The 67,187-nt window shown below is 34.4% G+C and overlaps 7 protein-coding genes across 13 annotated transcripts in view; 4 read left to right on the top strand and 3 right to left on the bottom strand.

The window, feature by feature from the left end:
- The first annotated feature begins 4,448 nt into the window (after positions 1-4,448).
- LOC102622405 (STS14 protein) lies at positions 4,449-5,353 on the top strand. Its single transcript, XM_052445107.1, has 2 exons — positions 4,449-4,591; positions 4,711-5,353. Exon 2 carries the CDS (start codon positions 4,724-4,726, stop codon positions 5,237-5,239), a length of 516 nt encoding a protein of 171 aa, XP_052301067.1. The 5' UTR covers positions 4,449-4,591; positions 4,711-4,723; the 3' UTR covers positions 5,240-5,353.
- A 1,605-nt stretch (positions 5,354-6,958) lies between these two features.
- LOC102623000 (protein MIZU-KUSSEI 1-like) lies at positions 6,959-7,537 on the top strand. Its single transcript, XM_025101066.1, has one exon. It carries the CDS (start codon positions 6,959-6,961, stop codon positions 7,535-7,537), a length of 579 nt encoding a protein of 192 aa, XP_024956834.1.
- A 268-nt stretch (positions 7,538-7,805) lies between these two features.
- Positions 7,806-13,976, bottom strand: LOC102622705 (uncharacterized). 2 transcript variants are annotated; one of them, XM_006466633.4, is made up of 12 exons: positions 13,427-13,976; positions 13,261-13,336; positions 12,201-12,276; positions 11,613-11,696; positions 11,340-11,456; positions 10,432-10,854; positions 9,746-10,146; positions 9,564-9,663; positions 9,395-9,454; positions 9,231-9,317; positions 8,764-8,892; positions 7,806-8,365 (listed from the first exon to the last, which is right to left on the bottom strand). In XM_006466633.4, the coding sequence occupies exons 2-12, from the start codon at positions 13,332-13,334 to the stop codon at positions 8,063-8,065; spliced, it is 1,854 nt and encodes a 617-aa protein (XP_006466696.1). In that variant the 5' UTR covers positions 13,335-13,336; positions 13,427-13,976; the 3' UTR covers positions 7,806-8,062. The 2 variants fall into 2 exon arrangements, with proteins under 2 accessions (XP_006466696.1, XP_015389369.1); XM_015533883.3 differs by lacking the exons at positions 12,201-12,276; positions 13,261-13,336; positions 13,427-13,976 and adding an exon at positions 11,786-12,127.
- A 21,822-nt stretch (positions 13,977-35,798) lies between these two features.
- On the top strand, positions 35,799-42,245 carry LOC102623286 (BEL1-like homeodomain protein 4). Its single transcript, XM_006466635.4, has 5 exons — positions 35,799-36,187; positions 36,485-37,996; positions 39,201-39,586; positions 40,215-40,275; positions 41,515-42,245. Exons 2-5 carry the CDS (start codon positions 36,566-36,568, stop codon positions 42,130-42,132), a joined length of 2,496 nt encoding a protein of 831 aa, XP_006466698.1. The 5' UTR covers positions 35,799-36,187; positions 36,485-36,565; the 3' UTR covers positions 42,133-42,245.
- A 6,684-nt stretch (positions 42,246-48,929) lies between these two features.
- On the bottom strand, positions 48,930-54,443 carry LOC102623588 (BTB/POZ domain-containing protein At3g50780). The gene is made up of 3 exons (XM_006466636.3): positions 54,051-54,443; positions 52,821-53,719; positions 48,930-50,225 (listed from the first exon to the last, which is right to left on the bottom strand). The coding sequence occupies exons 2-3, from the start codon at positions 53,457-53,459 to the stop codon at positions 49,257-49,259; spliced, it is 1,608 nt and encodes a 535-aa protein (XP_006466699.1). The 5' UTR covers positions 53,460-53,719; positions 54,051-54,443; the 3' UTR covers positions 48,930-49,256.
- A 5,055-nt stretch (positions 54,444-59,498) lies between these two features.
- On the top strand, positions 59,499-60,308 carry LOC102612300 (uncharacterized; the record flags this gene model as incomplete). Its single annotated transcript, XM_006466683.3, has 2 exons — positions 59,499-59,814; positions 59,920-60,308. Coding segments are annotated over 2 exons (390 nt in total), but the record flags the coding sequence as incomplete, so codon positions are not given.
- The window catches only part of LOC102623880 (histone-lysine N-methyltransferase SUVR5), a 10,938-nt gene continuing 3,903 nt past the window's right edge, over positions 60,153-67,187 (bottom strand). For 5 of the 6 annotated variants that reach the window (XM_006466637.4, XM_052444005.1, XM_052444006.1 and 2 more), the window contains 10 exons: positions 67,174-67,187; positions 66,952-67,062; positions 66,514-66,624; positions 63,149-66,028; positions 62,773-62,934; positions 62,112-62,228; positions 61,940-62,043; positions 61,717-61,854; positions 61,127-61,214; positions 60,153-60,767 (listed from right to left, as the gene is read on the bottom strand). The exon at positions 67,174-67,187 is cut by the window's right edge. In XM_006466637.4, coding sequence (XP_006466700.1) covers positions 60,660-60,767; positions 61,127-61,214; positions 61,717-61,854; positions 61,940-62,043; positions 62,112-62,228; positions 62,773-62,934; positions 63,149-66,028; positions 66,514-66,624; positions 66,952-67,062; positions 67,174-67,187 — 3,833 coding nt within the window. In that variant the 3' untranslated portion in view covers positions 60,153-60,659. Of the gene's footprint in view, positions 60,768-61,126; positions 61,215-61,666; positions 61,855-61,939; positions 62,044-62,111; positions 62,229-62,772; positions 62,935-63,148; positions 66,029-66,513; positions 66,625-66,951; positions 67,063-67,173 lie in introns of those variants that run through there. The other variant, XM_025092902.2, reaches the window with a different exon arrangement.

Genomic DNA, 67,187 nt, shown 5'->3' with positions numbered 1-67,187 from the left:
TGGTCCTCCATCCATCAGCTTCTTGCGATCTATAAATAAAATGACACGTAATTAAAAAAAAATCGATATAGTAAGTTCTCAAATTTCAATTGGAGATTATCAGTGATGTGCAGAAGAAGAACAATGACTTTTTGGCAAAAATAAGTTGTCATTTATTGTTATTTACAGTCTGCATTATCCTCAGCCGCTGGAACAACGAAGATCATTCGATGGCATTGATATTATATATTTGGTCCACTTGTCCAAGATATAGTTACTTATGAAGTATGTAGCAATTGAATTAATGCTGCGCTAACAGTATACCAACGAATCTATAATGCATTATTTCACATAAATAGCTTGATCTACTTGCACTTATTCAATTTCTGTTTGCTCTACAAATTAGGTAAAAATTCATTTAGACCTTATATTTTAAAATTAGTCTTTGATTAGTCCCTTTATTTTTAAAAAGACTTTAAAATATTTCTACTGTAAAACTGTTGGTGCCCCTACTATTACTTTTTATTTCTTTTAGTTTACTTTTACAATATTATCTCTTAGAATAATTTTTTTAGGACATTAATAATAAAATTAAATTACTAATTCAACTGTAAAAAATAAAATTAAAATAAAAAGAATATATATTAATTTTTGTTGAAGTTCATGTATGTCCAAAAAAATAATATTGTAAAAATAATAAATGACCAATTTTTTGACATTAATTAAAAAATTAATATTTATTAACTTCTCAACAGAGTATTCCACTAACATTAATATATATATTGGAGTTAAATTGATAATTTAATTTTTTGATGTTAAAAAAAAGAAACATTATTGTTAGAGAGTAAAATTATAAAAATAAGTTAAAAGGAACAAAAAAATAACAGCAAATATGTCAATAGTTTAACGACAAAGAATTTTTTTGATAGTTTTAAAACTATAAAAATTAAATAGATATTAAACTTAATATAAGAACTAACGAGGTTTTACCCTCTATAAATTTAATGTTATTGAACGGTCATTAGGATTGTACTCCAATGATGAGTTGGCACTCTCATAACAATATTGAAGACACTAATTTGAGCCTATAAGATTCTTTTTCTCTTGATTTTTCACAAGAAGCTGTATGCCACCTGTGGGAGTATTAATCTTTACATTGTACTATAAAAATTAAAAAAAAAAATTGTATTTAAGATTTCCAATGTACCTCGTATTATAAGATTGCAATAATTAAAGAAAATGCTTCTCCTTTTAACTCTTGACTGCAAAATTATGAGCCAAAATGCCAAATGCAAATAGCAGTACAAATGGGGTTCTCACTTTTTAACCTTTGGAATGGGAATTATTTTGGAACAATTGTGTGTCATTCATCAATCTCATTTCTCAAAGGCCCGGTCTCAAGGATCGGCCCCCACGCTATTCCTCTGCGTTGCCTCAGCTTTTGAGCTCATTGGATCCAGCTGTCACCCACGTACTCAAAATTATCAGTTTAGATCGATAAGATCACCCAAGCTTGATTAGGCTATTAATTAGCAGTAGATGTTGTAAGGTAAAAAGTGGTGGCCACCGCCCACCATCGATTCATAGAATGTGAATCAAAACGATTCCATTGCTTTGCTTTCAATTTCAAAAGAGAATTAATTAAGACGATCATTAATTTTAATGGCAAAAGGGGCCAGCTGTCTTAATCAAGTAGTTGCTGAATTCCCAACTGGAGTAGAATTACCCACGACCATCAATTAATAAATTGTGTTTATTAGCCACTTGGGCTTGTAGCTCAGTGGTGGACCATTGCCCTCAAAGTTAAGCATGACTATGAGGGCAATGGTTCGAGTCCCCACGGACTCAACCTCCTCCAATTAAACATAATTGTGTGGAGATTTTTATAAACGTCTTTCTCCCTTGCGAAATGCGAGTGGAGTAGAGACATCCCTCCTCCGTGAGGGGTATTTGGGATGGACATATACTTCATAGAATAAAAATGTAATAATATAAGTCCCATGTATATATATCTGATCTGATTATAAATATCAGTATAATGACCTGCTGTCATAGCAGTTGTATATATATCTGTGTAATGCAGTAACCTGATGCTTAATCAGTTTCAAAAAATAAAAATAAATTGTGTTTATTATAGCTGGTATGCATGTATCCACATGTATACAGCGAGTACTAGCTACCGAATCGTGACACCACGTCCGCACGATAAGACATAAGTAGCAGTCCTTACATCTGCAGCCTCGCTCGCGCTCAATTCCAATATGCGGTCCTCCACTTAAATGCAAACAAAGTGATTAACTTCTTGCTCTCATCGGCTGACAGTGTTACCCAAATAAAAGCAAATCATATTATTTTCAAAACCCAAAAATCACACATACATAGTTTGTGCTTTTATTTGGGTAACAAATTTACAAAAAGTGCAGATTTCATGTGGATGACAGAGCTCTGATGGTCACTACATATGAACTATCTGGGATTCAAACAAGCTATCATAATCTTAATTTACTCGTCTTCTTTCGGAGGCGTCCCACGTCACTAGCGAAAACGAATTTGCACCCTTTTAAGTTCTGGGCGCCCTTGTAAGTTGTGCAGATGTGTTTATAGTAAATGGCGATTATATAAAGCCCAAAATAATGCGTGCGTGTTTGTGAAGTCCAAAGTATACAATTAATGAATAATTAAATCTTCCAAAGGGATTATTCATACTAAATTAAAATATAAAAAAGATACAGTCTTTTATATGTATATATATTCTAATTTTATCCTTATTTTATTTGAAGGAATACTTCCTCCATTGAGAGGGCTTATAATATCGGAAATGCCGAAATGCTATATGTGCGTGTAACTTTTTTTTTTTTTTTATGACATGAGACTATTGTTCAAATTACAATTCATATTACATGAGAGTATAACTGATATGTACAATTATATATATATACTGAGACATGTTGACATCAATGCTGATATGACACCGCTCAGATTTTTTAACCCTCTCAAATATTCGAGGGACGTCAACTCCCAGCCTGAGAGAAAGACTGCCTTCACTCAAGCTCTGAGACTCTAAGGAAGGACATTTAAATTAAACCCCTGCAATGCGTCTGCGGAGGCTAGAACCACTTCCCTCACAAATGTGCGTGTAACTTATATAGCCGTTAAACTTTACAAATATCATACTGTGTCAGCATGGGTCGAGAAAATGAGAATAATTTACATATATGTTACATAAAAGGAGGCAAACCTTAATTGATTCTTTTCTTTCTTTTTTTTAAATGCCACGGGCTGCTGTTGTCACCTCACACCAATTATTAATTAATGCAAACCTTGCCACTGCTGGTTAGAATATTGTTAATTTTTCTTTTTAATTGTTCCTCTAAGATATTAGGACTACTTTGATAATATTGCTTTTAAAACAATTAGTGCTAGTTGTGTTATATAATTAATCAATTATGAAGAGATTAAATTAAATATTTAATAAAATTTATTTTTAAAAATGTCATAAATTTTAAAATAAGTTGTATATACTTAATAAATCTTATTATTGAACTGTTTTGTAAAAATATAAATAACTAAAATAGATATAATGTAAAATAAGGTGTTCCTGATGAAGAAGAGCTACAGTGGGCCAGATTTACTTCCACGTGCCACTCTCTCAAGCGGACAAGTCCCCAACTCCGAAAGACTTGTGTTCTCCGGCCATTAAAGCCAGCTCTGCAGGTGCTGGTAAAGATAGCGTTGACATTTTATTTGTGGGTCCAAAAGTCAAAGCTCGTTTTCCCATAACACATTAACTATATATCGATTATCGGACTTAGCTCGTGCTCATCGGTCATTAGTGCATTAATGTAGCTGACAGCTAGCCTCGGGGCTATTTGGCCGCATCCCGCATGCTTGTTTCATCAACAGTCAACATTTTCAATTTAGTTAGGTTTATTTCTTCGCGCACGCTTGATAAGTTATATAAGGCTAATGCTAAGTTACATGCATGTACCTTACACCCCTCTCACATGAATAGTGAATGATATGGGTCCACTCATTATTCATGTGAGAGGGTTGTAAGGTACATGCATGTAACTTAGAGAGATCCGTTATATAAACTTACATCAACCCGACATTTGCTACCATTAATATAAATAATAAAAATTAAATATATATTAATGATAATAAGTGTTATATTAATGTAAGTTACATGATCATGTAACTTAAAAATTATCCTATTTATTTTGAATAGTTTTTTTAGAGTTATTATTAATTGTATCCGTTGAATTGTACGACGGAAAATAAGTTGGAGTGGAATGCTTTCTTATATACTCTAATGTGTTAACTACCCGCACTGGTTCAAAATTTCAAATTATCAAATTCAGACAAGTAACGTGCTATGATATCCCCCCTTTCGTGTTAAAGAATCTCTTGAGATGATAAACGACAATAAAGTACACCGCATCCCACTACTAAACCTGCTCAATTCAGGTGGCACTGTTCCAACATCAACATGCCCTTGCTCCAAGTCCTGGGCCTGTGGCACCCTGTCCGAAGTATGTTGAAGATTCTCCAAATCAGCAAATCAATTATTATTTTGCCTCGAATTTTATGCAAAGGACAGGCAACTTATATGGTTTGAAAATTAGATAATAAATTTTAAAAATTTTCTGCTTTTTCTTACCAACCATAGATGTAATATAAATAATCATTTCAACTCAACTGCATATTTGATTGATCATTTCACTATTTCAGCTAGAAAAAAGACATGGCACAAGCTGGCCTGCTTGGAATATTGATTGTATTTCTAGGGATATGCCTGAGCTCAGCCGATGGGAAGCCGGCGCCAGTACTCCCAGCCGCAGCCAGGGAGTTCCTGGAAGCACACAACCAGGCAAGAGCCGCAGTGGGAGTAGCTCCTCTCAAATGGAGCGAGAAGCTGGGCAACGGCACAAATAGAGTAGTCAGATTCCAAAGAAACAAAATGGGGTGCCAATTTGCAAATCTGACAAGCGGCAAATACGGTGCCAACCAGTTATGGGGAAGCGGAATGGCGGTGACACCGCGGATGGCTGTGGATGCTTGGGTGAAAGAGAAGACTTTCTACAATCATGCTGATAATTCATGCGCGCCAAATCACATATGCGGGGTTTACAAGCAAGTTGTGTGGAGAAAGTCTCTGGAATTGGGGTGTGCTCAAGCTACTTGTGTGAAACAGCAAGTTACTTTAACTGTATGCTTTTATGATCCTCCAGGGAACATCATTGGTGAGAGTCCTTATTAATAATTTCTAATTAGAACTTGTATTATTAATTATTAAGTTTGTTTGAGTGGAATTACTAGTACTCGCTGAATGATATATATTTATTAATTAATTAAGCTCTGGTTTTGCATGTTATATATCATCTTGTTAAATTTGTGAATTATTAAAACAACGGGAGCGTTTCTGGAAAAAAAATCAATGGCAATTCTGTACACACACACTCCCCCGACTAAATGAAAATGTAAGCACTTAGAATTGGACATGTCTTCAGTCTTCACAAGTGTAGAACTGCATGCATGCCTAGAATATAAAAAGCGTACATCGTGTCAAGCGATTTTGACCATCAGTCCAAATTGGTTTCTACCGACAATTCCAGCAGCATCTTTCCTTTCCCTGTGGTTCAATTGTTGTGAAGAGTTGGACTTTTGGGAATTGCACGCAAATTTTGACTTCAACCATTGTAGATTAGCATTTAGCGGCATAAAATATCTGAAAATATATATTATGAAAGACTGAATGTGAGTAAGACGTTTGCCTGCCTGTGTTAAGAAGCAAGATACCTTAAAACATTATGTTTTTATGACAATCCTCTGGAAAATTAAATAAAATTGGAGAGCGTATTTGCGAAATTGTAGGTAGCCCGAATCTTCCTCTTATAGACTTTTAATTAGTTTACTTGTGTAAGTAGTAGCACAGAGTAATCCAATTTGAGTACAGGAACAGCTTTGGCTTTTGTATATTAAAGTATACATCAAAAGGGGGTTAGTAAATGATTTTACTAGCCACGCAAATTTGGTTAGTGAAAAATTTGGATATATTAATGGACGCCCTTTAAATACCTCTTAGAATACCTTTACATATTTTACAATTTCAAATCTTTATCAAAATTACATGAAAGGACACTATATATAAAATTAAACCCCAAGTTAAATAAACAAATTTTTTTTCCTTTTGAGGCTAAAAACTCTCAACACCCACACATTTTTTCTTTATTTTGAAAATTGTTCACATCCACATATCATAAAGAAATAAAAAACTTGTAGCAACTATATTCATACATCTAATGCACGAAGGCCCATTTGAAACTCAGGATGTAACAGGAAAACCACAAACTAGCGCATACATGACCCCAGCTTGGTCTTTGTATTTCAGCCTCTCGAATATTAAAGCCAGACTTGCCCTTTGTATTTTACGTCTTGAATATCAATGTCACAATCAAAACCTGTGACATTTGTCTCAAATTGCTTGAAAATAAAATTGAAAGACGGGGGGTTTTGTGAGGTTAATTTTCATTAAAGTTAATTTTTATTATTAATGGAGGAGTTATTAGAATTTATACTGTTTAAATATTTCAGTAAGGTAAATAAAGAAAAAGGGTATACATTCTAAATTTTTTATTCTCAAAAAATTATTTGATATTCATTAATTGGTTGGTGAGATAAAATAATTAATTTACTTAGATTTTTATAAATAATTATCAACTAATTAATAACATGACATGTCATTTAAAATATTATATGGGATAAAAAAATTTAAAATGTCTGTGATACTCCAAAACGTCTCGAAAAGAAAAAATTTATTTGAAATATTTGAATTTAAAATCCCACCCGACTCATCTACATTATCATTGTCATGTCACCCTCAACCGTTTGGAATGACGAAAGAGTCCGTCTTATTATGGAAAAAACATAGGTAACGAACTGCAGTAACACAACAGTTGACAGTCACTGGCAGATGAAAATGTTGAACACACTCTGCCAGATTAAGGAACTCTTTATGTCCTGCTGCGGGGCTTGCCCAACCACATTCCTTTCTCACTGCTTGCCAGATTCATTAACGGTATGTGGAACCATCATTTGCCCTGTTATTAACGGTAAACCGGTGAGACTATGCCTACAAGAAGGTTCCCAAAGCTCACCATTGATACTCCTGGACCTTCCCCTTAACACATCAGCATTCAGCAGTTTAATCAAACATGGAATGATCCGGATGGTTTTCGAATGCAAGTGTGATTCAGCTGGGTCCAAGGAGCCGCTACTGAGTAATCCTCAGTGGGTCATGTACTGTAACGGGCTGAAAATGGGGCTTGCCAGAAGGCGGGAGCTGTCCTGGAAGGATGAATGGCTGCCGGAGATGACCAGGACTGTCTCCGCTGGAGCGGGGTTCTTGCCCGACAAGGGATCCGGTGGGCACAAGTATCTGAGGGGTCAGTTTGAGAAGGTGCCTGGGAGCGGGTCTGATCATTCTCAGGCTTACCATTTGATTGATCCCTCTGACAGTTTTGGGCAAGAGTTAAGTGTCTTCTTTCTTAGGCATTGACAAGATTAGGCACAAACATTCTTTCTTTCTCATCTTTTCTTACGAGTTAATAATAGTCCCACTAGCATTATGTAATTTTTCTTGTAGGATGCGATATGCAACCACTACCATGGATGATTAACGTGACCACGAATTTTTTAGCATTATAGATTTGTATGTATCCCTGGGCAACATTCATAGAAGATCCTAGATTATAGAATAATAATTAGTAATAGATGTTTTATCCAATGAGAGTCGAGAAAATAAATTTGGAGGTCAGAAGTAATCATTCAGGCAAAATGACAAAATGGGCATTAAACCTGATCCATTAACTCATTGCACACTTTGCATACTTTCATGAAATCACCTAAATCATAGATACTTTCATCCCATTACATGGCAGAAAGATCACATTTTACAAAACGCCTCAATGTTCTACCTTACAATTTCCAGCTTCATTTTTCTCGCTGTACAGAGATTATCGAATCTTCTTATATAAAAATCTTAATAACGTGGAGTAAGCTCAAGTACTAAGCACTCACCAAATCACCTTACAAGCTCTTTGGATATCAGATACCGAAATGTAAAATTGTGCGGGATCCATTCTATGCTTTTGCGGGATTTACTCAATTGACATTTCCTAACACTTTTCCTCAGAGATTCAGGCAAAGACTGTTGGATCATCTCCATGATACCAGCTGCACATAAACCTGAGTCCTTTGCATATGCCTCCACAATCTTCGGTAGAAGAATTTTCTGGTCCTTGCGAATACCAAAGGCAGCGCGGATATACTCTTCTTTTGCCCCTTCCAGCTCCAGAAACACTCTTTTGGGTGTGTACACACGAACCTGAAAAAGATTTCAAGGTTCATAAATTTCATTCACACCAAAAAAAATAAAAGGGCATGGAATTCATATCAAGGCATTGGGTACTATGTTTCTGTCCAGTTCGTTTCATTTATTCTTATTTTGTACTCAAGGACCACACGCCAAAAATGAAAGAGTTCCTCCTGAGTTTTTTTGTATCAGTGAGTTTCTGATTCAAACGAGCACAGTGTGTAACAATGAAATGAGCAAATTTTTTAGTTTTATTTTCACATTATTTTTGCTTTTTAAATCTGAAATTAAGTCTCAATCAATTTTTCGAGTTGAAAGATATTTGCTTAGTTCCAAAAATCTTATTAGTTTTGTGGCTGATATTTCAGACCAGAAATCAAAATGTAAACAAATCAAAGGTAGTGATGTACCGCAGGATCAGAATGGCTTCCTGAACACAGAGCAAAGTGCAAAAGGGATTCTGGATGCTCAATTGCATATGCTTGCCGTTCATCTCCACTCTTGAATTTTCCTTTTGAAGAGAGTAACAAGCGTATCCACTACAAGCAGATAAAAGCTTCATCAGTCCCACTATAAACGTGAAGTTACATAAAGCTTGACAGTAACACTGTAAATTGAAGTTGATGAAGCTGTCTGATGCAAAAGAAGACGTCATGTCTGCTGACAATAGTTCTCAAGACGAATAGCTGGTTTCCAGACCCACAATCTCTATATTGCTCATGACTGGATGCATAATATTTATGACGTCTATTACATAATGCCAATGCACAAGATTATTTTTATAATCTCAAACAAATATAAGATTTTCTTCTTCTTCTTCTTCTTACTCTTTTGGATAATAAAACTATAAGATTTGAATTTAGGACTTGATATCCACCTGTCCAGGACGAGACATCCGGCATCCAAGAATAGAATTCTGAATAGAGTCTGCACTGACTATGTGACCTCCAACGTTATATGCAGCCTGGATATTGCAATTGTGTAAGAAACATATACCGGACTGCATTGTCGTCTTAAAGATAATGTTATAGTTCTTCTTACCTTCAGTAGAAGAAAGAGTCTCTTTATATTGTTTTGTGGAATCCCATAAGCCAAAAATGCCTAATGGAAAACAAAGAATCAATTTATGTTGCAATTCAAACCAGAAACAGAACCATAAAAAAAGGAGAAGAAGACATGCAAATTAAATTTCATGAAGGAGATCAGTTACATGCATCACTAACGCATTATGTACATTGATCCAGAATGCTAGCTTCTCTTCATGTTTCAACTTCCTAGGATCGACAGTTTCCAATCTGGAAATGAGTGACCTGTAGCAGAATAAACTTACTAAGCACAATTAAAATTGCAATAAAACATGAGTTCAAATTAAAATATGAAGATTAGACTAACTTGAAATTTTGCAGAAGGTTTTCGACATCACCCAATTTCTGACTATCTCTGTAGATCCATGGGATTTCAACCATTGTGCTGTATGGTCCACTAAATTCTTGAAGTCCCTCCACATGAAAAGGGTTATCCACCCGTACATCAAAAGATGAATTATTCTTACACCCAGGACTCCATATATCACACTGATTTCGTGGGGAAAATGCACTCATTGATGACAGCGATGAATTTGGGGATGAAAGGCCATTATGCATCAATGGTGGGTCGGCAAGCTTGCAGTATATAGCTGACATGCACTTAATCATATCCTCAGAAAGCCTGTTAGGTGTCTCTGGAACATGATCAGAAATGCGAGTACCAAGGTGCTCGGCCAGACTGATTAAATTCGGCGCATTCTGGACATACTGCAGAAAAGCCATCAAAAGTCTTACTCTAGAAAAAGCCTAAGGTGCAATATACAATAATGTTAGATGAGTGGATGCCATGAGCTATGGTCATTTCTACTAGAGCTTTGCACTTGAAACTGGTTGACCATGAGGGAAAGAAGACATAAAAAAGGAAACAGCATAAAGATCTGAATGCCCTTTTCTTTGCAGGTGTCTCTTCAGCTTGGATGAGTAGCGGAGTTATTGCCACTATATGGTATGCAAAATAAATGAAAATACTTCACAGAATATGTGCTTATTTACCTCCACCATGGACAATGGCTGGGAATGACAAGAACGCACAGCTCTATCAAGAGAATCTGCTGGAGGAGATGATCTAGCGGGAAATGCAGAATGTTGAGATAGTGAAGAGTGACATCGATGAACGCCAGAATCTAAAAGCTTATCTTCTCCAACACAATTAGATTCTTGCATCTGATCGTCAATTGTCTGACAACCAGATTGAATTGCAGGATTTTCACCTTTTGGTGTAAAATCAGGTTCTGAAACTTCCCTGAACCTCCCTCTCGGGGTAGTTAAAGGTGATTTTAATCTTTCAACCTTGGTAGGAGATACAGAGGAAATTTGTTGATCAAATGCCTTCCGATACAGTGAGAGAAGATATTGTTCTAAATATACAACTTCCAACTCTAGCACTGCGATTTCTTTAATTAGTTCTGTTGCCGGCTAGAATTTAAAGAGAGAAAAACGAAAAAGAAGTATCAGAATTTAGCCACCAAGAATATACAGGGACAGGCAAGCAGCAATCAAGACTCAAATCTAAAGATCAATATTAGCTTCTTCATCTATGACTTCATGTCCAACTAGAGGCAGGCTTCTTACATTCACTTCTACGGCGTCAAAGAACATGGAATGTTCAGTACATCATTTTTAGTAAAATGCATGAAACTAGTACAAGTTTAGGAGTTATGGTTATTTTAGACACAACATATAACTTGGTGAAATTGCAATATAAATCAAGAAGATTCATTTTCAGAGACAGTTTTAGATCAACAAGTCTATTGCGGTAATACCAAAGGTTTCATAGACAATTAATGCCCTATTACCTTGGCTTCTAAGGCTGGGTTCTTCTAAAGAACACGAAGCAATAATGATAGTAACAAGTGAAGCTTATAAAAAACTGTCCTGTAAAATTAGCAGGAAGGAGATACCTTGGGCATTGACATATTACTAATATCTACATTGGAAGAAGTTCTATAGCCCAAAGCTTTTTCCAAAGCATGGCGGACCTGGAATTGGTCCTGCAATCTTTTCTCAAGCTGTAGAATCTGCAAACAAGTGACGAAAATCATATTAGCCAATAAAATATGCAACTTTATAGCTGGGGACTAATAACAACACGCTGCTGATCAAAGATTAAGTTCCATATGGTCAGAGTGAATCTTCAAAACATGGGTAAAACAATGACAAGTTTAGTTGCACACCTCCTGCTTCAAATTATTTTGGGCTTCTTTCTTTGGAGAATGTTTCTTCCTGGTTTTAGCAGAGTCCTCCAGATGCCTTGTATCCTGGTACCAGTAAGACATTTGAAAGTTACACCACAATTGTTTTGATAGAGGCATATTCGTTCAGGATATCTGCTCAGTTAGTGAACTACCATTATTGAGACGAGGAGTTTTATATCAGCTGAGAAAACCTTATCAATTCATTTCTTGGTACTTGTCATGGATCCTTTTTTCTTCAACTAGATTTTAAAGAGGAGATTCATTTAATAGAAGACATTTGAGTATTCACAGAGTTAACTATACTTAAAACAATTAATACATTTAAAAAAAGATTAGGCTTAACTAATCTGGCAAAGAAAAAATGGATTAAAATGAGATTATTTTGGTAATGTTCTGGCTGGCAATGTGCTCGAGATCTTTCTAAAAGATAAAAAAAGAGAAAGAAAGAAGAATAAAATAAAAACTAGTCAGATTATCAATCTGATTGTCATTCTGTATCTTAACCTTCTTTAGAAAATAAACCTTTTCAATTTATTTAAGCAAAAAGAGGAAAGAGAGTTCTCTTACCAGCCTTCCACCATGTGATGCTTCCTGGGAACTGCCTAAGTTATCTCCTTCATCAACTCTTTTCTTATATGGAAAGCTGGCAATGGCAAAATAACAGATACAGATGTTCAACACATATAATTTGGACATGACAATATTTTAAAGATTAACATTCCAATTCTTGGTCACTTCATTAATGTTTTTTATACAAGCCAATGCTCTAAGAATAATCATCAGTCACTTCATACCAGAGAAGAAGAACCAGTGGCGTTCACATTACCTTCTGCCACTATGACTGGTCCACCTTGCTATCATTTTTTGCCCAAAACCCATCTCAAAATGGTTCTTTAGGACTTGCAAAATACAATATCAACTATGACTTGCTAATTTAAAAGTTATCAGAAAAATGGCGCTTTTTTTCTTTCTAAAGAGAAATCAGCAGCTTGCTAAGAACCCACAATATTTAAGCCAAAAAGCCCATATTTTAAGGAATTTAATTGATCCAAAGGGATTACAGACGTAACTGAACCTCTCTTTTATAATAGACAAACTTGTTTTCCCAAATTAACTCAAATAAGTAAAAGAGATTTCAGTTAAACAAGAACACAAAAACTCAAATAACAGACCAAACTATATTAAACTGGTAAACATAAAAAACTTTCTAATCAAAAGTCATTTATGACTAAGAAAATTCTTGATAAAGCAAAGACAAATGCGGAAGAGGAAAAAAAAAGAATTTTTTTTTTCAAGAAATCAAATACAGTTTAAGCAAATAAAACAAATTCAACCATTTCTGTGATCTAGAAGCAGTCTACATTCTTCTCTTTCTTGAAGCTCGGAACTTTGTTCTCGATCACTGACATTTTGTGAGCGAACGAAATTAGAATGTGAGAAGCCAAAACAATAGTGCGGTGTCATGATTTTTATTTTTTTAATTTGTAGAACACATTATATTACGAAGGCCAGGGAGTGAAATTTGTATTTAGACAGATAACCCATGTCGAAAGTCTTTCCGGATGCAGAACTGGAACAAGCATACACCCAACAATTGCAGAGTAAGAGAAGAGTGAGCAGCAGCTACCTCTTTGAACGCTTGTGTCTTGAAGTCACCCTCAGGCCCAGCGTTTTATTGTCTGTACTCCCTTCAAACCACATCTCTAACAACCATTTGAAAGGAAAAGGATTCCAGTAAAAACAGAAGCATTTCCAGAATACAAATTAAAAAAAAAAAAAGAATTACCACTTACCGTTTACTCTAGAACAAGACCAGTGACTACCAAGGTGGGATTTTGGAGAGATAGACAAGTTTAGTAGCTTGGACGAGCAGATGGGGTTCAGAGACAGGCCTAGGTAGTCTGCAAAAACTTTTTACTTGTCTTTTTGCTTCTGAGTTTTGAGCAAACAAGCAAGTGCCCAGAAAGTAATAATCATCTGTAGTTTACATAAGAGTCTGAACATAGATGGCAGAACTGAAATACTTGCATGAAAAGATAAATAATATCGAGGGAAAAAAGAAATCCATTAAATCGGCTACAAAAGACTACACTTTACGGCTTTTGACCGGTGAGAGCCTTGTTTGTGAAAGTCACTCTCTTTATAAATCGGTTAGCTTTTGTAACGAGGATTGAGGAGAGTCTTCATGCATTAAAAGAAGCTATGCCAATGCTAGCTCGTGGTCTTTAGCACATTTAATTGAAGGAGAAAGTTTACAAAAGAGTCAAGCCGGTGAGCAGTGAGAGTAAGAGCCTTTTGATGCCAAAATGTCCAAAAAGTAGACAAATTTCACTCAACCATAAGTCTAAGCAGACAAGTAGAGAGGATATAATAGTTATATTAAGCAACCAATTTTGACAAATTAGAGTGAAAAAGATATAATATTCATTAAGATGGGCCTATTTTCCACATTCTCTTCTCTTGTCGGGAGGCAAGTTGGGAGCTGGTGACCGCCTCTCCACCACATAATGTGTTAGTAGTATCCTATTCCTAATTTCCTATCATGCATGTGTTTTTTGTTTATTGAATTTTCTTCACCAAAAAGCCAAAAAAAAAAGGAATATCATTTCAGGACAAATTATTGCTTAACTCATCACATCACATTCGGAGGAGTTTGCTTAATTTGTTATTTTTTTTTCAGGTAATTGAGGTACATTTCATTACAGAATAGAGATATCAACTTATGAGATTGGGAGTCAAAGACATGAAGTATGTCATTAAGTTTATTTTCGCAGTTCAAGGATATTCAAGGTCAACTTGTAGGTTTGTTTGTACATATATAAACAATTATTTACTAGCGATATGTATTTAATTAGCTACAATTTGAAGTTAATTAGCAATTAAGCCATCAAGGATTCTTTAGTTTTAGGTATTGTGTCATAGTAGAGCCTCTTTTTAACATGCGCAATTTCATGCTTAATGTTGTTTAAATTGATGGCGCTAAATCAATTGTTTAGTGGAGGGTCTGGAAGGCAAGCTGGTGTGCATTTTCAATAGGTCGATTTCCAACACTTTGTGTCAATAATTTTATATCAAGCATGCTGGAATTGACTGATACATTATGTGAACCATTAGCTTTCAGGTATGGCCCCACAAATACAAAAAGACTATAAGAATTAAATTACAAAAGGGCATGATAGAGCGGAATAGCAGAAGGAGATTGATAGAATAGATGAATATTAGATATCGTTCTAGTATCACACTAAGTTAATGCGATTGAGTTATGTTCTAATCGAAGCGTGATTAGATCTTATTTTAATTCATATGACTCAATGAGATTTTAATAATGCTTTAAGAAAGATTAGATAAATTAAATGACGCTTTAATTTAAATGACTCATTAGAAGACGCTCTAATTTAAATGACTCATTAGATGATACTCTAATTCAGATGACTCTATAAAAAAGATTTCAAAGGAATTATGAAGAGAGATTTTTATTGAATAATTGAATTTTTTTTTCTAACAATGATAAGACCTCTCAATTATAAATAAAATAAATCTACTTTCCAAGCAAACGGGAAACTAAATCACAATCATATTATAAACAAAAAACTAAAAGATGTACTCTAATTAAAAATAAAAAAGATCAAAACACCTAAAATAACTAAAATAAACTCTACATCAAAATGTACTTGTTAACTACAAATGCAAGTTGTTAACAACTATTTGCGCGAGGGGGAAAAAAAAGGTGAAAAAAAGGCAGGAGACTCGCCTCAAAAGAGATGAAAGATGAGAAGAGAACTAAAGTAAACATTGGATGCTTGAAAAGGAAATGAGGTTTTGTGGGGTTGTATTTGTCTAATCTCTTTTGAGAAATTAGGCTCTTTAGCAAAGGCAGCGGCAGATACCCAAATATTGTCATTGAGTATCCAAGTAAATAACGTTTGTCACAGAATCCTCCCATTAAAATATTGCTTTGCAAAGCCCTGCCAATGCCTATTGCAATTTGCAAAGATCGATGCAAAAGAAAAGGTCAAGCTCTGTGACTGTACCACTGTGCTAAAGTGGCCGGAGGCCAGAGCTCTCTTTTTGTCGCGATACTCTACATAACGAGATAACAAAATGGTTTCATCTTCTGCTGCAGCAAAGAGAAAGAGAGACGTTGATAATTAAGAACTTTTTATCAACAATTCTTTAATCAATGGCCTTTTATATTGAAATGCTGAAAAATCCAAAAGTCTAAATTCTACTACTCTTTAATATAGACTCACTTAACAGATATTAGATGATGAAAGTAAATTTACCCTTTTAAGAGGATTTAGCTTGTATGAATGAGTGTGGAAGAAATAATTAATCTGTGGACTTAACTTCGAATAGGAATCATATATGGATCTAATATTATGTTGTTGTTGCTAAGTGATTCTTCCCTCTTCATTTGCCTGATATGGAGATTGGAGAGAGAGCTAGATTGGCGTTTTGGACTCATCTGATATTTTAAACTCCATTGCTATAAGTTGAAATTTCTTGTCCCAATGAATAAACAAATGAAACTTCTATTTTATCTTATTATCAAGATTTTACACAAGTCAGATTGGATCAGTTTCTCAATGCCGAAATTGTAAGAATATCGAGACAAATATGTAGTCTATTCCAAATTAAACTGACAGACATGCTTCATGGAGTTGTGAAATTATTGAAATGAGTTGTATTAATTACATTCTTAATTGCGGATTACAAAAAAATAACATCCCCTATTACAATGATCTAGTAAACACCAAGTTCCATGGTGCTGAGATTTTCTTGAATAAGTTTTCAGTTTTATAAACACAAGGTTAGGTTAGATACCCATGTGTTTTAATGAATTTTAAACCTGGAAAATAGCTCTGCAATAATTTTAAAAGACTTTTTGGACAGTTAAACGATGCCAAGAGGATTCCACGAGCCTCTGACATGTGTTATCACTCATGAAAAACAAATAAAAATTAAAAATTAAACTTTGATCTGCAGAAAACCGATTCAAGAAACTAGAAAGAGTTAAAAATCAGGTCAAGCTAAAGACAAGCGGAATAAGCAGTTCGAGGGGGTTCCTAATGGCACAGCATCCTGTTGCAGTTCTCAAGAAATCACGCACAGCATTCAAATGAAACGTAGCTGAAGACAAATTAGAAGTGAATACGAACAATCTATGATCACAATGGAAGCTTGTAAATGTCTGAACCAATTTTGAAACTGAAGGAATAGGGTTGGTGTTCGTTCGTGTTTCTTTTCCAGTTATTATTATACCGTTACTTGTTTGTTTTTATAGGGAACACACATATGTTTTTGAACATAATGCTGACATATAAAAAATTCGACCATAGGAAATGCATTATAGAGAAAAATGTTAACTTAGGAAAATATAATTATTTGAAAAATATTGGAACAAGTGTTTGAAAAGTACTGCATGACAATTGACAAAGCTCTCAAATTGTGAACCAGAATCTATTTTAGCAATATATATATATACAGTATACTGCTTAAATTTGATACAGGCAAAGCTGAAGCTTCCCCCTCAGTCTCACGAATGGGGGACCATACGTAGACGATGCCTCGAGTTGGACCCAAAACAAAACAAAAAAACACATACACACGCACAAAAAGCACTGAGCAATTGGGAAGGGGGCAATGGGGGATCGGGGGTGTTAGTGTTCCAAGTTACAACTAGCACAAGGTTAATTAGTTTCTCTATGTGTATTTGGGATCGGAGAGGCGCGGACTGGAATCCGAAATTGGGACAAGGAAAAGCGAACTTTCCAAAGACATTTGGACAAGCAAGTCAATGCCAATCATATCCAGCAAAAGGCATCTCTCTCTCTCTCTGCCCCCACTCCAACGTTTGTCTTTGTTTTGTCCCCACTGAACCATCTCTTTTTCTCTCTCCGATCTCTGTTTGTATGCGGGTGTGGGTGTGTGTGTGTGTCATCAATGAAGACGCATGGGTCCGCAGTCCATATATAGTCCAAAAGGAAATAGCTTTGGCTGCTGCATTCGTTGTTAAAGGCTGATTGGGATGAGGCAATTTAGACTAATTAATTGCCACTATCATAGTTTAATTTATATAGAATTAATTCTAATAAGCAAATGCTTTGACAATTAATTTACATCGTTGTATAATAATTGTTGATAGCCATGGACACATCCCTGCTTAGTCACAATAATTATTTCCATCTGACTTAGCTCATCTATACATCTCTCTTCTCTCTACATGATTGTCCAAAAATGGACAAGGCATTAGGCGTGGGTCCTGTGAATGCATGCATCATCAGTTCATCAGGAAAAATGAAGTAGAATTATTAGACATTAAAGGCAAACAATTTTTATGAAAAGAAATGCTGGAGACGCAGTAGAAAACAAACAGATATGCTATTTAATTTATTGGTTTACACACACACACATACGTTGAATTTTAGTGAAGAAGCTAGAGCGTCGTTTTTCCAGTGAAGAAAGGGCGTTGGACAACCTGGTAACACATCACACATGCTTGAATCTTGATGCTTTATCTTCAGCTTCTCCAACTAAAGTACTACTACTTATTAACCACCATTCAAGGAGCAAAGCATTTTATATGCATATCTTCTTCTTCTTTCTCTCTCTCCTTTTTTTCTTTTTGTTTTTATTTTTTTTCTTTTTGGTTTGTAATTGCTTTTTCTCTTCTCTTAAAGGACATGCAAGCATGCATGCAATCAAAACTATTAATCTTATGATTAATTATAAGACATTGATTTGTGTTTGTGATTCCATGCAATTTTCTAAAGCTGATTTATGCATGGACCAGTCAAAGCGTTGATAAATATTTATTTAGCATGTATTTTAGAGGCGAACGGACCTCCATCATGTACGGAAAATTGGCCGCTGGCCTAATAAGTAAACGGGCCTCCAGCATCTTTGGAAAGCCATAGTCACTAAGACCTTTCTCAATTACCCCCATGAAACTAGATGTGGGTTACTAAAGCCACTCCAATCATTCGAAGTGGGCACAAATGTAACGATGTGATGAGGGTATCCCGTGTTCTAAAGTACCCTTTCCAATTTGTCTTTCTAATTTGTTTTTCTATACGTGGAGAAATTTTAGAATAAATTATAGATATCATCTTAGTTATATAATGAATAAATCATTATACAAGTAATAGTTATATTAAAAATTCAACTCTCATATAATCCATATATTAATTGGTTGTATTACTCCAACATATACATTCTAAAATCTCTTTTATACGTGAATTTAATTCCTATGTCCAACTAAAATTTAATTACGTAAAATTTAACCTTTTGTTTCCTCCTTCATCATCAGGAGGTTTCCATTTATCATAAGATTTCGTAGTTAGTCCCAAGCGTATTTGGAAACTAATGGAGAAGAGGATATCTTTGCTTTCTATATGTATGTAAATACACAAGCACTAATGCCATATGAGACGCGTACGGGTAAAATAATCAAATCAAAAGACTGGCAAAGAGTAAGGAAATTAATAGAAGAAGATTGATGATGATGAGTGCTGAAACTGCAAGGGGCTGCATATAGATATGTGCAGGAATCGATTAGGACAAGAAGACTAAAAGAATAGGCTGAATCGGCCGCCAGGTTCTGAAAAGGTTAAGCATGTTCAGCTCCAAGGATACTGATCATCAAGAGTTCAAGACTACACATAATTATTTTTCTTCTTTGTTCTCTAAACGTTCTGAAAGCTTTGAGCGTTTCTCATGCAGGCACTAGGCAGCAATCCCTCGGAACCTGACAAGATTGTTATGTTAGAAGACCAAAGAAAGTCCAACATGGAAAAGTCACATGGCAATTTGTATTGCTCTTAATGGAAGGACTACCAATCGCACATTTATATCACATTGAGGTAATTATGGATTACGACAAATCAGTGAAGGTCCGCTCTCTTTGAAGTCCAACGAACGCAAGCCAAAATTACTGAACAACGGCTAGAATTCTAATTATTGGCAGAACATTAATTTTATGCAAAAATCATTCTTGTAATACATTCCCCCCACACCACAATGTCTCTGCCTCGTAAATACATACAAGTCAATGATCAACTTCAGTTTTTCAGCAAACTCTGATTTCAGATTCTTTAGAAGCTACCCTTTTAGCAAGGACAGTCAGAGAAACACCACTGTTGTTACAACAAAGAAATTGAAGAAATGGCTGATGCTCAAGCAGAAAGCTAAGAACGGCACTTCTTGTTCTTCTCTGAAAACTTGTATCAAGTTCTTACTCCAATGCGTCTCTCAGATCCACGTTCATGCATAACAAATAAATTTCAATGCCATTGATCACTATGTATTAATGTTACACTTAACAATATATTAATATTTTCTTATGTCAAGATTTTCGCCTTTCTGAAAGTTTGAATCACTTTTACTCATGAAGGAATTCTACTTTCGAGAGCAATGAAAACGCCAGTGCGGTAATGGACAAGCTTTTTAAGCTAGGCTATCCTGACAGCGTGTGTGCACGGAGCTGGTACCCACGCGTCCTTAATTAGTTTCTTGTGTGGTCACAGCTTTTCCATCAGTAATGCACATATTAATGTGCCGAGTCACTTTAATTACTTCATAAATACTTATAATTGCCATTCCTTATGGAAAAGAAAAAGGAAACCCTAATTTTGAATCGTCTTTGCTAAATTGTTAATGCATTAACTTGCTGATCCATTCATACAAACTGGTGAAATTACTTCTTCTTAATTAGATTATAGGTGTGAAAGAGAGTACTGCTTACCATTGACGAGACAATAATATCAATTAAAGAATTGCAATGTGCCTACAAAGATACCATTGACAGTTTTCAAGCCGATTTGTTCTTGACTTATTGAACTCTTTTATCCATTTTTTAATTTTCTTTTCGCCTCCTGAAACAGAACTCTTTTATCAAGTTTGAGGAATAAAAGGCAAAAAAAAAAAAAAAAAAGGGAAATAGGCCTAAGAACAAAATCTAGTTAGGCAGTTAATTGTAGATCTATTCTGACGAAACGGAAACTTAAAGAAAATGAGAGATAGAAAAATAAAAGTTTCTGAATAATAAAAATATTATTAAATAAAGTCTAGATGACAAGTTATGATTTTAGGGCCACTTTGTACTAATCTTAAATAACGTGAATTTATCAAAATAAACAAACACATATTATTAAGAAAAACAAGACAAATGACACTTAATTTTGACGTCCATAATAAAAAGGTCAAAATCTTAAAATCGGTGAAAAAATTAAAAAATAAATAAATTCTTTAACTTGCAAAATAACACCAAAAATAATGGGATTTGTCGTCGATCCATGGGACCAATACGGTGTAACGATATTAGGTTAGACTTATCTTTTCGTATGCTTCAAAATAATATATTATAAGCCTAAAAGAGAAAATACTCCCACTGATCATTCAGAGGACTGAAAAACCTCATTTTGTTGAGAGGGCAGATCAAAATACAGGCATGGTACTGGACATGAACAGTCAGGGCTTGCCTTTTCTAACAGGTCTCAGATTTTGGGCTTCTATCTTGGGAGGCGACATGCTAGAATCCATGAAAATAGATAAAGCCCACAAGGAGACTTGGGTGCCTAAGATGGCTAAAAACGGCAGCACACCCAAAACTGCAAACACGCAATTAATTTCAATCAAATCTCCAGGGACGAGGACTGGAGGCCATCATGTGCGCTCCCAATGCAATTTGTGAAATTTCAAATTGCGATGACAGCAAGAATCAACGCATTATTACATTATAATATAAGTTCCTTCAAGCAACACGAACTGTTGATGACATTTACCATTCTGTCCGATCTATTTTTCCGAAAATAGATGCCTGGGGCTGGGGACTGGGTGGGTAATTGTCAGAGAAAGGAAAATATCAAAGGAAATTGACCGTTAAGACAAGGAGATCCAAAGGTGAAGACAATGGAGAGGCAACATCCAAAAGCTCAAAAAAGAGTTTTTGTAGTCTTTGAATTTACTCTCTCATGAGTCAGTCCCACCTTCACCTTGTAAGGCTGCAAAAAACTCTACAGACAATAGCATCATAATTCATATCCCATCTCTCATCAATACTCTCTAGAGCATCAAAGATAGCTCTCCCTCTCCCATGCCCTCTTGATAAACAGCCTGTTACCTCTTCTTTATTACCACGTGTCGATATTTGAACACATCTCAAACCCTTTGGACCACCCAGCCCACGTGTCTATGGCCACCCCTTGCCGGCCGTGCCACGTGGACCCCCTTTAAGGACCACCTCATATTTCCTTTCTTTCTTTCTATCTTTCATTTACGTTTACATTTATACGCATGTATATAATGCTACTGCTACTACTACTCCTCTTGCTTCATTTATCATATTTCATATCTGCGTCATCACCACTCTCATCCCATTTGCCATTTTTTTACACACCCTCAAGTGCTTATGCGTTCCTTCAATTATTTCAGGTCGTTTTCCTCAGGGGGCCATGCTCTAAAGGAGTCCAAAACCAAATGACTCACCACCCCATGTTTTCTCAATTCTTTTTTCTCACTTTCCTACCTTGTTCAAATTTCAACTCCTATCTACCACAACATCCATATACTTGATTACTCATTTGAATATATATATATATATATAAACAATTATTAAAGAAAGTTACAATAAATAAATTTAAAAAAAAAAGCTCCAAAAGATAAAAGGAGAAGATGTAAAAGGTGGAGCCATATACCATGAGAATGTTGGTCCCTTGAGTTAATGAAATCATCTGATCAGAAGAAAGTGACCCATTTGATGAGGTGAAGAGGACATGGACATGGCTGTTTGCTTTCCAAGTCCCAACCAAACCTATATTAACAAACAATCATCTACATATATGGTGGCTAATTGTCATAATGTATCTTGATAATTAACAAATAAATAAACAAAGATATCATCATCTTTGTATTCTTTTGCATGAGATATAATTATTCTCAAAAAGTCTTGGAGATAAGCTAGCTTTTGGCATTTTCCACTACTCTCTATCAATATAAGGTCATTCAACTTTGAATCTTTAGTTTTTTCTCTTTTTTAAATCATTTATAGTGAAGTACTGATTTTAGGGGCTAGGTTGTCATTGATGAAATCTATTCTTGATAATGACTTCCATATTGCATCCTCCTCAACTTCTTCAATTCCATTGGCCTCACTGACCTTTGATTAAAAGTGAGGCATATTATTACTACTCTTTAAAGTTTTCTTATTCTCTAGTGCGAGGTTATAGTGGAAAGAGAGCTTTAAAGTTGCTCCCTCTTTAATGCATCATAAATATTGTGTTTTGATGCTATTGTTTTACTTAGGCACTTTAATCATATAATAATTAATTAATTGCACACAGTAGCAAATATAAATAATAGGTAATATATAATATGTAAGATGAATATAAATTTACGAATGAAAGGTGAGTTGTCTATATCTTCTGATCTAGCCCCATTCAAATTGCATATTAATTTCTTCTGTTGTTTACTTGTTTCTCCAAAATAATATACTTTCTAACTTAATTTAATTTAATTTTCTATCTGAAATAAACGCAAACTTGAATTGCTAGCTTTTATATGGAACTTTTAAAATAGACAGCATTGGAGAATTATTTTAATGATTTTCTCATTATATAAGCTTCAACATGGATGGATTTCAACTCTTCGGACCAATGGAGAAGAAGACTGAATCATTAAAAAAATTGGGGTTTGGTGGTGCAAGAGGGTCACGAGGCTTAGTTTTTAAGTAAAAAACATGATTTTTTTTTTTTTTTTGGCTTAACATCATAAACAGTATCTAATGATGCCTCCTTCTAGGAAGTGGTTGGTTAGGGCTTCACATCATTAGGTAAAGGCTAATCATTTTTAAATAATTACTCTTGTTGATTTTATGTACAAACAAGCAATTAGGATATGATTGCTGTATGATTATTCATTTAAGGAAAGAGTACCATCACTTTCATATTCATATATCTTTTTAATCGGTCTTTGCCACATTGGTAATACTTCTGCAACACACGAAACCATGGAATTTCCAAGCTTTTGTAGGCTCAAAGTGACAAGTATAGCATTAAAAAGTTCATGATCATTCTGAATTTACCAGTAAGCATTACCAGATATTTTTGTAAAATCATTATCTTACTTCAATGCAAGTCTAATGGATCGCGATTCTCTCATTATTTAAACTTCTCAAAATATATTCAAGTAATTATTGGTTATTAAATATGAATAAAAATAATAATTAAAGAGATATTATCAATAATTCGCCATTATATATATATATATATATATATATTACAAGATTTTCAAACTTAATCAATCATACTAAGAGAGAATTCAAATTAATATCAAACATCTAAATTCTACTGTAACACAACTTATATATCACCTGTTTCAGTATAGTGCTTAGTTCCAATGTAGCATAGCCCGTATACCATACGTTGTAAAAAAAACACATTCCAAATATATAAGCTCAAAGAAGACGGTGTCTACTCTTAAGATCATTAAAAAAAAGAAAAAAATACTTCCATTCAGAAAAAGAGGTATCTTATTATTATTATTATTATTATTATAATTGTTATTTTAAGAAAAAGTGACCATATCCGGACCTGATCACGGAAGCAAACCAGACCACTGGACCAACCACTCTTCTTAGGCAGTTAGATAAAATTTTCTTTAAAATGCAAGATCAAGATAATAGAATTATGCTGTAATGTCTTACCCATCTTGTAACTTAAACCTAAATTATTTTTAACTTAGGATTCATGCAAACAGAGAGCTCCTTATAGTAGAAAAGCCTGCACCACCTAATTGAAAACTGATAGTTTACTCGGCGCAACAAGTTCCTCTCATCAGGTGGAAAACAAGACGAGATTCTTTACAACGATATCGTAGACCGATATGTAAAACCCATGATTTAGAACCCATAATAATTAGAGCAAAATTGTTATTAACGATTGACATGACTCACTAGGTTCCTAACGTTGAGGATGAGGAGATATCCCACATCAGTTAAGAACTGTTCATGGACTAAGAATATAAGCTTGAGGTATCCCTTGAGTCAGTTTTTTAGTATAAGTTAGGCTCTTCTTGTATAATAAATCGCAATTAATTTCATTTAACACAAATTTGTGAAGTTTAGCGACCTGATATGCCGAAAAACATCACGAATGGTTCGTATAATTGACTCAATTCAGGCAAAGCAAATATGTCCTGAATATTCATTTTTTTTTATTGCCAAGACAAAAGGGCCAGCCTATCTGATCAGTATATTGAGTAGTACTCAACCGGTCAAATTTGATTTACGGTGCATTATTAACCTGCAATTCACATGTTCTAATTTTATTCACAGGTTTAAATATTTTTTACGTTCGAGTATGAGTTTTGTGATCTTCTAAAGATTTTTTTTTCTTTTTTAACATGAATATTTATAGTAGTGTGTGTGTGTAAACTATGAATAATGATCTTATAAGAATATAAGCATAAGGCTAAATAAATATTTGAATCCAAACTCTCACGAGTAGGTGGAAAATTTGTCACAGGAGTGTTTTCAAATTTGATCCAAAAGGACTAGCACAGCCCAAGATTATTAGTCTACTTGTTCGAATAAACTACATTTTTTTAGATATAATTAAATTGTGTATTATCTATAGCAGAAAGATAAATGTGTCTAGTTTTTTAGTAACTTCACAAAATCAAATTCAGATTTCTTTTATTAATGATATTCAAGATTTTGTCAATAAAGGTTACATTTGTTAGAAATTCTGTACAAGATCGAATGTCCTAAATTTATTGGCATCAATGCATCAAGATTTAATCAGCAAGCTTTATATCTGGAAAACTTTATTTGCTGTTAAAACTAACTTTGAAGTTTATGTTTTGTTTTGTTCTCTTCCATCTTGTTACAGCTAAGACCTTTAATTTAAGTTTGATTTGAGTTCTAGAATAATAGAGATCATATCCTAAATTTGAAAGGATGTTTCAATTTGTCTATATAAAGGTAATAGGTAGTAATTTTAGAAGGCATGCATGTGTGATTTTGAGATGTAAGTTAGAAGTGGGCTCTTGTTTTTAGAGATTCTCCATGTAACTTAGTATTTGTTTTTTTAATGGATTCCTTAGAGTGGTGAGTTGGGAAGCTTCATATCTCTTGTAGGACCTTATTGGATGGTGAATATATGTATCGCTTTGTAAACCTCTTGAGTGGTGAGTTAGAGAACCTATATCTCCTGTAAGACATATTTGGGTAGTGACTATTCTATACCTTATTGTAATCCTCTGGCGTGGTTAGCTTTTATTCTTGTATTGTGGTTTACTTTAAAAATAAAATTTTAAATTATAATTAGGCTGCATAAAAAAAATTGGGAAACATTTTGTTATATGTTATTTATGTATCCATCAAAGTTCAAACTAAGTATTTGAGATCTAAGAATGCCTTTTTGTACCACTAAAATTAGATCTTAACTTTAAGATTCAAACTCGTTAGATAAGTACAAGGTTGTGATTTCGTATCCAATGTATGTTCTTTTTTATTTGAACAAGTTTTTGATTATGTGGTTGTTGTTGTTTTTCCCCTTTTTCCATTGGAATTCTAATTACACGAGGAACTTTTAATTAATTCGATTGAATTGCAATTAATAATCAATTGGAATCATTCAACCTCAGCGAACTCAAACGCCATAGTTGACTTGACTAGAAACTTGGAAGAGGAACGGAACGAACCCACTTTTTTCGTCAATCACAATAAGTGGTGCAACTAAACCTTGGACCCATCTCTTTGGTAGCTTGTTTCATTTAAATAGATGAAGTAAACACATAAAACAGAAGCGAATCCTCTAGAGTCAAGAAAAACAATAATTATAGAAGGGCAAGGCTAATCCCCGAAGTTATAAGTCAAAAAATTAAAAGGAATCAATAAAACCCTGATTGGTCAATTCCCCAGCAAGCGCAGATTAGTGAAGTTGTGGTCACACCAAGGCAAAGCCATGTAACTAAATGGCGAATGCTTGTATGTTCAAAAATAAGATGAAAAAGGGAGAAGCATCAAGAAGAATGCAAGGAATAATTTGATTGACATTTAAAAAGACAAAGAGAAACAAAGAGAAGGGACCATTCTATTTCTTTCTTTTCAAAGAGTCTGTCTTTAAGTATTATTATTCACTAAGGAATTTATGTGGGGTGGTAAATGTGCCTGTTGTGAAGGGAAAAAGTTGAAATGGTGAGACCCATGCATTTTGTCGTGTGTGGCGGTGAGTGAGTGAGCTGTGGGCGTGGTCTTTTCTTTTTCTTGCTTTGGCTACGCATCATGCATTTCCTTTTCCATTTCTCCATTGAGCAAAAAGAGACAGTTAGGAAATTGGCGTTGACGCTTCCTCGTACAACAAATTGCCCTGCGTATGTGTTCTTTCTTTCTTTACCATCTAGCTAGATATTCCTTTTCTTTTGTCCCTTCGATTTTCCTTTTCCTTTTTTATCGTGCTCATAAAGAGTAGAATCAGTGGCATGTGATGTGTTTCACAGTATTTCTTCAACTTTGTATTGATGCTCGCTGGATTGTTTTAAACTTTGAGGGAGGTCTCGATTAATTTTAACGAACAAGAGAGAGAGAGAGAGTTTTGCTCATTTTCCCGTACCATGTGATGTGTTTCACATTATTTCTTCAACATTGCATTGATGCTCTCTCAAGAATTGTGAGCTCAGCCTCTTCTATCTAACCAATGGATTATTTGACTTATTAGTCAGTTATGAGTATTCCCTTACCAATAGCAGTATTTAGGATCGATGAGAGTGGCATTTTATGGTTCTTATCCGTACGTTCATTGATAGTCATTATAACACATTAATAATTTATCAGCAAAATTTACGATAAAATTAAAAGGATTTAATTTTTATTTGTTAGACTAAGAGTCTATTTGATATTACTAATAAAGAGTTGTGGCTTAAATTATTTGACAAACACTTGAAATTATATGGCTTTTTAGTCAAGGTTTTGTCACATAATTATTTGATGAAAATTTTATAACACATTTTTTAATTTGGTCAAAAATCCTTTCATTTGAAGATACTACTCTAACCTGACCATTATAGATACTTTTATAATATAAATTTTTTACGATGATACTAAACTTCTCAATTATTATCCCAATACTTTTCATCTCAATTATTAAGTGGCACTTATTCATTGGTGGTGAATTTCGTTACTATTAAACTTACTTACGAGTCTGTTTGACTATCCAATGGATGAATGAGTCAGTTGAGATAATAGTGGCTGAGATACTAATAGGAAAGTGTAGCATTACTCAAATCTTTAAAAATTATCATAAACCTAAAATTATAATATTGTCCTTTTTACTGGATAATTAAGATTTTTACTTCAAATGAGCACATAATTTTTACTGTTAATTAATCTTAATTCGGCAATTTAGAGAATAAAATTGTTGTTAGCTTATTATAAAAAATTGAGACCACCAGAAAGTTCATAGATGAAATTATTCTTTAAATTATAATAATTTAACTTCTAAATAAATAATTCTAATAATAATATGTGGCAAATGATGTGATATATTTATCATCCAATTAATGAGTTCTATATTTGTGTTGCATTAGTTAGGATACAAACTTTTTATCAATTAAAAAAAAAATTGAATGATGATAATTGAGTAATTTTAAGAAACTTTATTTTATTGGCCACTCAATTGGGGAGTTAGTTGCTCAAAATCTTATTTGGGATTTACTATCCTTGCTTTAAAAATAATATATAAAAAATATAAATAATAAAAGTTGCATACTTACAATTGAAAACTTTTTATACACAATGCCAAGATCTAGTTTTGATGGTGAGGAACAACCTTCCTAATATTCAGATTTTGGTTTGAGCGGCTGTAAGTTACATAAAAAAGAACAAGAAAAAAAGAAGAAGAAAGAATTTTTATTAAAATTCTTTTAGACAGCAAGCGTGCATGAAGTTATCATGTTATTATTTCCTTTTTCTTTTCTTCATTTCCCAAATATTATTATATCAGGTGAAATTATTTTTCTATGTTATTCTTATTTCTTTCATGTGAGTAAGGGTGTGTTTGTGATTGAGATTGGACAGTTGTAACCTAAAAACTACAACAGTAAAGTGTTTGGTAAATACTAGCTGCTGTAGTTTAAAAACTATATTGATATAATTTTTCATTTGTATAATGGATAATCTATTATATCTTTAATAATTTTATCAAAATTATTATTTAAAATTTATATGTATTACATATTATTAACTTTTATTTCATAGTTACAATTTTTTTTTTTCACAGCAGCTGTTATTTAAAAGATACAACAACTCAATTTCAAACACACCCTAAATCATATATGGCAGATTTCCTTATAAAAATTTTGACCGCGTGCTTCATTACGTTCATTAAAGTGGAGTCCCAACTCTATTTACTGGGAAATGATTCCCTCTCATTTAAAGCCCCCGCGGAATTAAAAGCATAGGATATAATTAATAATGCATTGCTCTGCACACATGCATTATTTTCCTGGGGATCTTAAAAGTCTGCCCTTTGTCAAGATTGCGAATCATCGTTTTGTCTCAAACGCACAAATTCTGTACAATTCTTACAAAGTTACCTAAGTACGTACATTAACTGTTACACATTACAGATAGCATGAAAAAACTTCTAGTTCTCAAAAAGTTGACGTTTTAGTCCAAAGTTATCTGACAACATTAACAGTATACATTACACATAACATGAAAAACTTACTAGTTCTCAAAAAGTTGACGATCTAGTACACTGATACTTAAATTAGTGCAAAGGTTTCTTCTTTCTCTCCCTCTCTCTTTTTTTAAATGTATGTATGTGGTCATTTTTTTTTTTTTTATCGTGGATGTCAGAACTTTTTTTAAAAAATAAATATTTTTTTAATTTTTAATTTTTAAGTTAAATGGTCGTTCAATTCTTATATTTAAAAAATGACATCAAAACACCTTTGATGGTTATTATATTACAATCCTACCCTTATTTTTTCTTTGAAGAATATTTTTAGAGATATTAATGAAAGGAAAAAATGTAAATTTATCATATTAGCCTTAAAATTAAACAATAAAAATAATAGTTATCATTTTACTTGAGGATTAATTTGGTCGATTATTTTTTTACAAAAAAAAATTATTAACAAGATTGTTGCAAAGATATTCAACATTGCTTTAAATTATTTGGTATTAATTTATTTATAAATAATAATTAGCAAGATTGTTACAAAACTATGAAAATACCAGTTGTTTCATACTGATATTTATTTCTTATTGAGCTAATAACTAATAAGTACTTATTGGTTAATTTATTAATTAACTTTTTTTTTTTATAGATGAAACATTAATTAACAATTAATGTCAGAAATATTGTTACAAGGGTATTATTATAAAAGTTAAAAAAAAATTAAGAGTAAGAGTGTAACGTATTTAATAATAGAAGTATTTTGAGATTTCTTTTTAAATACAAGAATTAAACAAATATTCACCCTTTTTAAAATGTATTGAAAAAAAAATTTAATCCGTTGAAATTGCTCCTGAAAACGATTATATATGTGTGAGCGTGATTCACAATTTGATGAACCAAATATAAATCAAACACTAGATCAGAACCGAACCCAACCGAATCAAATTGAACCAAATTAATTTATTTTAGTTCGGTTCGGTTCTATGATTTAGTTTGGTTTGGTTTAATTTGATTTGAATAATTTTACCATATATATTTAATAAAAAAAAACATAATAGTAATAGAGTAATGATACAGTTACAAATTCTTGTACAAACTTATTTTGTACAAATTAACGTGTCATTAATTCATTGGTTGAATGAAAATATAAATTAATAAAAACAAATCATGTGGGCCAAGTGATATTTAATTCAACCAATCTTATCATGTCACGTCAGTTTTGTAGCTGTATCATTACTCATATGGTAATACTATAGCAACAATCTATAATTTATAAATCCACAAATAACATAGTAAAATTCAACACAAAACAACTTACTTATCCTCGGTATCCATTAAAATTACACATCCACAACAATAATAAATAAAATAAGGAAGAAACAACACAAAATTACATATAAAAGAAACTTCAAAGTTTTATTGTCAATTTACCATCGACGTTCACCATTGATCACTTATTGATTATTCAAATATCTTCTAACAATATTAGAACCCCACACCAAATTATTAACACACATCCATATCGACAACACCTACATTATCTCTTAAAGTGAGCTAAGCAGTAACAATTAAATGAATTAAATTAAATGTATATTATCGCATCAATAATCACTTGTATTAAGTAAGATAAAATCTATTTTTAATTTCTCTCCAAATTGTTTGATTTTTCAGTTTGGTTCGGTAAAATCAATTAATTCAGAAATTTATGAATCATTATTTTATTTTTATTATCGGAACCGAACCGAATAAAATTAGCACATACTACAATTCGATTCGATTTGGTTCGTATAGAAACTAACCAAAAGCCCACCCCGTACGGTATGGATGGAACCAAAAAATAAATAAATAAATAAATAGAAAAAAGAAAAGAAAACTGAGGTGGCGGTACTTGTGCTTAGAGGTAACAATGAGAGACACACGCACCGGCCCGACACAATCAATTTAAAAAGGAGGGGGTTGGGGGGGGGGGGGGGGACACACGGGGGAAAGGGCCAACTTGGGCACGTGACGGGCGGAGGGGACGAGATACAGGGCGACGCGTGTGAGGGTGAGGCGGGTGGGATTCACGTGAGATGGATCACCAAAAGACGACGGATGAGATGGAGGAACTAGAAAGTTGGCTTGTAACTATCAATCCTGTTTGCGGTTGGAAATTGGAATTAAAAGTTTTCTCCGATTGAGTACGAATAGCGAGAAGCAAATGAAATGAAATGAAATGAGGCTTAATACATGTGTATGTTGTTGTGACAACAGAAAAATATAACGAGTCATCTTTTGGATATTTCTTGCGATTAAAGAAAGCAAATTCAGTGACCCGTGAAATTTAATTTATCCGAAATTGGGTGTGTAATTAACTATTTATGACAAGTCTTTTTTCTTATACAACATAATGTTGAATTAGGGATGAAGATTTAATAATGCTAACCTTATCGAGACTAATTAGCGTGTAACATAGTTTATTTTTCAAGTCAACAAACATTTATATTTTATCTTGCTCCCATTGCTTGACCTCTATTGGCACACGTACGTCGAGAATTGATATAGGATTATTATTTTAAATTATTTACATTTGAATTTGAAATAAATTTAATTATCCTTATTTTTTTAAAAAGTTAATACTACTTTAATTCCTATAATTTATGCAATTACTTATTTAGTCCTTATGTTTTCAAAAATTACTCAAAAGGTCTACGTAGTTACTTGAAAATATTGGATTCCACTTTTCTGTACATATTATATTTGGCTCATTTAAATTCGATAAAGATGATCGAGTTTAAATATCTTACCTTCAATTTTTTGAAAAAAAAATATATATTACAAATTACCTTAAAATCGAAATGGATTGATAGGTTCATCATAAATTCAAACCTTATTTTGATATATGATGGTTGAAGTCCAACTCTTAAAAAGCAAGAGAAGCTATGATCTCACAACATATGAAGAGACTCAAATAACAACTTCAATATATAATAAGATAATGAGAATCTTATTATCTGAGCAAAATATTGCATTTTCTTATATATATATATATATATATTGAATCCTAATATGCTAGAACGGGCACAGTCTAAAATTTTATTTTCATATTAAGATATATTAACCCGAACTAATAATATAAGAATATATCTATTTTACCCTCATTCATGGGAAGATAAATGATTCTAAATATAGGACTAGAACTTGTTCTAATGAGCTACCCTTTCATCTCATAGCATTTTGGGAAGGTAAAATACTATCTTTTTTATTTTATTTTTTCAAATTACATGTAATCAATCGTATACTCCCAAATCCAAGTACTTAAATAAAAGGAAAAAAAAAAAGCTAATAAAACTGCTCTTCTTTGCATTTATTCATCACAATGGTGAAGTACCTTTTATCATAGAGAGCGAAAGTGAGAAAGGTGTAAGGTAGACCTCTCAATACTACTTGGGGAAAATGCTTTGCTAATTATAACCAAGCCATCCAAAACGATACTGACGCAGTGACATATATGATGTTGACACCATTAACTAATTAAAGATACAAAAGCAATTCCCTAGTGGCAGCATTGTTTTAATTAATACAATTGTGCCACCTCCTATCCTGGATTTTTTCCGATAAAATCATTTTTAAACTCCAATTATTGAAAGACAATAAAAGTAACCAATAATTGCACCTTTCCTGTGGAAAAGTCTATGGTAAATCATAAGCAATACAATTAATTACTGTACGTGTGACATGTGCAACTAAATTCAATATAATTATTTCTTATATGTTAGTTTTTAAAAATAAATAAATACATGACATAACATTATTTCTTTATTTATTGTTAAAACCAGCATAATACCCCTAATGTTTTTCTAAAATTCCTTATTTTCTCGAACGGGCAATCCCTCCACTGATTCCTATCCTTGCAATTAGAGTGCATATATTCACGCGCTGAGCTGACAAGACCATTTCCGAAGCTTAAACTCTTGATCGAAGTTAATTTATCTATTAATTATTACTTTTGCATTGAGAAACGAACTCCTAGCTTTCTGGAACAAAGAAATGTTGGTGATCCTTGGGCAGCAACCAAGAAATGGAAGCTATCCGTGAGCCCTGACCTGAGGATGACCATTGTTACAAAGAATCACAGCCCAATTAATGCACATTTTAGGTGGCAACATCAATGAAAAAGCGTTCCACATGTGTAAACCGCATGCTCGCAGCTCGCTAACCCTTTACGATGATGATTATTATTTTTCCTTTCAAAAGATAGATATATACGATGTCGCTTTAACTATCACCAATACGGAAGCACACATTTTATCACTTAGGTTTTTAACTTATTAGAGCGGGGAAAATAAAGGGAAACTATTGTCCATGTATATAAATCAATATCTCAAATTAAAAGTACATTATTTAGCATGTGCTTTTACAAGTTTTATTAGCAAGATCAAAATAATATGGACCATATAAAATTATACTCAAATTTTTGTGGTTAATTAGCAAGTCTCGTGATTTCATCTCTTTTTGCACATATAAATTTTAACATATAGGCATATATATATATCTGACAAACGGCTTTAATTAGATACTATGTAGAAAGTGATTACTCATATATAAATGTATATATCCATATTTTATCAAAATGATGCGTTGTCAATCAAATAAATAGTGTAATAATTTCACTTGACATTTATAAAAATATATTATGAACTAGCATATTATTATTGTAAGCATAATTGATCAACCCAAACATACGAGGTGATAATACATATGCAATCATAACATTAATTAATTAAAACCATAAAGCCCATCAATTAAAACCAACAATAAACAAATCTCATAATTGGGAAAGTGCACTGAAGGATCAAAAATCCTTCACTGATCCAGACTTGATAACCTACAAATCACAAAATGATGGCTTAAAATATATCTGAGAGATTTTCACGTTTGAGATTTTTCCTTAGCCTAAATGTTTATTTAGTTCATGTATGTAAGTTAAGTGGCCATTTACTTTCTATATTAAAAAAAATTAAAATATCCCTACAATTAATTATATTACATTCTTATCCTTACTTTGTCTTTTTTTTTACGGTAATACTCCTTACAAAAATATTATAGACATTAGTTAATTTATCTATAAAAATAAACTAGCAAATTAACCAATAATTATTTATTAGCAAATTAACTAATTTGATAAATTATCATTTTTAATTAATATCCCAAAAATATTGTTGCAAGGGTATTATTGTAAAATGAAAGAAAAAATTAGGTTAGGAGTACAACATATTTAACAATAGGAGGGTATCTTGAGATATTTTTTAAATAAAAGGATGAAATGAGTACTTAACTCAAAATACAGAGACTAAACGAGTATTTACCCATTTTCTATGTCTCCAATATTTTAGCATGTACTTTTATTAGTAATCACGTACTACTAGTCGTCATAGTTTCAGGTTGGGTTATTAATTTATTTATGAATTCATATGGTGGTTATGCGATTTTTTAAGTGATCACATGTTTGTTTTTACTTCAATTCAGCGTTTTCATTTATTCTTAGATACATTTCGACTTTTTTGAACATGTAAGAGTTTTTTTAATCAAGAAAAAGTAAAAAAAAGGGGGAAAAACCTACAACATTTTATATGTTAAAATGAAGAATACATCAAAAGACTAATCAAACATGCCCATCTTGATATTGCCAAACCGGTAAGCAGTTAAAAGTGCTTTTCAGACCATACACCACCCACAACGAACCTAACTTTGCTTGTTTGGAGCCAAATTTTATGCACGTGCCGCCATCCGTCGCACGTGCAGGCTTTTCCCAATGAACAACTCTCTCTCGGTTATTATGCCCATGTAATATGTATCTAGTTTTGGTTGTGTAATTAATGCATAAAGAGTTTAAGAAATGGTTGGAATGACGGGACTGCCCTTACCAACTAATATTGTTGTGGAATCATGAATAATGATTAGCTAGGGCATTATGGGCATTTGCACATACCCAAGGATGGTGGTAGTTTGGATCATTGAGATGACTTTGTACCGACCTTATCTTTATTTTATTCCGTTGTTTGCGTTGGTTTCCAAAGAATACGTATAAAATGACAATAAAAGGCCGACACTTCCAATGGCATTTTGGTGATTTTATAGAGGGAAAAATTTAAATTAAACCTAAAACACAAAGGATAGATATTGATTGTTTTTAAGCCACAGACCTTGGAAGATAATTTTGTTGAAAATGTCAGTTTAAATTATTTTTTGGGTTGTGATCTGAAAGGACTGATATACCCTCAGAACATGTTGTAATGGACGAGGGTATTCCAGTCATCTGCCAACAATATTAATAATTAGGGGAAATTACAACTTAAGTCTTCATTTATTTATTTTGTTTTTTATGTTTCTTTTTCTTGCTATTATATTTGCCTGTTTTTTGAAAAAAAAAAATAAATAGAAATAATTATTGATTTATTGTTTAAGTTGTCAAATTGAATAAATATAAAATAATGGTGAGTAAAAAGAGGTGAAGGAGAAAGAATAGCGACCTCTTCTCTCTCTGGGTCTGTGTTTCTCTTTCTTGAGAGAGATATCAGTAGTAGTCTTCTCTCAGGCCTCCATTTTTCTCATAATATACAAACATACATATAGATGTAGATAAATAATATATATTGTTCTATCTGTTTTTCCACAAGAGCGATTGCAAACGAAGAACAACACTACTCACTGCTGCAAAGAAAGCAAAGAGAAAGAAAAGGAGAGAAAGAGAAAGAAAGAGACGACAGACTGAGCACACAAAAGAGAAGAATTCAAGAAGCTTTCAGTACCTCAGAAGAGAAAATGATATCTGAGAGCTTTATATAGCGACATCCCTTTTTAATACTCTGCAACGACAACTCTAAGAGATAGGTATGCATATATATATATATATTTGTACACACACACACACACTCATCAACATATGATGAACAAAGCTGAAAACGATAAAGGGTATTGATTTTTTTTAATATTTAAAAAAGTATAAGAAGAAAAAGAAGAAATTAAACCATTTACTGATACTCTTTTCTTCTTGTTGTTGTTCTTCTTCTTCCTCCTTCTCTCTTAATTTCCTTGATTTTGCAATTGTTACTTGTTTTCTGTCTATAATTAATAATCAATAACGAGATGTCTGTTGCTTGTTTTGGTTGTCGTTAATCGATCTAAAAGGGAATTTAAAAAGCAAGCAAGGGAGGAGGGCGAGCAAATAAATAAAAAGAAGGAGATGATGAAGAAGAAGATAATATTGATATGGGAATAGCAACGCCGCCAACGCCAGCAGTTGTACGAATTGGAGATTCTCATAATAACAATCCAATTCCTTCAATTCAATCAGACAAGTCAAATTGTACGAATTCTATGTCCCAAGATTACCACCACCAAGCAGGCATCTTTAGCTTCTCGAATGGCTTCGAGAGATCAGCCGTGACACACCATCAAGAACGGCAGCAACATACAGCACAGCAGATCCGGAGAGACAAACTAAGAGTTCAAGGCGGGTACGAGCAACCACCTCCACCATTGGTTGGTATTGAAGAGGAAGATCAATCCACTGAGCTGCCTGTCTACGACACAGCCGGCATGTTATCAGAAATGTTCAATTTTCCTCCCGGTGGAGGAGGAGGAGCTGCCTCCACTGATCAATTGTTAGACCAACCGATACAGTTACAGTCGAGTTACCGAACTCCACGGCCAACGCCGGCAGCTGACTGGTACGGGGGTAACAGACAAGGTATGCTGGCTATTGGGGGTTTGGGTTCATTAGGTGATACAAAGGATCATAACGACCGTGACAGTTTAGCTCAACAACATCACCACCACCACCACCACCATCATCATCAGATATCAGGCGTTAATGCAGACTCAGCAGCAGCCATGCAGCTCTTTTTGATGAATCCACAGCCAAGGTCACCATCCCCAGCCTCAGCACCTCATTCAACTTCTTCCTCTACACTTCACATGTTGTTGCCAGCCCCGTCCGCTGCTACTTCTCTTCAAGGGTTTAGTGTGTCAGGAGCAGCTGCTGCTGCTGCTTTTGGCACTAATAATAATACTAGTGTGATCTCTCAACCACAACTGTCATGGCTTCCTGTTCCTGATAGCGGCGCCCATCATGAAGGAGCGGCAGGCAACAATAACCCAAATGAAATTGCTGGAGTTGTGGAGGGTCAAGGCCTTTCACTTTCATTATCATCATCTTTACAACACTTGGAGGCAGCAAAAGCAGAAGAGTTAAGGATGGGAGATGGTGGGTTATTGTATTATAACACTCAAGTAGGTGCTTCTTCTTCTGGTACTATTCATCATCATCAGTTTAATCAGTTCAAGAATTTGGGTATTCATCAACAGCCACTGCACTTGCAAACCGGAGCAGGTCAAAACCATCAAGTTCGTGTTGGGTATGGGTCTTCTTTAGGAGTTGTGAACGTTTTAAGAAATTCGAAGTATGCTAAAGCCGCCCAAGAATTGTTAGAAGAATTTTGTAGTGTTGGAAGGGGTCAGTTCAAGAAGAGCAAATTCGGTAAGAACAACACAAACCCTAGTTCTAGTAGTGGCGGCGGCGGAGGCGGTGCCGGCTGCGGCGGTTCTTCTTCGTCAACAAAAGATCTCGCTCCTTTATCAGCCGCCGATAGAATTGAGCATCAACGAAGGAAGGTCAAACTATTATCCATGCTTGATGAGGCATGTAATCTCTTTCTCTCTCTTCCTCTCCCTCTCCCTCTCCTAGTTTCCCTCTCTCAACACTCAACAACAGTCATCATCAAGACCCAATCTTTATTTATTTATTTATATTTATTATAAACATATACACTACATTATATATTTTTTTCTCAAAACCCACAGTACCAAATAGAAAATTCCAAATAATTTTAGTGATTATTATTTTAAGAACCCAGAAAAAGAACAGCCGGCTGGTGCAATCCAAAACTAACTATTCTATAGGATCCGGTTGGTAGAGTTTGAATACGCAAATATATATGAATTTTTTAAGAAAGAAATACTTAAGCACTGTTTCACTTATTGGATGGTGGTGGTAGAGGCGTAGAGTAGAGGGTGCCAAAGGGAAAAGGGTCCAAGAATTATTTTGTATGTTTGTTTGGTAACAACATGGAAGACTACTAGTATTATGAGCATTTCAAATCTGTCCTGTGAGATGCGACGTTCCTTCTGGTTGGGAAGATGACCCTTAAGCCACCATATTACGTAGGATGCTTACGAACCCCTACCCTATCACAGAGATCCATTCTATCCTTCCTTACCTGTCTTAGTAATCTTCCAGAGAGACTATGAAAGTCTTTGATATTATATCTTTTCTTGACTTGGCTTGCCATTTCGGCCCCTTTTTTTTCTCATTTTCTTTCTTTAGTCTAGTTAGTTTATTCTAACAAGTCTGTCAATTGGCTATATTGGGTATTCTTGCCTCTCATTAACAATCATTTCACTGTACCACATTATGATTCATGCATTTATTCTTGCACTTAAATTTTCCTTTAAAGAGCAACAAAAGTCTTGTCAAATTATTTTGGAACTTACCATGAATTCTGAAAGAGGAACTTGTCTTTCTCTTATCATCATCTCTTTTACAATGTTTCATGAATATCAAATCATGTCACAAGTCCTATGCCGTCTGAGTTTTTTCCTTTTTAATTACACTATCTGTCATTGATTACTTATTTTATTTGGTCGGTAAAAGCTGTCGAAAAAAAGGGGAGAAATAAAAAAAAAAAAAACTTCTTTCTAATAGTAATTCATTAACATATAATAGGGGATTAGGGATTGTTAAACTGGGAACCTGATTATAATAACAAAAATATCATAAACTTGTTAGAGAACTTTGATATATGTTTGATGTATAATGTCGGTGAATGTGATTTTATGGTTGCAGGTGGATCGAAGATACAACCATTATTGTGAACAAATGCAAATGGTAGTGACCTCATTCGATCTAGTGATGGGCTTTGGGGCAGCAGTTCCATACACAGCCCTGGCCCAGAAGGCAATGTCTCGGCATTTTCGTTGTCTAAAAGATGCAATAGCGACACAATTGAAGCAAAGTTGTGAGCTACTCGGAGAAAAAGATGTTGCAGGGACATCAGGCATAACTAAAGGAGAGACCCCTAGGCTTAAATTGCTTGAGCAAAGCCTAAGGCAACAAAGAGCCTTTCACCAAATGGGTATGATGGAACAAGAAGCTTGGAGACCGCAAAGAGGCTTGCCTGAAAGATCTGTCAACATTTTGAGATCCTGGCTTTTTGAGCATTTTCTTCACCCGTACGTACCTTTATCTTCTTTACTATCCTCAATGTCCAAGTTTCTAAACATGTTGAAGAATCAAAATAATAATTATTAAATTATACATATTGTAACGATACGTTTTTATTACACCAAATTCAAGTTTTCTTCTTTGTTCCACCTTTCTACTTTATGCATAAGAGAAACAGTGATGCAGTGTCCTTGGATGTTGTCTCCTCAGTGAAAAGCTGTAAAAAGGGCATCATTTGCCTACTGCTTTTTCTCTTCTAAAACATTATAGCCACAAAAATTAGTTAAATAAATAAACAACTTTGTTATGATATTATAATTTGACTGACAAACAGGCCTCTCTCTTTCCCTCTCTCTCTCCTCTTCTTTTTTTTTTCAAAAAGAAAAAAATCATTGCTTTATTTATAATAAAGAAAAAAGAGTGGCGTATGTAAATAATGATCAGTACTGTGAACAGTTGTCGTATTTACTTCTGCAAATTGCAGCTGCTGCTGGGCTGATTTTTCTTCTCTTAGATTCTCACGCCCATGCAGGGCAAGAACAAAGAAGAAAGCTTCAAATCCCATACATAATAAAGATGAGTGATTCTTTACATGGTTTCGGGTATAGACTCTGATGTCATTTTGTTGTTTTTCAGGTACCCAAGCGATGCTGATAAGCATTTGTTGGCTCGCCAGACTGGTCTATCAAGAAATCAGGTTTGTTAATTATTTTCCTCTCTCTTTTCTCTTTTACTGCTCCCTACAAAGCAGTAACTAATACAGTAAAAAAGATCACAGATGAAGAGAGAGATTTTTCATCTTTTTGGGGTCCTGGTACACTGCATTTTATAAAACAAATTTCATTTTAACAAAGGGAAAAGAGAGAAAAAAAAAAAAAAACTTTTGGAATAACAGACCGTCAGTAAGTTCAGATACACTTGCATGGTTTTGGTTTCATTCTCCGCCCATTAGTATTTTCCTATTTCTCTTTCTTTTTTCTCTTTTATATATTTATATTTATATTTCCTTAGGATTCGTTTACCACACTAGGACATAGATTCTGAAGATTTACTATAGAGAGACAAAAAATTAATATACTTACTAATGAAGTGAAGCAAACTCTGTCTTATGATAATTTAAGAGCAGAGGCTGCAAGTATGAGACATGAGAGTTTGCAGCTCTGACTCGCTTTCTCTCTCCGATCTCTGCTTCACTTTCTCTCTAATTTCAAATGACTGTAGGACACGGTCCAACCACACGATAAGAATCATAAAGGCAGTGGATCGTATTTATTGGTTGGGTGGGTATATAAAACATATAATTGAAACTTCTAGTTAGATTTTGCCCGACAGAATACATATGACTTTATGTTTCTTTTTACCTTAGTACGTGCGTTGCTTTTACTGTGGCTTTTTTTTGGGGGGGTGTTTGTTATCTTGAAATCTAGCATGCATTACGTAGTCTACAACGATTGGTCTGTTCATATACAATTTGGACAATCAACGTGAAAGTCGTTCCTTATGATAAACCTTGCTAATCAAAAAGCAATTATCATGTGTTTTCTTTTTTTTTTTAAAAAAAAACAACGTAGGTTTTGATAAATCATGTTGTCGTCAGTCGTTTTGTAAATTGGATTGACAGCCATTATTAGTTTTTTCCTCTGACTCAATTTTTTTTTTTAAAAAAAAAAATTGACATAAAAGTACAATAATCTTACTTAACTTGACATAAAAGTACAATAGTCTTACTTTCAGTGAAATCATGAGTGCACGTTGTTAGTTGATAATATGTATAGCTCTTAGCAAACATAATACTAATTATTGTCGTGATTTGCCCTTTTGAACCATGTATTGCAGTCTCAATTTGCATGTTTAGATTTTAGGGTCAATTATCTCTGGAATGAGTAAATTAAGAGCAACTTTTTAATGTTTAATTTAATAATGGTGCTTTCTCCAGGTTTCAAATTGGTTCATAAATGCAAGGGTTCGATTGTGGAAACCCATGGTTGAGGAGATGTATCAACAGGAGGCTAAAGAAGCAGAAGAATCGCAAGAGAGAGAAATAAACCAAAGCAATGGCAACAACAACAATGGGATTGCACAAACTCCAACGCCTTCAACAACAACAACAGCAGCAGCTGCCGCATCATCTACAACAATTACACCGACAGGCAAAAGATCCGAAATCAATGAGCCAGAAAGCAGCCCTTCGCTTATTGCAATCAATAGACAATGCTTCTCGGAAACCCATGCGAAACAGTCTGGTGCTTCCTCCACCAATATTATTACCCCCAACAACAGCACTGACCATGAGGTGGCGCCTCCCATTTCGCCATCTTTTCCGGTGACTCACATCGTTGATGACACTTGTCGACGTGGCAGTGTGATGGCAACTGATCATAATTATGGGACCACCGCTGGTATTGCTGCTGCTGATCACATAGCTGCAGGTTCTACTCTTATAAGTTTTGGGACCACGGCCGGTGACGTGTCGCTCACTCTAGGGTTACACCATGCTGGAAACATGCCTGACCACACCTCTTCTTTCTCAGTTAGAGATTTTGGGGACTGTTGATTTTTTTTTTTTTTTCTAGCTAGCTCTGGTTATTTTACCGTTTAAATATTTACGCCGCATTTTTCATGCATGTCCTCAGTTATACCCTTTTTACTCTACTCTTCGATTCTCCATTCTATCTACCTTGAAGATATATATATATACATAATAAAAATTAATTAGCATATGTATAAAGCTAGCTAGTTTCGTACGCAGCTTTTTTGGGTCTATTAATAATATTGTAATTGTATAGAAGAATGTTTCTAATCACTTGCGCGCTTTATTAATTAATTAATTAATGTGTGCTAAGGTTCTGTACCTTCTTATAATTTCAAGAATAACATGAAATCCTACTTTTGGGATTCAAACACAGGCACAATATTGAAGAGTTATTTAGGGAGGGGAGAGGGAAAGAGTTAGTGAAATTTGCTTCTTTACATATAATATAGGCCTATATTTTACAACAATGACACAATCATCAGAGATGAGCAATTTATTCCATCCTCTATATATATATTATTAAATACCTTCTTGAGTAGGCATGATTGAGTGTTGAGACCTATAAGTCCACGATTGACACTTGATGTGAAATCAGACGGAGCAAATATTGAGACATGGTGAACTTGATTGTAATGCGTGTTAATCTGTCATTTTCATAGGTATGATTTATGAACTTGTAGGCTGTCTCTTATCACTAGTTTTAAATCTTAGCGCTATGGTCAGGTTGTGTAATTAAAATATTATATATTTTCGAGAAAAACTAGCCTTTAGAGTTTGCGGAGCTGATCATCCTACAACGGCATTAGGATCAGCATTGCTGTATGGTAGAAACTTGGAAATTAAATAACAAAAATATATAGTGCATGACAAAGAGGCAATGTAGATGCTTAAACCCGATGGACGCTTGTCACAATTAAGTATTCAGGGTGCATATGCTTTGTAGCTTGTAATATATCCTTATAAATCACGTGGACTATCAATTATTAATTTCTTATTAGTTGTGGGACTGTAAAGTTATTCTATTGATACTTGCGTTTCTTCAACAGTATTGTACAGCCCCATCCCACAGGAGCATATATTAATGATAAGAAACAAGAATCAAGGTGTGTTATATGCAACAACTATAAGCCAGTATATCGTGAAAACATCCCACGTCGGCTTTGATTGGTTACTGATGAGTTAGAAATGCAATTATGTAACTTCGAGGTTGCGCTCCACTCTTAATTAATATTCCGAACTAATATGAGATGATCTTCTTTAACACTTTTTATTACATATAATTAAATCTATCATTTGTAAGGTTCTTTTTAGATAGAAAGATACTTATGAGTTAGCTTTTAATTATCCACAATTTTTGACAATCTAACTTAAGCCTAGAAGATTTTGTTGGATCAACCACATTGATGATGGTAGAGAGTAGTGGATTAGAGTGGAGTATAAGATTTTTTTTTTTTCCTAAAGAAAAAAAGGTGTTCTCAACCTCCTTGTAATTGAGTTTTAGATTGTCTTTACACTAAATTTAAGGTTATTAAAAAAAATCATAGGATTCACCATATTTATTGAGAAGAAAATCAGCAATTTAGACTACATTTCTACATAAGCTTGGAGTGAGTAAAAATAAAATTCCTCATCAACTTTAAGAGGTGATAGCAGTCATTATATAAAAATCATTCTCAATCAAAGTCATTCTAATATGCACACATTGCCTAATCAACGCTATTATGCGACAGGCATGCGGCAACAATCAAAACCGTCATGACATACACAATAGAAAAAAATCAAAACCATAATGTGATGCGTAAATTGCAAGAACTAAGACTAATTATATGATATGCACAAATAGCAAGCATCAAGACCATTATGTCACACATATTTAAAAATAATCATGATCATTCTATTCATGTAAATATGGAATATGAATCCCAAATATTGTACTTAAATATTTAACTTTTATTTAGTTTTTTCCTTTTCTCTATTTATAGGCTTTCGAGCTATATTGAATGAATAAGAGGGAAGTTGATTACATTTTTCTAAATTGCAGAGAGAGTCAGGCTTTTGTTAGAACTTAGGAGGAATGAAATTTGTTTTGTTTCTTCTGATCCAACAGTATCTAACCTTCTTAATACAGATTTAGAAATAATTGCCAAGCTAATTAAAGAAGTAATGATGGAGAAAGAGATGCACATAATATTTCTAGACATGTATAGGGCCCAGAGGGAAATTAAGGTCCCTTCTTCATACGTTTATCGCCGTCAGATCAACTAGGTTGGATCATAAGAATACAAAACTTATGTAATTGATCATTCATAAACGGCCATTTTGATCACCTAATGTAGGTGATACTTATAAAGTTATTACTTAATCATACTTTGTTTAGTTCCTTGAAAGAAAATAGTGAAGGGAAAGAACGCGAATCTTTGCAATCAAATAAACCTATTATCGCCTGGTTTTGCTGGTACTGTCGCTTTAATATATCCCAATGTAGCTTGTCTATTTTCTGTCTTATATCGCTCAAAGCTCTGATATGTTACTTGATAACTGATAACAAACGCAAAGAAGGTTCCTTAAAATCCAACCAAAAAAAAAAAAAAAAACACACACTTGCAAAGCAACAACTACTTTTTACCTACTTATATATACATATTTATATATGTGTATATGATGCTTTTCCCTTGTGAGAAAAAAACACTTTAACTAACTACCAGAAAACAACTTTGCCCCACTATTGGTTTTTATTACTAATTAGCTGCTCTGCTGTAACGATCAGGTCCCTTTTCAATCCAAGGTATGTAACTCTTCATGAGGGCAATATGGTTTATTGTACAACTGAATCTATTGTAGTAGTTAAATCTCTATCCGCGGCTGGCTGCTAAAATGCAAATCCTTGAAGCTTAGTGGTTCTTTTTCATACATGTAAGTATCAAGACATCCAGCGCTGGTGTCACTCTCAATTGATGGTGGAGTGATGCTCTACCAAAAAAATTATATCATATCAATTTTTTAAAAAAAATTGAAAAAAAAAAAAAACAGCACACACACAAATCCACAAGTTAATGTCTCTCTCTTATAGAGAGAGAGAGAGAGAGAGAGAGAGAGACTTATTTATTATGCATTTTATCTGGTAGGGTTTGATCAACAAAGAACCTATAGCAATGCTGAAAACTACAAACAAATTGGGGTCTCTACTTCATTTCAATATGTAAAGTTAAAATTAATTTAACATGGAAAAGAAGGGGAAAAAAAAAGAAAGCTAAAGTTCACATTAAACAAGCCCAGCGAATTGAATGATCACTATTCTTAAATGAGCTAGGTCGCTAGCCTCTTGTTGTTTAGCCTTGCAATCACTGTGTGATATAAATGTTCCTTTCTGGCAGTTGGTGGTCCATTTTTTGGGGGCCACTGGTCATAACACCTTGGTGAGCTGATAGAGGCTCCAATTCCAATCCTTACCAGTAGCAGCAGGCTGTGTCTATACTCGATATAATACAACTACACACAGAGAAATAAAAATCAATTGGTTTAGGGATTAATGCAGAATGGTTTTTTTGTCTTGTTTGGTCACATAAATTACGAAATTCAATGGGAATAAACGGACGAAACTTTCATATGAGGGAAGGGAAGGGAAGAAGGGATTTTTATTTGTAATTAAGGAAAGAGGACCCTCCACGAAAGAGGAGGAGTAGTAGTACAACAACGTGGGTGGACCCCCCACAACGAGATTGACAAATGGATAGCTACCCGTCGGATATAATCCAGGGACTGTCGACCAACCAGACTCTTGTAGCTGGGGCCCGCTTAGGGAAATTGGGATTGGGACTTGATGATGAATTGATAGAGGAGTATTTTGCGCTTGGGGCCGTGCTCCAGTGACGAAATTAATAGACCATACCAAACAAAATAGCAAAAAAGAATATGAAAAGGCCAAAAAAAGGAAAAAAAAAAAAAAAAACTGATTGACTAGCCTATTTCTATTGATAAGGGTTGAGAGCTGAGAGCCACACCATGTGGGTTAGTCTCACCATTGCACTAGCCCATGTGGCTGCGCTAGGCGATATGTGTGAATGGGCGGGCCGGTTTTTACAAGATGAGCTGCTGCTTTTGTATCCAATATTGGGACGAGGACAAATAAATAATTCACTTTGATGAAAGGTTGATTCTTTGAATATCTGACCTCTGCTCAACATAAAAGTTACAAGTTTTGTCATTTCTCTCACTCATGCGTATAGTTGTTCGGTACTTGTATCGTCGGCATGAATCAAGGCCCAAGTAAGTTAGAGTCGGGCTGAGAGACAAAATTAAATGGAGATGGGCTAAGAGGACCCACTCTCGAGACATAGGCCGGCAGAAGAGGTTCATTGTCAATTCACACAGGCACATTCATTCTTGGTCTCAAGTTAAAACGATTGGTGGTCCAGAGCCATTAGTTTTGCTACTCGATGTCCTCTGCTCATATAATTGCATGCACTCAATCATCTATCTACTCACTACACACTAAAGACTGGGGACCCTCGTAGATTTCGCCAAGTCAGAAACAACTGTACCCTAAAGACTGGAATGCTGAAAATGTAATAACCAATTCAAAATGTACAACATTTGATCGTCCATATCCACCATTTTACAACGTTTTTGATAATCCCTACCCTAAATTGTCATTATATCCTTAAATCTCCTCCCCCCCCCCCCCCTCTTTTTTCTTTTATATATATATATATATATATTTTCCATCCAACAGAACTGTTCAGCTTCATGGGATCGGTTTTGTTTTGAGGAAAATGAGTTGAAGTGAAGGTATGTATATTTGCTTGGCTATGAAGTTTATGACGACCCCCAAAAAATATAAAAACGAAAAAGTGCAAAACGATAGTTCAATCTGAAAAATGGAAGGAAACAGGGAACATGTGAAAGAAAACACGAGTCGCCTGTGGTAATATCTTCAGAATAATTTATGTAGTGTTTATTTTCTGGAATGGGAGTGGGAGTGGGGAGTGTGAATTCCTCTCATTCTAGTGTTTACTTATTTATTACATTTATTAAAAAAAAATAATAACCATACTTATTTTATTAAATTTAACAAAATAAAATAAATAATATTATATTTATTTAAATAATATTAGTATGTTATTTTATAAATTAAATTTATTAAAATAATAATATTAAACATATTTAAATATAATATTATAATATTTAGTTAAAAATAATAATTTACATTGATTATAAGTGAAAATTACTTAAAAATAATATTATCATACTCATAGAGAATTAATATTATTGCTATATTCCATCTTTATTTGAAAATATAATATTATTATATTTATTTAATTAATAATAATAAATATTTTATTTTAAGAAAATATTAATTTTTTATTATATTACAAATGATAATGGTTCATTTGTGTTGCTATTATTAATATTTTTTATTTACATAATTTAAATTTAAATTAATAAAAAATTATGGTTTACATAATTAAGAATATTAATAATTATTATTAATTTATAAATATAATAAAATAAATATTTTAATTTTCAAATATATTTTTATTAATTTTTTAATTAAAAATCATAATTATTTAAATAAGGGTAAAATTATAATTTAAAACTATTTACTCTCAATCCAAGACAATTTCATACTCTCACTCTAGTGTAAGTAAACAACTTACCCTCACTCTCATTTCACACTCCTAATCTCAGGATTCCTACTCTTCAAGATTCTCACTTCAATCCAAAATGTAAACGTTACCTAGTGGAACTCGATGCAGAGTGTGCTGTCTTCAGTGCTTTGCCGATCTTTGAATCCAAATTTGGATAGCTGTATCATAAATCCAATCCAAATTTTGCATACTGAACGCATAGAAGACAATTTACTTATTCCACACCATACAGCTATGCAAAATATCATAAATCCATACTAGCCGTATGGTATGGAATAAAGACAATTTACTTATGGTACAAATAGAGATGTTACAATATGCAGCTCTAAACATTAGAAACATTTATGATATTTTGCTTCAATTTCGCGTCCTCCAGACTTTACTGAACGCATAGAAGGAAGACGCGTTGAAGAAGCAATAAGCATCCCGTATCTTTCAGGAAACAAGCTCCATGGACAATTCTTACGCATATTGCACCCGTATCTCCTTGTGCCAAATACTACATGATCTAACCGTTGTCTGCTCTAGTGAACAAAAGGCACCAAGAACGGGAAAGAAAAAAATTAGAAAACTTTCTTTGAATCACTTCTCCGGAATTTAACTTTCCTTGAGCCAAGGGCCACAAGAAGACTTGAATTTTAGGGGGATGCTGGCCTTCTAAATCATTTTAAAGGGTAAAAACTCTCCAGCAGAATCATGATTGCACAACTTCTCAAAATATGACTTGCAAGCATACTGTCGCATGCATTCTTTAAAAGGTTGAGATATTTTCATTTCCAAGTGTTGAAACAGACGTCAAAGATCATGCATAAAGAAGACACGACCTGCATATCTGCTAGCAGAGGCTAGCACTACCTATTGCAAGGCATCAAATATACCTTCCGGCAAGACCATTTTTCAAAACTACTGCCTCATAACAGTAAATCGGCACTTTTAAACGTGATGATATTTAAACAAATCCAGGTATCTGGGAACTAAAAATGGTAACAATCATTTTGGTTAGGCTTCCGCCAGTCAATAGCATTTCAAAAGCGAAAGGCAGTAAAGTAGATTGTACCAAAGCACCCACTAAGACAAGACCAGTATTACGGGCAGCGCAAGTCTGAGATGCACTTTGACATTGATTGCCGTGTGCATAAGCTCTAGCAAAAGCAAATAATATAACCCACATGAAGCAACCACTCGAATTACATTACCTTTTCAAGGATTTCTACATCAAGCAATCAATCAAAATTCATCAATCCAGAAAAAAGTTTCATACACATCATAATACATATTTATCAGAAAAATCCACACGATGCCAGTCTACTCAAATCACGGACACTTGTGTCCAGTGGGATTTCCATGTTAGCTCTTGCTAGAAGAGAACTACTCCAACCAGTATTTTCTTTCCAGTTTCTTTGTATTTGATGTCGAAGTTCTCTGCAAACTATGAAATCTTCTATTTAATTTATATACAAACATCACCCTCTCACACATATTGGCATTGCTTTTGGTCTACTCCTTTGACGTCATTGAGCTGTCTGACTGGACTAAATTACCTTGAGCATCAACATAAGGTCTGATGAAAGTCCTCCGCCACCAGACTTCAAAGGCTCTCTGAAGATTCGGGCAATTGTCACCTGCCTTCAAAAAACTTCCCAACCAAGCAAGCAGAATACTCTGTTGTTCCTCTAGAGGCAGGGTGAGAATCGTCCTGCCAATTCCTTCCTCCACAACCTTCCGATCAAATGATCTACACCCGTGTTGCAACCAGCTGTAGTCATCAATCAATGGCTGTAACCAGGTTTGTAACAACATCTGACGAGTATCCTTTGACGGTAGCAGCTCCCCTCTTCCAATTCCAACAAATAGCCTCGCTGTAATGCAGCTAATACGGTAACGAGTCACTACAGGAATTTTTGAATGTAGGGCAGCCAACTCTTGCTGACTAGCCCACATTAGAGCAAATTCATCTGCTGCTTGCCTGATCGCTAAAATCTCAAGCAACCATGAGAGGTTATCAGCCTCTAGAACTATTTGCTTCACCACAGGCTCCTTATTGTGTACGGATTTATCAGCAAACTCTGGTTCATTAGCTTGCCTAAATAGAGCCACCAGCGAATTCAAGCAGCTTCTGCATGATGTATAGATAGTTTCACTGCAGATGTCAGCTGAACCTGCATTGTTTGGTACACTGTTATTTTCCCTTAGGAGTTTCAGTACCACAGATTTCATTTCCCGTCGCCCTCTCTCCTCATTGCTTTTCAGAACCAGTTCCATTATGTGGGATAGTGTATCACTAGGTGGATTTGAGACATCAGAAGAGATTCGTTTCAGTACCGGGCTGACCCCAACACCCTCACCTTGGAGTCGTAGGACTGATGAGACAACCTTTTCTTCTTCCTCTTCCCCAACCCATGGAACTGCTTCTAAATATTCCAAGCATGACTTAATGCACAAGCTGAAGCCAAGTAGTTCCGCAACCTGCTCAAAATTCCATTAACTTGAGGTCAATGTATTTAAAATAATTTCACATGCCTCAGCACATATTATTATCTATTATGAAAAAAGAAGAAGAAGAAGAAGAGAAAGAAATAAACAAAATATATGGGAAAAATGGCCAACTAATTAGTATCATTATATTCTAAACAAAAGATTCTAGTAGCTTCACATAGAGCTCATGAAATTTCTCTAGCTTATTGTACCTCCACTTTGAAGACAATCGCTCCAGACCTCATTACGAGGCTGCTAAAAACAACTGCTCGAATGACATCATTGTATTTCACTATTGAAAGAAGATTAACAAGCATAATGAAACATGCCGCATACTAGTATGAAAAAACCAGGCTTAATATACATACTGCAGACATCAGGTTACCAGTTAATAATATATAGAAAAAAGCCCCAAGTAATGAATACCAAGAAACAGATCGTGCTAACAATGTTCAGCAGATAGAATGACGATCACTTAACCAATACCATTCTATCTTAAATTTTAAGAATCAATGATAACTTTCAACAGGATGGACAATTGGGCTTGGTTGAACGAAAATTGTCACTCCAACAACAGCCAAAAACAAGGTACTCAGAGCTACCGCTGCAAAAGAGAAAGAAAGGACACTCTAGACAAACTGAGAATTTATTGTAACAACCACATTCTGCCTTTCCTTTAATGCTAATTAACTAAAATAAATAGATCAAATAGAGGCAATTATACCGGATAACTATAAAGAATAAATTGAAAACAATAAATATTCTCAATGGTAAAACCTAACATTGCTTTCACAAGCAGAGTAAGGTGTTTTGTATGGAAAGTAATTAGTCATATAACGATGCACTAAAACCTCTATAAATTAATAATGACTGCACCATAAAAAACCTATTAATTTAATTTAAAGAGGTATTAATTAATCGATAAATTAATAATTTATTAATTTATACAGTGTATATCAATTAATTTATACAGTGTATATCAATTAATTTATACAGTGTATTTACAATTCAATGAACATATATTTTAATCAACTAAAATTTATTGTATTTTACCAATCTAATCAATTAAAAATGAATTAATCCACTAAATATAAATTAAATTAACAAAAAAATTAAAATTCTTGTAATTTCAGAATTCAATCCCAGGACTTCTAGAAGCAAAAGCAAAACTAGACGAGATCCAACTATATTTAAATTTCAACCAAAAAAAAAAACAATAGAGTCATATTTTATTCAATAAAATATCATAACAATTATATTTGTAATTTCAGAAAATTATTAATTTATGATATGAATGGAACCACAAAGTTGTATAAGGTTTTCAGGAAAAGTATTGCCTTATTAATTTACCGAAATTATTAATTTAGCCCTTCAGCCCAAGTTGAGACCACGGAAAATTATTATATAATAAAGGTTATTAAAAATATCAAGTATTAGAATCTATAGAGGTTTTACTGTATTAATGTAGTTTTCTCTGCTGCAAATGTTGGAATCATTTATGAAAAAAATAGTGAATAAGCCATGGTTTCCTGCTTGGCATATTAGGCAGTTAAAAGCATAAGACAACTTAGAAAAGAAAGCATTATTGAGGAGCATAGAGCAACCAACAATTATAAAAGAAACTACGAAAGTCAATTAAACTAATTAAGAAATGAGCAAAAAAAATCTAACAAAAATTAGGAAATTAAATTTTGTGCTGAAGATCTCAAAACAATATGGTAAAAGAAGGCATGTTAAAGGTAACAAATTAAAGTGATTTTGGCCTAACATGCAACAAGGAGTTTAATGACAAAGAAGGAAGGGAATTGTCTGTATAAAACCTTAGTTTCCGCTATAAGTGCTCATTTTGTATGTGGTCAACACTGTTACCAGATTCAAACAGTATTATGGGGCCTTTTGCCATTTTCCAACAAGTTGAAACCCTTTTTTTTCCCTTTTTTCGGTACAAGTATATTAGATTTGGGAAATGTACATAGAGGAGGGACAAGAACTCCACGAGGACAAAAGTCAACAATATCCCCAAGCCCAAGATCTGTAAATCCTATAAGATAAAAAATTCTAACTAAGGAAATTACACAGCTGCTTCCCAATTAATCAAAATAAAAAAGAAAGACAAATCGAAAACCAGTATAAGCTTTTGAGATTAATAGTTACTCTACATGGACCAGAACAGCTGCGTAAATGAATTAAAACTGCAATATACGTTCCTTGTGGAAAAATTTAAGATAAAAAACTAGAGAGATTGTTTGTCCAACTTTATCAATCGCATAAGATCAAAACTACGACCTACTTACCTGCACTCCACCCTGTTCCCTAAAACACACAGCCAAAGGGCAAAAGATTTCAGTTGCATTGCAAAACTAGCGAAGATAATTGCTAGAATGCAATGTGTAAGCAGGGCCAACAATATGATAGATTATTTGCAGCTAGGGCAATACAACAACAATTGCATTCTTAGCAGGTAACCCATGAGGCAGTTGTTTATAGGGTTGACGAAAGTTCAGTTACCAAGAAAACATAAATCATGAACTATGCAAATGATGCGGCCAGCCCATATATAAGAAGAATATTAAATCTGCAAATTACCTTGAGGACACGTAGTACACGAGAAACACTTTGCTTCATTAGCCTTTGCTTCATATCTTTGCAGTACATGAGTCCCACAGTTTCGACATAACTTTCGACATCCTCACAATCATCAATTTCTAAACAAGACAAACCAAACTGCTCTTCAGAAAGCTTATTGGCGAAAAAACTGCTGTTCTCTAGAAGAACATTCTTGTGAACGCTCAGCTTCACGCAAAAGCCTTGTTTTCCAAGCAAAACCACCTTTATGTTGCTGGTTCCAGGTTCACCAAACTCAATTGCCACCTTCCTAGGCATGTTTTCTAACTTAGGCCTTGAAGTTCTCTCAGGAACAGCATTTGCTGCGCTAACGCTAGGTGTATCACATCCAAAGCTTCGTGGATCATCAGAAGCAAATCCTGGTCTTAATGGAGTGGGTGTTGGCTTTTTCTCAACTAATGGATTTTGTTTCTTTTGGATAGTAGTTTTAGGTGGCGGTGAGGAGGATTTGGGTTTGTTTAGTGGATTTTGTGCTTTAAGGGTCTTCTGAAACACAACAGGAGAAGGGCAGCACCAAAAACCTTCAGGTGTCACAGCAATTGGAACATTTCTAATCTTGGTTTGACCTTGCTCTACCCTTGGAAGCTTAATTTCAGCCATAGTCAATATTTTACAATATAATTCAATCAAGATACAGCATGTGCATTGAAGACGAAGTTTTCAACCCCTTACCTATAACTGAAAGGAAGCTAAATAACAAACTCTCAAATGTATTGCAGACGGACACTAGACTTTTGAGTTGATCCTGAGAACATAAATTCCAAAAATAAGAAAAAAAATTACTTTTCATCTAGAGGACGAGCACTTCCTACAAAATTGCCTGAAGCGCGGAGCTCAAACCGTAATTGATAGCCGGTCACCTGAAATGTAAAACACTCCAAATAAATTAATTACACACCAAAGTGGCAGAAAAATAATAGCACAAAGTTTCCTAAACAAAAGATTTAGATTTTTCCAACTGCACTAAAAGAAAGAAGAAAAAAAGAAAAAGAAAGTAACTTTTCCTCCTACCTCCTCCATATCTAAACATAGATCAAATCATATACTGAAACCAGGAAAATAAACGCAAAGCTTAAATAAATTTTCACAAACGAGAAAGAAAATTTGGTCTTTTCTTCCTCTTTAAAAAAAAAAAAAACCAAAAAACAGAATCATAGAACTCCATAAAAACTTGGACGAAATAGAACTCACCAAGGACTGAGTGTATGGAGACTTCATAGAGAACCCATCGCTTATCTCTTGTCATTAAGCCCACAAGTGCTTAAAATGATTGAATGAGAGCTATGGTGTCAAGCATCAAGGGAACCACTAAAACAGAGGCTTTGCAGGGGAGGAATATTAATAAGTAAAGTGTCTCTTTATTTAGTTATTTATTATTTTAAGTTAAAAAAATCAAATAGAAAATAAACACAGTTTAAAGTAAAAAAAAAAAAAAAAAAAAGAATGGATCGTGTTGTGTTTTGTTCCTTTCACTTTAAGTCTTTAACAGTAAGGAAGTCAGATGTGTGCTTTTAAATTGTGATGATTACAAATTTACATGAAGATGTGGGTCTCAGTTCTGGCATGCCGTTGCTTCTCTGCAATTGCCTCTCTCGTGTCTCTAAATACTTTTTTAGTTTTTATGCGATCATCAAACTGGCATCCCTACTTTATTTGAATAACATACTTTATTACTCGAAAGAAAAATTAATAATAATAATCCAATCTTAATAAATAATAATGATGCTTCATACTTCTATTACAGTGCACTATAGTTTACTACAAATTGGATATAGGGTAATAACACTTGAGTCCCTGAGTTTTTAGATTTTTATAAGAAAGGACATAATGTTTTCATTTGTATAAAACAGGTCACCGCTCCTTAGCTCAATGAAATGACCAAGTTACCACCATAGCCTATATAAACAACTTTAAGACGATGCACATAACAGTAAAGGGTCTGCAAAAATAAAATAACTTGAAAGGGTATGTCGGGCTTTTAGACGAGAGTAAGAGCCTGACAGTCAGCCCTCCACTCAGCCACAGCCAGGGATTAATTTGAGACAAATGGACAAACTATTTTTTTGTTCTTGAGAAATCATGAAATAAAGGACTCAAATGTTAATAATACCCCATATTTTCTTTACTGGGAATTAGTATCTGGGGTATTAAAAATATTTCCTTGTAAGATGGTTCTTTTATGTTTAGTTACGATGATACCTTATAATATTAATAATATTTGGATGCTTTATGTGTTGGCAGCTTTAGTGGACCGTCGTTGGATTTTCTAGGCAAAGTGACTATCGTTATCACGAGAGGGAATATGATGGAATTACAGAAATGCACTCATGGTGTTGCAAAATCTGGGTATGAAGAGGGAAGATGATGTGTGGGCAAATTTGACCATATGTATACATACAATAATAGTATGATAGATAAGGCGTGAGAGTTTATGAAATGAAAATGATGGGCGGTCTAAGCTGCCAGCAGATTGGACTTGACGGAGAGACAATGTTGATATTTTATTTCATAAGGTTGAAAGAATCTATTATCTTTTGGGCTTTTCCCGGCCTCAAGGCGTCAAATTAATTTTTCACTGGAGGATTTGATTGGAAGATGGCCACACTCATGACAGAGTTCAAAATTTGCTAAAATGGGGTTAAACAGGACGGTACAACCAGTCGGCATCATCTTGCCTCACCAACTAGTTTGGGATAGGGTTTTGCAATTTAATTCTAAGACTTCTCACATATATATGAGTGCACGCGCGCGCGTGAGAATTCTATGCTCCCACCGTAAGAATCAAATTCACACACTCTCTCTCTATACATATATATAAATATTTCAATTCAGGATTTTAAAGTATAAAAAAAATTTGGTAAAACTTTAAAATTGTATGATTATAAAGGCTTATAATTTCTCACACTTTAAAATTCTAGACCAAAAACTTACTATATATATATATATAAGTGCACGGACGCGTGTGAGTATTCTATTCTCCCACCTTAAGAATCAAATCCACTCTCTAGATATGTTCACTAGTGTCAAATTCTAATTTGGATTCTTGTTTCATTTGTCCATTATTAATAATGTATAATCAAACAAATAATGGTGTGCTTTCTATTTTCTAATATAATTATCAATCATCTGTTGTATCCTAGAATTGTCAAATAAAATTAGATAACGTTTGGAGGAAAGGAACAGCTGTTTAATTTGTATAGGATCCGCAATGGTGAGATTGGGGTGTTTGCAAAAAATAATAGAACTCGAAGGAAAAGTGAAGTTGAAGATCACAGGTCAGAAGCACCCATTTGTTCTTGGCTCCTCTCGAGTACATAAGAGAGAAAGAGTCATCTTTGATCTCCAGGTTACATTTCTCCTAAATTTTAGAGTAATTTAAAGGATCGTTGATTTTAAAATCTGGATTGCGTCATAGTTTTTATTTATTTTTTAATCTTTTAAAAGGTAAGTTAGAGGAGTCAGTAAAATCTAAGTTAATTTTTTAATTAACTTTTTTTTATAGGATTCAAAATAAATTTACTTGAAAATCGTTTATTCAAGTTTTCAAGACAAATTGATTTTTTAATCTTTGTCTTTTTCAGGATTCAAATAAGAGTGATTAATAAAATAAAATAACATAAAAATCACCTACTTAAATATTTGAGGATACGTCATAAATAGAATTAACATAAATTACCAAAATTAATATTTCATATAGATTTATAAATAATAAATGTACATCTCACCCAAACAGTGTGATGATAATGATAATAATGTATAAAAATTATACTAAGAATAATTTTATTTGAAAGAACAAAAATAACAAGATGTTAGTGCTTGTTTAAGATTCAACATAGATTGTAATCAAATAATATGCACCAAAATCTAGTTGATTCTCTATGCCAACACATGCATTAACCTATCATCAAGATTCTATAAATCTGCAGCGGATTTTGGTACCAAACTACCCCAAATTATTGTGAGCATCTTCTTGATCATATAATGTTGTTTTGTCAATCTAACTCAAATCCTCATCAAATTTATTGTCGGTCCAACTAATAAAACAATCAATGTTGAGGATTTCTCAACCAACAAAATATCTTTTCATTTTTGTGCCTCCTGTTGATGCCCTTTTACTTTATAAAAAGATGGGAAAACATCACCGTCTCAAGAGACATAATTGATCATTCACAGGAGATGATGAGAATATTGAAGAGTGAATAGACCAAATATACGTGCAAGCAGCTTTGAAAATCTTTTGACTCTTTTTCACTTTACTTTACATTTTTATTTTTTTCACATTTCATTGTCTCCCTCTATGGCTTGGCCCTGCAAAGAGCAATAATGGAGGTAACAAGAAATGATGCCAAGTTGGAAAAGGAGAACACGTTTTCATCATCATACATCGATTGGTCCCAAAAAGGAAGCAATGGGTAAGATGGGTTCATGGCTTTGCTGGACTTTTGGTCCACCATTTCATCACTACTCATGTGGGGGTTCTATCGTGTGCCAATTCATTGCATTGCCATTAATGATCACTAATAGAAAATATGCCTTCCTTCCATGTGCTGCTTTAGACTTTATAACCAAAGCAATTCCGCATAGTAATGATTGAATTATGGCATCTATTTCTTTGGCACATGTTATTAATCCAAAAATTGACCTCATCACTATGCACAGAGGAAACAGCATCTTCAAGAGGTCGCTTAAAAACAAGGCTTCCTTCTCGTGTATTAATTTCTTCAGCTTGTTACAGAATGATGTTAACAGAAACGCACAGGTTCTTGAAACAAAGAGACAGATTACGATGTGACCTTATCTCATCTGCGACCCTGACAACGAAAAAAACCTAACAATGGAGTACGGCTTCACATTAACACGCATGTGCGGATGTGCGCTGCCTGTATAATGTCTGCGCCTCATGAGCAGACCGCTGAGTCGCTAACTGTTTGTTATGGAGTCTTCTTTTCACACAAACGCCATTTGGCTTATGACAGAGGACATTCCGTCACTGGACCCTTGCCCGTTGTGGTATTTGTAAAGAATGATGCCTAAAATATTTAGCTCTATATGAATCATGTAACATAAAATATTTTCTTTAAAAAATCATTTTCATTTTTGGGTATATAATTAATTACAATTTGATGATTGTTAATTTTAATTTTAATTTTATTTTAAAATCAGTTTTATATTTTTTCCACTTTAATATTTATTTGATTTATTTTTTAATAAATTACTAATTTTAACTTTTAAAAATATTAAATAGTCAATATGCAAAGGAGTTTACTGAGCGGGTACAAGTCATGGTACTATATATTCCTGTTTGTTCAACCAATGCAAATTAAAAAAAAAAAAAAAAGAGCCATGTTACGTAATCCAAATTTAAATCTTAATTTGAGTTCCAACTAATATGATATTTATCAATTGAATGGTGATTAAATAATTTTACAAGTTATAAAATGTATCATCCAATAAATGAGTGACATATGACATTAGGCCTCAAACAGTGAATTCTTATCATTACTCTACACACACACATACAAACATACTTACATCCAGTCTTTATTAAAAAATAAGAGTAAAACTAAACCTTATATCCATCCTAACATAACGAGCCAGATAAACCCTATCTTGGCAGGAAATTTTACCCAAAAATAAAAATAAAAAATGGAACTATTAGCACCCTTCTAAAATTCTCATGAAGCCCCTCTTTTCAAAATTTATGGTTTTAACCATGATTAAGTTTAAAATGTTGTATGTCTTAATTAAACACTTATCATTGTTATTGATGTTTTTGAAGGTATCTCTAACTTAGTTAAACCCCTTTATTTTTCTGATTATTCTTTATTTTGTGATACTTTATTTCAAAACTTAATAGTTATATATTGTTTTTTTTTTCTTTCAAAAGAATGATAGAAGAAAGTAAAACAACAACAATAGCGATGGTAATAATAAATGTTATGAATCTTGTAAAGCAAAACGGTTGTTGAAAAGGTCGAAGGAAATTGAGAGTGATTCTCGCAAGGCACGAGTTGCAAATTTAATCCGGTAAAAAATAAAGAAGTTTGTTCATACAAGATTTCTAGAGAAATAAAAATACATGGTTATTTATAGAATTAAGGTGGGTGTTGTTAAAAGTAGTTGAACTCAGAAACAAAAAAATCAGTTTGTTCGGTCATTAACGGAGAAATAATGTGGGCTCTTGTGTATCTCCTAGCAATTTCTATATTGACAAGAGCTAATTAACCCCCGGGTCCGACCTCAGTACACCTTTTTTAATTTTTATTTTATTTTCTATACCCCGTTCGGTTTATTTTCATAACTACCCTTACCGTACGATTGAACAAATCTATTTTCAACTGTCTTCGAGTATCTATCTCTTTTCTTTTACATATGTGTGATATTTGTTTTAATTTAAGATAAATGAAACATTCATTGATTTATTCTCCAGATTATCTGAACTACAATTATTTATTGTCTCTCATATATCTATGACAAATACTCCATCTATTATCTATTTTCAGCATATATAATTTTTTTCCAACATGCTGATGATTGGCATATATTTCACCTTCTTTCATTCTTTTGGCATATATCTCATCATTCTGACAATCTTTTGTTCCTCTCTTTTACTACATGCTGATGATTGGCATAACGTAAGATTGGTACTTTTGGTTTCCACTCTATGCTTGTGCTTGCACTGTCAATCTGGTGAACTGGGCAATCTCGTCCAGAACAACAATCTGTTATGCTGCCATTGTAGCACTGTTTCTTGGAGCATTGTTGTTTATAAAAGTTGTAATTGAAGATTTCGTAAGTGGAATAGCTGGTCTCTGTTCATTAGATCTTACAGAAAGAGTAGTTAGAGAGAAAATTGGAAGTGGGTTTGTTGTTATTTCAATGATTTTGCATCTTGAAGCTGCATCTGAGAATAAGCAAAGAAAGAACAAGAAAATTTCAAGTTTTATTGACGTTGGTGAGATACTAAAACTAGTCCTATTCTTCTTCTAAATATGTATTATACTTATTGGAACATAGTTTCCTCCGGCACTGATAGTAACCGGTGAATTTTGGGTTGCAGTGATGGCGGTTTTGGTAGGCTTCAGTTATGGACTCCCCTTCATCTTCTTTGTAGTTGAAAAAGGACAACTTTAAGTTATGATCAATGCAGAAGTAATAAGGATCCATCAGGTTTTATTAATATATGGAGCGCGAATTGCGGATGAACATTATTATGTACTTCTCCAATGTCCCAATATCTTCTAATTCCAATTGTTTCTGTTCGGTTACCGTTTTATGTGAGAATGCAATACAGAAGCAGAATGATGGTCGCAAGAACCTTTATACAGTGATGAAGGAGAAAACAGCATCGCCATGAAAAATCATAGTTTCAAACATTGGCCATCAAAAACTACCTTCTGTTCCTCTAGGCTAATCTAAGCAAGTAACTACAAAATACAAACTACAAACTACAAACAGAAACAAAACAAATCCCGAAATAAATAACGAGTTTGCATCCTCTTTTCTTCCAAGTGCTGAGTACACAAAAGAGCATTTGGGTATCATATCTACTTGAGGAAAGAAACCACGTGATCAGGTGGCACAGAAAACCCATTGCCATTGCTGGTGAATTTTCCTCTGTGCAAGAAGACTTGCTTGGCAATCATATTGTAAGCAGCTACTATGGCAATAAGTTGATAACCGGCCAGTTTGACCAGTTTGTCACATATATTTCAATCTTATATAGCCCCCTTTTATTTGCCAAAGTTCAAAACAAAACTTCTGCATGCTGGGGAGACTTCAATCGTGTCATTTAAAGATTTAGTAAAGGCGTCCCCTGCACTTTGAATCTCCACAATGGCATGGATATCCTTCTCCAGACAGAAGCTCGTAGTGATAGTCATACGTCAGTTCTTCACCCACAGCTATCTGCTTATAACATGAAATGACTATATTTAGAACAAGGAAATACTTTGGACCATTAATTCCTTCTACAGTTTGCTGGTAGATGCAATTAAGAAGTTATATGAACAGAAAAAGATGAACTCCTGCAGCATCATCCCATGCCAGGCCAGGCAAGACTCTGAAAAGCTAAAAATTTGAACAAGTTGTCTTCAAGGGGATAGCTCGGTTAGATCTTTGGGATCAAAGAAAATCCATGTAACACTACCTTTTACCCCATCAGAATCAATCATCTTAAAGATCCATATAAAATGATGGTCAAACCTGTCTGAACCTCTGTATTATAGTGACAAATTAATAGCATAGAAGCTCGGGAGAATGCTTACATCTCGACTTGCATAGAGACCAATATGCGCACGCTGATAATCCATACTGTCCACGAGAACTTGGTGATTCACAAGATTCGGAAAGCAGCTACCAACAAAAATCAGTAATTCAGAAAAAAACTATGTCGCCCAGAGCAAGGCTTAACAGCGATCAATTAAAAATAGATTTAATTCAACTTCACTAAACAACCTCGACTCTCAATTAGCTTAAAATCATGCATTATTCCATGAGAACATAACAATCTCCATAATCCACCGCCTAAAAAAGTACAATTTTACAGCTTCAAACAAAATTACTAAAGGGTAGCTTGAGTAATGTTTATTAGATTTTAATGAAGTTATCCATACAGCTGGGCTATCATAGAATCAAAAGCTAATACATATTTTTCTCTTCGTCACAATCACTGGACGTGAAATATATGCTTATTCATTAAAATTATAAACCTCATAGTACTTTAAAGCATTACTACCCTTACAGTCAAGCATGGAAGCCAAGTATAGATTCAATTAAAGCCCAAGGTGGTGTGTAAGAGAACATACTTGAGAAGAGAGACAGGGAAAAGTAGAACACAGACAATGCCTTCCCTCACCTATGATTGATGAATCGAGAAACATTTCCATACTTAGTGGCGTCAATGACATACCGGACCTGTCCTTCAATCAATCTGCCCATATCATTGATATGGGCACCGATATTTAACATATAACCGCATCCGTCTCTACCATACCTGAACAATCATAATAACTACTTACCATGTACAACATTAAGACTAACAAATGGTAGAAATGAAACTTTATTAGTCAAAAAGTAACCTGCTACGCCTCTTATTTGTCTCCAGCTCATCTAAAACCTCCCCTATATACTCACATACAAATGTGCCTCGCAGAATTGCTTGACCTGCCCTAACGGCCCAACCCTATAAATTAACACACGTGTGAGGCCACAGATAAAGCTCTCGAAAATAATGAAAATTGAAATCATTACCTTATTCTCTGTTTTAAAGACTTCTAATTTCACTCGTACTCCATTCTGCAAAACTCTATTTGGACAGGTTCTATCGCAGCTACACATGTGATTGCACTCATAAATAAGATAACCCTCCTGCACATTTTGCAACAGAACTGTTTAAACTCCAGTATTAACAGCAAAAGACCTGACTGAAAGAGAGCAGAGTTACCAGGACAAACATTCCCACCTTTTACGCACAATTTCTGCGCGATATGACAACTCAAATTATAAAGATAAACAAAGTCAATAACTTGGTGAGTTTTTTTTGATAGGACATAGCTGATGGGACAACTATCAAACATTGAGAATTTTCTGGTACATGTTTTGGACAGTAAAGATATCTAAACAAAACCAATGTTGGACACTTGCAAACTCAAATCAAGTCAGTGCTCCTTTAAAAAAGAAACTAAGTCAATGCTTTTTTTATGCTTGACAGAACCTACAGGGATAATAAAAAAGAAAAAAGAAAAACACCAGCAAGCCTGATTTTTCTGCCAAATTATCTCCTAACAGGTTGACTTACAAGTCGTAAGAAGAAAGGAAATCCGGGCATCTACTGACAAAGAGCACACAAATATATATAAGCTATGCAAAAGGACACTACCAAATTTGATGATCATAAAATAAAATACAATACCTCAAGAATAACCCTTCCTGTCTGGTCGTATGGGAATCTACCATGCACGGATTTCCCATCAATGTCTTTTGCATCTTCGTAATCATTGTCAAAGAGGTATACGTGATCACATGTTTCAGGAAAGCAAGTTGAATTTGCACAGGCACATCCCAATTGCAAACTCTGCAGGAAGAAGAAAAAGAGAGCAAACAGAAGATGAGTGTCCAAACTAGCTCATTCATTTGTATTGGCAACATGAATTTACAGTGCATGCATGTGCCGGAAAGCATATTTGTGCAAGCACTATGAGATAAGTGTCACAATTTGTATAAATAAAGAGAAAAGGATCCAAATGAAATTGCATTAATAATAAAATGCATAACCCACAAACAGGTACCTCGGCATCAAGATCAAGGGATTGATCAAGTAATGGCTTTGTAACATACGTAAAACTCTCCCAAGGCATGGAGCATCTGGTCTTTTGGCTGTCTGAACTATCAGCAGAGATGCATAGGGTTTCTAGAAGACCATCATCCACTACACAAGCTACTGGAACCGATTCCAATCCCGAGCTTATATCATCACACAAGACAGTGCCCCTTAGCAAGGGTTTTCGCCCTAAATGACGTGAATCAATAATACAATGACACTCATCCACTTCCCACTGATTATTCACAAAATCTGATGAATCTGAAGATCGTATTCCTGCAGAAACACTGGGTAGAGGTTCCAAATGTGGAGGCAAATGTGGGTCCTTGAAAATCTTACATCCATTAGAACATAGAAATCCCTCTCGATGCCATTCCACTTGAATGTTATGCTCACTGCAAAGTTTGGCTGCCTTTAAACAAATGTTTTCTGGCAGCGCTCCATACTTCTCCTCTAGTGAGGCTTTAAGGCTCACCTTGCAGCAAGCTAAGCGAGCCATGGATAAGATTTCATGGCTATTGGGCCGAGGTTTTGTCTTCCGAATCTCTGGAATCAATATTCTTGAAAGTGTTGAGCATTGGGATTCAACCAATGTGCCAAGTGTCACTACCTCAGTTGCCTTAGGCTGTTCAACTATCTCCCCCGAGGCAAGTGGCTTCAAAGTCTGGATGCGTTTCTTCATACCTGCAGCACCCCTATTCCTGATCCTATAGGACACTGCCCCAAGACCTTTCTTAAATCTAGGACGGCTAAGTCTACCAGATTTTAATTTATAAGCATAAAACCGAATCCCCTTTTTGTGGGGCCGAGAATTGACTAAGTTAGGTCCCATATGAGCAGCCTGATGGTGGCGGCCAAGATCAGGTAGCAGATCAAACTTTAAGCCACAAAACCTGCAAATAAACTTTCGAATAGAGCCTAAATTCTCGGAATGATTTTCAACGGATGCTGAATATCCCAGCTCAAGTTTCTTTGGAGAATCCTCACCAACAGACTGATTATGTTGTTGAGCAACTTCTGACATTTTGAAATCAATAGCATGAACTGATTGCACATGCAGCCATAACTCTTCAGTATTCCCAAAATGGCTACCACAGGGAATACATTGTTGTAGCATGCACTGCTCAACAAATTGCACATGGTGTCTTTCCTGCACATGGGATTCCAAAACTTTCTTGTTAGTAAAAGAATCTAGGCAAATAGCACAAGCATAACCTCTGAACAGCCATTGTGCTTCCTTCTTATGATTGTCCATCCAATGGACACCAAGCTCTTGGTCATGGAGAAACACCTGTGAGCAAATTTTGCACTTATGTGTTTTTTCATCTTCACTGCGACCAGCAATTGCCAATGGCAATACAGCTGAATCTTCCACGACAGAGGAGGAAACATGGGCATTTTCATTGGCATCGAAACCCCATGTTTTACTAAGTCTCTCTTTTTCACAACATACCAACTTCATTAAGAATTCCCCAATACCAGCATCTTTTGATGCTTCAGATAGGGCCCATTGAAATTGAATTTCCATAGGAACTGGATTTCTTAGCGATAAAATACTCTTCAGGAGCTTGTAAAATAGTTCACATGCTAGGTGCAGATGCAATTTTTGCTCAAGTGAGCAGCAATCCTTCAAAAGCTCTAAAAACACTTCTTTTGATATTATCCTACTCTTACCATTCCTTGCACGCTTAAGCCAGCTTGGAAGGTGTTTATCGCAATATAATGAATGCCGCTTTGGACTTTCATGACATGGATTGCTGCTATTCTGAGAGTATAAGCCTATGCAATGCTGCGCTTCAGTAGCACTATAACCTTTACCAGAATGCTCAGGCTTATCAATTAAGCTGTTTCTTCCTAGGAAAGAATCACTCCCCACGACTGAGAGCGGATCTACTTGGAGGGGACTGATATCTTCTCCCACCAATACTATGTCTCTGCAAGATGTGGTTTCTGCACTGGGAATAGTCTCCTCATGTTTTCTCTTGAGTGTATTATCTGGTGAATCCAATATCCTTCCTGTATCAGTCCTTGGTCTGTGTTTCTTACAAAATGAAGAGCCATATAGAGCCCGATGCTTACATCTAGTGCCAAGGACTGTAGTACCTTCACACATAGGTGAATCAGCAGAGAGTGCACATTCTGCTTTTGTAGTGCTACCTGTAAAACGAGAGGCTAAATGCACACAACAGTAAACATCGCCTTCATTTGCCCACCTCACACACTGTCTTCCCTTTGATTCAATAAAAGCAGTACACTGGCGATTCCTCTGCCCAAGCTCTAAGGGTTTCTTAGTGACCAACTCATTCAGAGGAGTTAATGCCATATTAGTCTGGTTAAAAGGACCTGTAGATACTCCATTCACAGGGGTCAATTCAACATCTTTGGTATGGATCGGCGCAGAATTTCCCACTCCAACAACCATTCCATCCCACCTGTTACTCACAGTACTTGGTGTATTTGTTTGTGCAGTTTCCTCCCTCAAACCTGGTCCTTTAGAAAGCTCAGATGCAAATATAGCTGGATTTCCTGTGTCTTGACTATTAAAATATTCCGAGTCAATTTCAAGAGCCAGAGGTTGATTTGAATCACTGTTTTCCAATGGGGAAGCATGTGAATCAGGACGACGTACTTCAAGTTTGGGCCTTTTCCTGCAAACTTGAAGGCTCGTGGTCAGGGAACCATCACTTTGCCGTGGTTCCATGTCGCCACCATTAGAAAGAGGATGAGATGTTGAAAACCATTTCATAACTTCATGCTTCCAAGTTTTCCACTCAGAACCCAGTGTGGGCTGCACTGGTGCATCCCAGAGAGAGTTAACTTCATTCCACAGTATATAATCATACAATTCCTGAATCAGATAGGGCATAAAGATATCAGCAAAATATTTACAACTAAATTCATACTATAACTGTCAATAACTTGCCATACATGACAAGAAAACTTGTTATAAGTTATATTACCTGCATCACATTTCTCACAAGGCAAAAACAACAGAACCAGCTCCGTTTAAGAAATAATTTACAGTATATCACCAGTTCAGCAACTAGTTAATAGTATTACATCTACTCATCATCCAACTAGCAAGAAAATTAGACCAACTTGCATGAAAATTAGATAATTAAAAGACTGAACATAAATATGTTACATTGCAGAGAGTGAAAAGAATGTTGTAGCTAGCCAGAATTACTTTGGTGAGCATACTTTATTAGAAAACTAAAGTTTCTATATACGAAAATGAATTTCATTTTCCAATTACGTTGCTTATCTGATTTATTGCCTTGATCACAATCTATTGACATTTAACTTAAATGGCTGGTCAACGGTGACATGTACCTCTTTCAGCAATTCAATGGATTCAGCACTACGTGCATTTTGACAGCGTTGTACCCAAGAGGGAAAAGAATGCTGTAGCCAGTCAGAATTAATGTACTGCTGTAATATCATCTGCAGAGAAATAAATGTGAAGTGAAAACACAGCTACAGATAGAGTTGATATAAGTATAACCCAGCTCAAATTAATGCAACAGTACACAAAAACACATAAATTATCTAGAAGGTAAATAATCATCTATGATAGCTCACTTGGTTGGTCGCTTAAAATTGAAGTAAGAGGTCTAGGGTTCAATTTCAAGGGGATGCGCTTAATTTGGAGATGGGGTGGGTGAGAACAGAAATTCTATCTATCTATCTATCTATCTATCAATATATAGAAACTTTAATTAGAGAATTGCTGTTCCAATTTCACCAACTCTCGAAGGGTCAGAGACATACACTTTGAAGCTTCACGAGCATCCTTCCAAGATCAGAATAACCAACACAGCGGGAAGCCTCCATTGCAAATTCTTTCCAAACACTCACGTTACGAGCCGTCTCTACCAAAGCCTAGACAAGTTTGAACAAATCACATATGATGAGGATGAAAAGTAAAATAAAGGCAAAAATTCACATCAGAGAACAAAGAATCACAAAAGAAACAATCACCAAAAAACAGACCTCAGAATGAAACT

Source organism: Citrus sinensis, chromosome 7, assembly GCF_022201045.2.
Source record: "Citrus sinensis cultivar Valencia sweet orange chromosome 7, DVS_A1.0, whole genome shotgun sequence".
Classification (NCBI taxonomy): domain Eukaryota; kingdom Viridiplantae; phylum Streptophyta; class Magnoliopsida; order Sapindales; family Rutaceae; genus Citrus; species Citrus sinensis.
This window is presented reverse-complemented; position numbering and strand designations above follow the sequence as displayed.

Coding starts and splice junctions, on each gene's coding strand:
- LOC102622405 (XM_052445107.1), top strand. CDS start 4,724: ATGGCACAAGCTGGCCTGCTTGGAATATTGATTGTATTTCTAGGGATA.
- LOC102623000 (XM_025101066.1), top strand. CDS start 6,959: ATGTTGAACACACTCTGCCAGATTAAGGAACTCTTTATGTCCTGCTGC.
- LOC102622705 (XM_006466633.4), bottom strand. CDS start 13,334: ATGTGGTTTGAAGGGAGTACAGACAATAAAACGCTGGGCCTGAGGGTG. Junction 8,893..9,230: donor GGATGTCTCGTCCTGGACAG/GTGGATATCAAG, acceptor ATCTGCTTGTAG/TGGATACGCTTGTTACTCTC. Junction 8,366..8,763: donor GAAGCCATTCTGATCCTGCG/GTACATCACTAC, acceptor AATCTTTTTCAG/GTTCGTGTGTACACACCCAA.
- LOC102623286 (XM_006466635.4), top strand. CDS start 36,566: ATGGGAATAGCAACGCCGCCAACGCCAGCAGTTGTACGAATTGGAGAT. Junction 37,997..39,200: donor TATTATCCATGCTTGATGAG/GCATGTAATCTC, acceptor TTATGGTTGCAG/GTGGATCGAAGATACAACCA. Junction 40,276..41,514: donor CTGGTCTATCAAGAAATCAG/GTTTGTTAATTA, acceptor TGCTTTCTCCAG/GTTTCAAATTGGTTCATAAA.
- LOC102623588 (XM_006466636.3), bottom strand. CDS start 53,459: ATGGCTGAAATTAAGCTTCCAAGGGTAGAGCAAGGTCAAACCAAGATT. Junction 50,226..52,820: donor GTGTACTACGTGTCCTCAAG/GTAATTTGCAGA, acceptor AATTTTGAGCAG/GTTGCGGAACTACTTGGCTT.